The sequence below is a fragment of the Diospyros lotus genome, chromosome 1 (genome assembly GCF_014633365.1).
Source record: "Diospyros lotus cultivar Yz01 chromosome 1, ASM1463336v1, whole genome shotgun sequence".
Classification (NCBI taxonomy): Eukaryota; Viridiplantae; Streptophyta; class Magnoliopsida; order Ericales; family Ebenaceae; genus Diospyros; species Diospyros lotus.
In genome coordinates this window covers 22,660,695-22,732,231 of record NC_068338.1, presented here as the reverse complement: position 1 = coordinate 22,732,231, position 71,537 = coordinate 22,660,695, and the positions used below count along the sequence as shown (strand labels likewise).

At 37.5% G+C, this 71,537-nt stretch overlaps 5 protein-coding genes across 6 annotated transcripts; 4 read left to right on the top strand and 1 right to left on the bottom strand.

The window, feature by feature from the left end:
• Positions 1-6,004: 6,004 nt before the first annotated feature.
• LOC127813691 (RNA-binding protein Y14-like) lies at positions 6,005-24,134 on the top strand. The gene is made up of 4 exons (XM_052354805.1): positions 6,005-6,371; positions 12,505-12,641; positions 14,336-14,481; positions 23,770-24,134. Exons 1-4 carry the CDS (start codon positions 6,095-6,097, stop codon positions 23,798-23,800), a joined length of 591 nt encoding a protein of 196 aa, XP_052210765.1. The 5' UTR covers positions 6,005-6,094; the 3' UTR covers positions 23,801-24,134.
• A 3,108-nt stretch (positions 24,135-27,242) lies between these two features.
• On the top strand, positions 27,243-48,222 carry LOC127812322 (uncharacterized). 2 transcript variants are annotated; one of them, XR_008025851.1, is made up of 4 exons: positions 27,243-27,591; positions 43,181-43,595; positions 46,035-46,282; positions 47,455-48,222. XR_008025851.1 is itself a non-coding variant. In XM_052352752.1 (4 exons), exons 2-4 carry the CDS (start codon positions 46,116-46,118, stop codon positions 48,022-48,024), a joined length of 417 nt encoding a protein of 138 aa, XP_052208712.1. In that variant the 5' UTR covers positions 27,243-27,591; positions 46,035-46,115; the 3' UTR covers positions 48,025-48,220. The 2 variants fall into 2 exon arrangements, 1 of the variants encoding a protein (XP_052208712.1); XM_052352752.1 differs by lacking the exon at positions 43,181-43,595 and having other exon boundaries at positions 47,455-47,522; positions 47,843-48,220.
• Positions 48,223-49,880: 1,658 nt separating this feature from the next.
• LOC127804543 (zinc finger CCCH domain-containing protein 55-like) lies at positions 49,881-53,317 on the top strand. Its single transcript, XM_052341419.1, has 9 exons — positions 49,881-51,127; positions 51,212-51,322; positions 51,421-51,600; positions 51,697-51,800; positions 51,884-52,144; positions 52,236-52,416; positions 52,644-52,847; positions 52,930-52,977; positions 53,111-53,317. Exons 1-8 carry the CDS (start codon positions 50,124-50,126, stop codon positions 52,931-52,933), a joined length of 2,049 nt encoding a protein of 682 aa, XP_052197379.1. The 5' UTR covers positions 49,881-50,123; the 3' UTR covers positions 52,934-52,977; positions 53,111-53,317.
• Positions 53,318-54,213: 896 nt separating this feature from the next.
• Positions 54,214-58,239, top strand: LOC127804552 (non-specific lipid transfer protein GPI-anchored 10-like). The gene is made up of 3 exons (XM_052341428.1): positions 54,214-57,445; positions 57,601-57,672; positions 57,826-58,239. Exons 1-3 carry the CDS (start codon positions 56,968-56,970, stop codon positions 57,996-57,998), a joined length of 723 nt encoding a protein of 240 aa, XP_052197388.1. The 5' UTR covers positions 54,214-56,967; the 3' UTR covers positions 57,999-58,239.
• A 654-nt stretch (positions 58,240-58,893) lies between these two features.
• LOC127804558 (uncharacterized) lies at positions 58,894-61,656 on the bottom strand. The gene is made up of 2 exons (XM_052341433.1): positions 61,160-61,656; positions 58,894-59,286 (listed from the first exon to the last, which is right to left on the bottom strand). Exons 1-2 carry the CDS (start codon positions 61,622-61,624, stop codon positions 59,113-59,115), a joined length of 639 nt encoding a protein of 212 aa, XP_052197393.1. The 5' UTR covers positions 61,625-61,656; the 3' UTR covers positions 58,894-59,112.
• Positions 61,657-71,537: the final 9,881 nt, after the last annotated feature.

Here is a 71,537-nt window from a genome sequence, read left to right as displayed (position 1 = left end):
CGAGGGCCGCACTGAGAGCCTGTTAGGATACTCCTAAGTACAAGGTCAACCTCTCTCCCTCCTTAGGTTTGGTGAGCAATGGGGCCCGTCCCATGTACTCCTTTAGTTGTTGGAATGCGAACTCACATTCTTCTGTCAATCTGAAGTCTTTCTCCTTTTTTAGAAGCTCGAAGAATAGGGCACACTTGTCAGTTGCCTTTGAAATGAAACGGCTCAGAGCTGCGACCTGACCATTGAGGCTTTGCACCTCCTTCTTTCTTACGGGCGACCTCATGTCGAGCAGAGCCTTAATTTTGTCTGGATTGGCTTCAATGCCTCTGTTGTTTACAATAAACCCAAGAAATTTTCCAGAGGCTACACCGAAGGCGTACTTGAGCGGGTTGAGCTTCATCTGATATCTCCTGAGGACTCCGAACGTTTCTCTTAGATCAGAAACGTGGTCCGTCACTTGCTCAGATTTTACCAGCATGTCGTCAACGTATACTTCCATGGTTTTTCCGATCAGTGTTTCGAATATCGTATTGACCAGCCTCTGGTAGGTCGCGCCAGCATTCTTCAATCCAAAGGGCATGACCTTGTAACAATAGAGCCCCCGGTCGGTTATGAACGAGGTGTGCTCTTGGTCCCTGGGGTTCATGGGGATCTGGTTGTAGCCTGAATAGGCATCCATGAAACTGAGGAGGCGGTGACCAGCCGTTGCATCCACGAGCTGATCGATTCTGGGGAGAGGAAAGTTGTCTTTAGGACAGGCCTTGTTCAGGTCGGTGAAGTCGATGCAGGTCCTCCACTTCCCGTTTTTCTTTTTTACTAGGATCGGGTTGGCCACCCAGACCGGATAATGGGCTTCCTTGATGAAATTATTTGCGAAGAGTTTGTCCACTTCTTCTTTAAGAGCTGCATAACGCTCCGGAGTCATTGGCCTCCTCTTCTGGCGCACTGGCCTGTAGCTTGGATCTACGTTCAGCCTGTGTGACATGACTTCTGGGGCGATTCCCACCATATCTTCGTGGTTCCATGCGAATACATCAAGGTTAGCTTTAAGGAAATTTGTAAGTTGGGATTTTACCTCGGGGGCTAGACTCTTGCCTAGCTTGAGGTGCCTTTCCTCGTCTGTCTCGCCGACTGAGATATCTTCGAGCTCTTCCATGGGACCAGTGGGTTTTTCGCAGTCGACCTCGCAGGGATCCAGGTCGTGTTTAGCCTCCCATTGGCCGGTTGATCGCGGGCCGACCTTTGCGATGATATTTACCTTCTTTCCCTTTGCTCCCATTTTCAGGGCGTCCTCATAGCAACGTCTTACGAGGTGCTGCTCGCCTCGTACACACCCTACACCGTCGGGGGTCAGGAATTTCACCGTAAGTGACCTGGTTGAAGTGACTAGATCCAAGTCGTTCATCGCCGGCCTTCCGAGTACGACGTTGTATGCTGAGGGGCAGTCAATTATTAGGAATTCTGCCAAATTAGTGGCCTGGCGGTTCGCATCCCCGATGGTGAGAGGAAGGCTGATCCGACCGACGGGAATCACTGCGTCCCCCGTGAACCCATAGAGTGGCTCTGGGGACGAGCTCAACTGTTCCGGTCCCAAACCCATCTGATCGAAGCATGCTCTGTACATTACATTTATTGAGCTGCCCGTGTCCACCATTATCCTTCGCACTTCGGAGTTGCCGACCTGGGCTCGTATAACGAGTGCGTCGTTGTGCGGCCAATGGACGTCTCTGGCGTCTTCTTCCGAGAAAAACATCTTCTCTGGGATTGGGTTACCCCTAGGCCGCTTCACGGGAACCGGATGTTCGCCCGATCTTGCTAGCAAGACATGGTTGGCCTCTCGTATGTATTTGTCGCGGGATTTGTGGGAGGATCCTGCGAGGTGGGGCCCGCCATGGATCGTGTAGATGGTTCGTATAGCCGGTGATTGGTCATCATCGGTGGGGGGCTGCTGTTGTACCGGCGGCTGGCTTGGTTGATTAGTCGGCCGCACCACGTAATCTTTCAAGCGACCTCTTTTTATCAGATCTTCGATGGCGTCTCTTAAGGCCCAGCACTCCGAGGTGTTGTGACCCAGCTCGTTGTGGTATGCGCAAAATTTTTCTTTGTTTCGGAATTTGTTTGGAGTTCTTAACGGGTTGGGCTTCCCGAATTCCTCTTTGTTCCTTTCGATGGCGAAGATCCTTTCTTGGGGGTCTGACAGGGCACAATAGCTGTCAAAGCGCTGTGATTTACGAGGTCGCTCATCTCCCTCTGCCTTTTGAACTCGCTTGAACACTTCATTGCTCGAGCGCTCCCCTCGAGTTTCTCTTCCGGCGTCTCCGTTGTGCCTTCTCTTATTCTGGTTGGAGCCCCCAGCTTCTTCTCTCGACCCAACGGGTTTCTTCGTTCTGAAGGCGTCTTCCCATCGGATTTCCTTGGAAGCTCGTTCATAGAATTCCCCCAGGTCTTTGACCGGGGTTCGGTAGATGCTCTCGTAGAGCTTTCCGTCTTTTCGGAGGCCGGCGGAGATCGCCGTTAGGATACTTTCATCCGAGGGATCCTCGACGTTGCTTACCTCGCGCCTGAACCTGGCGATGTAATCCCTCAGTGGCTCGTTTGCTTTCTGGAATACGGTGGCGAGGTGGCAAGGTGGCGCGAGCTGCCTCCTTAGAGCCCTGTATTGGTTAAGGAACCTCTGTTGGCACTCTTCCCAGCTGTTGATGCTACGAGGCGGAAGGCTTCTGAACCAAGCTCGGGAGATGTCTCCTAAGATTGCTGGGAAGGCGCGACATTTAGCCAGCGAGCTGGTTGTCTGTAGATCCATTTGCACGTTGTACGCATATAGGTAATCATAGGGGTCGCTGTCCCCATTATATTGTGGCATGCTCGGGACCTTAAACCTCCGGGGCAGGGGTTCGAGCTCAATCTCTCTGGTGAACGGCGTCCTATCCCCACGGCCATTATTCTGGCTACGGACTCCTTGTCGTTCTTCCAGCTGTCGCACCCTTTGATACAGCTCTTCCACAGTTGAGTCCGGTCCTACTGATTGCTGAGCTTGCGATCGCCTGCTTCTTTCTCGAACTGGGGAGCGGTGAATTGGGGACGGATAGTTATCCCCAATATCCTCTTCCGCGGGTGGGTGTCTCTCCTCCCGCGGTTGGCGAACCCTGCGAGGCGACGCCGGTGGGTCGTGGACAGCCCGTGCTTGAGCTTGGGCTAGAATTCTGACCGCGTCAGCGAGTTGCATTACCGTATTCTCCAATGCTTCCTGGCGCTGCTGCCAGTCCCAGATCGTCCCTGTCCCAGTGATTTGGACAGTAGGCTGGACAGGGACCCGTGGTGGTATGCCAGGAGCGTCTCCGGCGGGCGGCGGCAAAGGAGTATCGGCTGTCGGGGCAACGGGTCCTCCATTTGGTGGTAAGTCTCGTGGTCGGTCGTGGTGATTTTCAGGTGGGTCGACCGCCGCCTCGGAACTTCGAGTATTCGTCCCTCTAGCCATGGCTATTGATCAGAGCGACCCCTTCCTCTAGGGTCCAAAATGTCGACGTTCAATTTCGGCCGACCGTGATTCGTTTTGGGCCGCAGTGAGTCAATCCAAAAATACCGAGAAGAAAGGAAACCCCCCCCCCCAAAATTCCAAGCGTGTACACCAGGATCTTTACGTGGTTCGGCCAGAACGATGCCTAGTCCACGACCGCAGTCTGATTATTCTCTCAGAGTGGCGGTATCTGATTATTCCTCCTGTCCCTGCCCCTCATGGTCTCTTTGATTCTCATTTATACTGAGGGGCTTTTACAATTCAGATAACATATAAAAATATAGTGATTGTATAATGGGGGACAAACAGTTCTTATCGCCTTCATAAGACCGGGAGTGGGATCCTCATTACGAGGGGCATGGGCTGTTACAGATAAAGTGATCGGACCCTACCTCTGACTTCTCAGCAGCTTTGTCGCTCATGCGAGCTGGAGGTTTTAAGCTGACGACCTGGATGGTCCAGCGATCTGGAGGATATTTCAGGAGCTCGTTAGTCGATTGCTTGGAGCTTGTTGGGGGATTATCGAGAGCTTGCTATATGCTCGCTTTACGAGTTTCGAATTTTTGGTAGAGGCTAGGCTTTCCTTGACGAGGTCGTCTGGGCCTTCTTGGCCTTGGGTGATTGGGCCGGTCTATCGGACCGAGTCTGGCCCATGCGGGGTGATGCGGGAAATACATATAACAACTCTCTTTATCATACATTGGCATCTTCAACCCACTGCGACTTGTAACTCTTGATATTGTAATGTATGGTTGTCCATGATTGAACGCAGGCTTCTTCAAAAAAGACCAACATGGGTAAAAAATTGGCCTTGATTCTTATTGATAGTCATGGCGTATGAAACAATCAGGGAAAATTGTCTTTGTTCAAATTTAAAGGGCAGCCTTGTATCGGACGGAGTCAACGACATTCTCAAAATAAACATTTTATACCCTGTATTAGTACCCGACAATATTGTAGCTTTCAAGACGTGACTTCCAAGTCTTGTAACAATTAGCCTTGTCCTATTGCAAAGTCCGACGGTATGATCAATGTTCCTGAACAACATAACCATAATACAAAGCTTTAATCTCAACTCGTGATTAGGGACACCAGAACATTTGATGTTGTTTAAAAATTTTATGGAATGAAGATCTTCCAACAATTCAACATTTGTATATGACCTACAATCATACTACCTTGCAAGTAAGATGTATTACCAATGTCATTTGAAAACGATGAGTAAGTGGTCTCAACAATCGATTCAATCATATTACTGGACCCGTGTATCAAAATATCATCCAATATTTCCACAGTTGTATGTCTATCATTTCGGCCACCTAAAATCCTATCACCAATGCTTGATATCCATTTAGAAATTTTTTTAAATCAGCACTATGATCATTATCAATGAGATTTTGGAGTCCCGTATTCTTTGTCAATTTCAACACCTTGTAGTGTCGCTATAAATAAGACGAATTAATTGTTGCATGCACAATATCCTGCCTACTACCTTTTGGTATGACTAGTAAATTTGCCTGAAATCTCCATCAAACACTATAGTTTTTCCTTCAAATGACTAGTCTAAACTTGATGGATTTTTGAATCTCATAATATATCACAGACTTCTGTCAAGCGCGTATTATTTGTGCATCATAGGGCTGCATTCCAAATAATAAGCTTTGTCTTTAATATTAATTCAGCCAATGGACTCTACTGTTTAATGTTGCATGTGGAGTCTTCGGTCAGATTGACAGGGATCACAAATCTTGAATGGGTTGTTCTACCACCAGCCAAGAGCAAAAAGAACGCAGTTCTAGTCCAGTCAAGAACCCTTATATGTAACTTATATCTAAGATTACTCGAGCTATCATATCTACCACAATTTTCACACTACACACGTTTTCCTTGCTTTTGAACCTTCTTAGGACATTTTATGCAACTCATATACCACTATTCCGACTCCGAATGCACATCCACAATTCTTGCAACAACCCAATAGTATATAACCTTTGAAAACATAGGAAAAATGTAACATGAATATTAAAAAAAAAAAAATTGATAGTAGTTATTAGGGTTCTACTAAACAATAACACTTTAATTACGGGTAGATGGACCTAATTAATTTATAACCAAATTACCTCAACACATTGAATAATCTTTTTTATAGTCTTAAATTCAGTCAAACTATCTTCAAGATTTTCCGTTATAGAATAAACAGACAAATTTGAAATCTACTTTATACATTATAAAGTACACGGTTTGATTGGCGTAAATGTGAAACAAAAAAAGAATGTAGGCAAAATAATAGTTTAAGAAAAAAAACATATTAGCACAGTTTAAATGGAAAATTGTACGAATTAACTTTGTTCAATGATTATTTTATTTATATATATATATATAACGCCACTCCCAAAAACGTCAACGTGGACTAGGGTTGGGTTGCTGAGTTGGCAAGACCACAGTGGTTTGTTTTGAAAATTATGATATTTCTAGAATTCCTCCCCAGCTGAGCTCTACTCCTCCTGCAGTTACCTGTTACCGTAAGCCTCCATTTCAGTCTGTGGAGAGCCAATACAGAGAGAGAGAGAGAGAGAGAGAGAGAGAATGGCGAATGCAGATGTAGAAGCGGTGGACTTCGAGCCGGAGGACGACGACCTCATGGACGAGGACGGCGGCCAAGACGTCGACGGCAGTGTTGCTTCGCCAAGGGTTAGGGCTCCTGGTACTACTACTACCCTCCCCAAGCTCAAGTCCGCCATCACCGCCAAGAGGACCAAAGGCCGCGGCTTCCGTCACGAAGATGATGCCAATGATCGCACCACTCGCCTCTCCGCTCCCTTTGATTCCCTCCACACCGACGGCGGCCCCGGTCCTGAACGATGTCGGTTCTCTCTCTCTCCCTCTCTCCCTTGCTCATGTTAGTTTCAGGGTTTCTTTCCCATTTTATGGTTAAATATGTGATAAAACAGGCCTTCATCTTTATCTTCACTTTCAAGCTGAGAGCCAGGGTATTGAAACTTCAATTTGAAGTCTTGCCTTTTAGATTTCATGCCATGTGTGTCTTATGGGTTTTTTGGTTCTTCTAATAAGTTCCTAGGAGCCAGGGGCTGAACCAGAAATTGTTGTATTTGGGGGGGGGGGGGGGGGGGGGGGGGGGGGTGAGGGACTTACACCAATAAATGTGGATCTCTTGGCAATGGGTAACTGAGTACCCTTCCTGAGAAAAGAATTGATAGACTTCAATATTCAAGAAATTTGAAACTCCAAAACAGAACTGAAAATCAATAATCAAAAGATTTAAAACTAGAGGCAGAATATTTAATCAATAAACTGAAATTGAAACTGAAGCAAGAAATATAGATATCGATGGACCAACAGGAAAGCAAGAAACTGGAATTTAATGACCAGAACAACCAAAGAAAAAGAAACAATACACTAATGTGCAAATCAACACATTAAAAAATCATTGCAGTTGCTTACCATGATTTGGAGGAAACTCCAACAAAAACTTGTTGGTTTTGGTATGGAGTTGGAATTTTAAGGGTAAATTGCACCCATACTCCCGCTCTTACTCCGTTAAATTAATCCTTAATTAAGCCAGACTAAGTTAATAAAATAACAATTAAATTAAAACTAAACTTAATCAAAATTAGAAGAAAAAATGTTGCCGATATGAACCTGTTGGTCGTCAGGACCATCCTCTCAATCATCCAGATCTGGGTTTGGGGGTGAAAAGAAAGGTGGGAAGGGAACATGAAGAAGAAGAAGAACTGGCACTATTGACTGCATCTTCATTGCTGGCGATGAAGAAGAAGCAGCAGCAGTACCTCTTCCAGATCTGAGTTTTGAGAAGGTTATATATCTGGGTTTCAAAGTGGGTCACTCCTGCTGCTTCTTCTTCTTCATTACCTGTGATGAAGGTGCAGTCCATGGCCACTGGTTCTTCACCTTTGTTTTTTGCCTTCTTCCCTGATTCTTCTTCTTTGCCAGTTCCTCTTCATCTTCTTTGTTGATTCAGCTGAACCTCCTTCTCCTCTTTGTCCTCCTCCCTCTTCCGCTCTTTCTCTCTCTTGCCCCCAAACCTAGATCTAGACGATGGACCCATTACTGGCAATGGATTCCTGTCGACGACATATATATATTTTTTTGGTTTTTGATTAAATTTAGTTTTAATTTAACTTAATTTTTATTTTATTAACTTATTTTGGCTTAATTAAGAGTTAAGAGAATTAGACCATGGGGACTAGTAGAAGCATTTCCAAACCACAGGGGGTGCATTTTACCCAAATTTTAAATATATAAATTTGGACCAAAAACAAGAATGGAGAGAGAAAGCATGGGAGAGAATGAGACAAGAAAGAAAATAGAGAGAAGAATAAGGCTGTGTTTGGGAGAAATTTAGTAATGGAATGGAATAAAATGAACTGTATATGAATGGAAATAAGGAAAGTGGAATTGAAGATTCTTTCTCCTTGTTTGGGAGAGGATGAGATGAAAAGTAATGGAAACCTTTCCATCAATCCAATTTCCTTTCCAATAACCCTCATTTCCATCCGATCTCCTCCGGTTTGGGGGAGACCAAAAAATTGCTTAATAATGAAGAAGATTGGAGGAAGCCTTTTTTTTATCTAATCCCTTTCTATTCCATTACTAATAAACCTCCTAAACAAAGAGAACCTCTTTCCATCGTTCATCATTCCATCCAATTCTCGTACTTTTCATCATATCATCTCCTAAACAAAGAGAAAGAATCTTTCATTCCATTTCCTTCATTTCCATTCCACTCTCCCAAACACACTATGTTTGGGAGAGATTTAGTAATGGAATGGGAAAATATTTTAAAATCCTAATTTTGTTGAAGACACTAAGGCAGCCGATCAATTGTAGTCGCTTTTATATCGTTTATCATTCTGTATGTTGTGTTTGTAATCGGTTGGTTGTATTATTAGACTATGGCTTCAGTTGTAGAGGATTGCTAGCAAGTTATATTTGTAGTAGTGATAATCAAGGCTATATATAAGATAGCCTTTCTATTGTATTGGTGTCGAGACTCATTCTGATTTTTCTCAATCTAAGTTTGGACGAGGTTCTGCTTTTCTCTCTTTTTCTTTCTCTCTCGAACTTTCAATTCCGTTCTATTTCATGGTATCAGAGCCAACGCGACTAGTGTCCATGGCCTCCCGTGATTCAACCTCGTCTGCTTCCTCCTTGTCCTCTGGTGCTTTGTCGGATATTGCTTCTGTCGCTAAAGCCTTTAGTTTCATCCCTACGAAACTTAATTCAAATAATTACCTATATTGGAAGGGACAGGTCCTAGCCACAGTTAGGGCTTTTGATCTGTTGTCGTTCATAAACAAGACAGATCTGCCGCCAAAATACATTCAATCGAAAGAGAATGAGCTGATTGTCGATCCTGATTTTCTAAATTGGATGCGATCAGATCAACTTTTGCTAGGGTGGATATTTTCGACCATAGACAAGGAGGTAATCGGTCAAGTTATACATTGTGAGTTTGCAGTAGAGGTATGGACTACTCTTGACAGTTTGTTTTCTCATCAAACAGTTGTTCGTTCATTTCAGTTAAAACAACAACTTATATCTGTTAAGAAAGGTGATATGACTGTGAATGATTATGTTTTACAAGTTAAAACTATTAATCATGCACTATCATCAATTGGAGAGACATTAAATGATCAAGATCTATTGATGACGATTTTGCATGGGTTAGATGAGGATTATGACACGGTTGTTGGTTTAATTATGTATCAAATGGATGAAATTGATCTTGGAAAAGTTTAGTATCTTTTAATGATGCATGAACAGAGGTTAGCTACAAAGAATATGAATATGTCTAATATAGTGCATAAATTCGATTCTGCTACTGCTATGAATGTTAGCTATGCTTCACAACAAGGTAGAAATAGCACTGTGAACAATGGTAGAGGAGGTTTTCCTAATAGAGGTGGTCGAGGAAATGGTTTTAGAGGAGGAAAAGGCAGAGGCCGATCTTATGGCATGAAGTTTTATTGTCAATTGTGTGGAAAACTTGGACATCTAGCTGATAGATGTTATCATAGGTTTGACAGCAACTTTCAACAATCTTCTTTTGTGAGAGGTGGTAATGAGTCTAATTCTCAGGCGTTTATGGCTTCTCATGAAGTTAATGGAGCTTTCTTGACAGATTTAGGGTTTGCACCTGAGGCTCATCATGGTTTGCCCTCTTAGTCTTTGAATGAACAATATCAACCTTCTTCATCATCATCTTATCAGCTCAGAGATACCTCCTAGTGCGTAGACTTTGGTGCTACAAACCATATCACCTCTAGCCTTAATAACCTTTCTCTTCATACTCCTTATGGTGGCAGTGACAAAGTAGCAGTAGGAAATGGTAAGACTCTTCCTATTACTAATGTTGGACTCGGTCACATACTTACTCAAATTAATCCTCCCTCTGTTCTTTCCTTGTCTCAAGTTCTTCATGTTCCATGTATGAAAAAGAATTTAATGAGTGTTTCACAGCTTACAAATGATCATAATGTCTTTACTGAATTTCACTCTAATTTTTGTTTAATTAATGACAAGGTCTCGGGCTTGGTGCTACTTTGAGGAACTCTTTAAAATGGCCTCTATCAGCTGGATCCAGCATTTGTTCCTGTTGAATCACCAGTTGTTCCTCATTCTTCTATTGCTGTCTCTTCTTCAAAGTCATCAAGGCCTTCTATGTCGTCTGTCTTCTGTTTAGAAGGTTGTAATAATAGTCATTCTTATACATGTTTGTTGACATATAATACAACATGATTGTGTCACGACTATGCTATTTTAATTTTTGCTTTTGCCTTATTGCTTGCTGTTAGGATTCTTGTTACATTGTTATTAGTAGTGTATTTCAATGTCCAACTGTCAGTTTGTTAGAATCAAAAGGCCACGTGTGAGGCCTTAGAAAAAGGACAAAAGAATTGGTTGTAACCGCTGGGCGGGGGAGCGATCTGCTGCATCGCACCCACCCAAGCGAGTATATCAACTCTTCCAACTTTGTGGGAGAGGGAAGGAACAATCAGTAGAACAATTTTCTCAATTATCCTCCCTCTACATTCTCTATTACTCTCTCTCTCTTCTCTCTCTTTCTTCTCTCCCTCTATATTCTTCCCTTGCTCCATTCTACCCTTGAATCGCACTGATTCAAGGTAATCATCATTGTCACATCGTGACAGATTGGTATCTAAATAGTGGCAGGAAGAAGTCTTCACAAAACACTATTTCAGCTCCCTGTCTTTTTCTATCATGGTTATTTCTTAGGCTGAAAATGTTATTATAGTGTACAAGGCTGAAGGGTAAAGGGCATATATGGGGAGCAAACACACAATCAATGCACAAGCACACATTATGGTGACAACTTCTTTCCAACATATTTTATTCTTGGACGTACCCTAGGTTCATGTCTCATACTCACCCTTGCCAGCATTGTCCCAAACCATGCAAGGGGCCATTGCTCGCCCTGGGCAACATAGCACAATAAGCATCTTCATTCCTTACAACAGAAGGGAGTCTCAACTACTAGTTACATATGCAACATGGTACCATATCCATACATCCATACTAAAACATACAATGCACGTGCAGATCATTCTATTATGTTGCCATAAAACTTTCATGCACAAACCATGCAACATGCCACACATCGGAAACCATAAAATGCATTTTACCTTAGCCAATTCAACAGAAGACTCAACCCCTCCCTCAGGTTTTCCTTCCTTCCAATATAACTGCCTTATTTCTCAACGTTTTCCCCTCTTCTTTCTTTCTCCACACACACACCCCCCCCCCCCCCCCCCCCCCCCGGGCCAAAAAAAAAAAAAAAACACTTTTGAGAACTTCGCTCTCTGACTTGGTTGTGATGAATCAAATGGCTTGGCCCCTATTTATAGAGTTCTCCAGGCAGCTGAAGCTGCTGCTAGGTGTTTTCTTCTCTTGCAGTAACATGTCACTTCTTTGTGGAATCTCTTGCTCATTGCACTCAGCTGTATGCTTCAACAAGCTAAATGGTTCTACATCTTGCTGGAGATTCCCACTAGCTGCTGGAGTGCTGTGGGTTTCTCACTCCATCTTAAATAACCTTAACCACTCAAATAACCGCAAATTACAATCTCCACAAAACGTTAGCCAATTTTAACAAATTTGTACCATTGAAAATCCTCTAATTATGCCTAACAACATACCTGAAATGAGCTTAATTATCTTCTGTTTAAACTCTGAAATTGAGCCGCAAAGTTGTTTGCTAAACTGACCTTTTTCATGTGCTTAGGCAGTTGATCAAACAGTTTGTTGTACTTCCTATGGTTGACCCTTTTCAGTCAACTGTTGGTTGACTCCAGCTACTCCACCCTTTTTGTGCTCAAGCAAAACACTTATAGAATCATCCTGTGAAGGAGGTCGATAAAAGCCATTGATCTTTACATGTTTCGTGATAATTTTTTCATATTAAATTGTTTTAGTTATAAAAATTTCAATTGCTTTTGTACTATAAATATAGATATTTTTGGAAATTTTGTTTCAAGAAATGTTTGATTTGGCTTGGTTTTTCTTCCTTGACTTTCTTATGTTCCTTAACTGCTGAATTTTCACTTATCAAAAAAATAAAAACTAAAAAATTGCTGTCCAGCTTCTAGTGAATATATTTCTTGTTCATTTATCACAAAGAACTTTTATTAATGATAACATGTTCCAAAGCTTTTCTTTTTTCTTTTCTCTTTGGGAATAAATTCAAATGTTTTCTGGAATTTGCCCCTCATGTTTTACATTTCTTTGTAACTGATGCAAGCTTATGTTGTAAGCTTCTTATGCTACCTTCTGCTGTAGTAGTTCACCTAAAACCTTCAGAAGTGTCCATATTTATCGTTACAGTTTTCTAATGGTTATATCTCAAGTTAGATAGCATTATAGTGCACCTTTACTATTGAAAAATTTTGTGAAGTTTCAAAATCGTCTGGTACTCCTAATGAGGGTGAATTGTACAGCCATTGAAGGATGGATTATCCTGGTCACTGGTGTTCATGAAGAGGCACAAGAAGATGATATACAAAATGCATTTGGTGAATTTGGGGAGATTAAGAATTTGCATTTGAATCTTGATCGTCGAACTGGATTTGTCAAGGTAAGACTGACAATTTTCTTAAATATGCTAATTCTCCTATAATTACATGATGGGCGGTTATGTAAGTGTGGAATAATTGGTGGTGGTTGAACATGTTATTGTGTCCTTTAAACAGTCGAATGGTTGGTTTAGTGCTGGAGTTTGGTATCCTGCTTTTTGGTGCTTCAGCATTGATGGTTAAAAATGTCCCGTATAGTTTCGAAACTAGAAGATGCAGCGTCATATCCAACTGGTCTTTGCATGACACTAAGTTGATTTCCTATCCTCTTTGACCATACACTTCTGGTAATTTTTATGAATTTATTTTAGGTATTTCAGCATGTTAATTTATCTCTGCCATAGACCCTGCCAATTTTGAATTATTTGGGTATAAAACATTGCTTAGGATGGGAGCTGAATTGAGATACTTGTCACATATTTTAATTATTGGTCACCCATACTCTGGACTTGCTAATACCTAAAGTAAGATATTTCCACATTTCCAAATTGAGATTTTTGTTGTGAATCAAAATCCTGTTCTTCTAATACAGATGGAATTAAATTATGATTATTTTTAGGTCATAGACCTTTTGAGTAAAAGAAAGAAAACTGGGGTCATGAAGGTAGAATTGGTAATATCTTGTCCAGTGATGGATTTGGCACATAGTAATTGAACTTTATGCAATTAATGTGTTCTAATTAGCTAAGTGGTAAACTCAATGGGGTGCTCTGTTCAGGTTACTAATCACATTTTTGCCATAATTCCACTCAGGCTTTTGGCTGCTATTTGGATATGCTTCAGTATCAAGACAAAGTTCTGTTGGAATTTTATACTACCATTCTTTTGTACCATACCAGTGTTGACTTTGGTCTTTCTTTACTTGGGCTCTACTTTTGTTGTGAACATCGAGCTCACCCTTTCACACTACTTGCTTCAGTTTCATGTGCTGAAAGAGTTATGGACAATTTTATCATTTATTTTGGCCTAAAGGCTTGGCAAAAGCACAAATTAATCTAAAACAAATGTAATGTAACTAAATTCTCTTTGTTCCTGGTTTTGCAATGCATTCATGCAGTAAAAGCATGTAGGAACATGCAGAAGAAATTTGAGTTATTCATAAATAATGAAATGTCAAATGACTGAGAAAAGTGAGTTGAGTTGAGTTGAATTTGTGTATACAATCTGATATGTTCTAAACTATTGCCAGATCTGGGAATATGAGACATGAATATATGAAAATGTTCTATTAGTAAAAGTGTGGAATTTTAGTTTCTGATGTTGAAATGTTCCAAAAGTGCATAAAGTATAGTTTGGTAAATATATAGTGATAATGCTCCCGATGGCAAGTAACTAGAGTACATTGAGTTCTTTGGTTAGTAGTTGTCCATGTGAAGCAGGTTAGTATTGAGTAACTTGACAACGGATTTCTAACTTCTGCCACTATCAATAATACCAGTTATTTTCAACTAGAATTTTACTTTGTTTTTACTGTTAATATCTTGGTGAATTTTGAATTCTTTGCTACTCCTGTGTCTTGAAATACATGTGGGCCACTGTTCATGTGATAAGGGGGCGTTTTGGGTTTGTATGCTATTTTACAGGTTCCAATGCTGTGCTTCCTACAAATTAATCCACTCCTCCCACTCCCACAAAAAAGAAAAAAAAAAAAAAGAAAAAGAAAATATCATCTTGATGGCTGTGCTATTGTCTGCAGGGGTATGCGCTGATTGAATATGAGAACTTCGAAGAAGCACAGAAAGCTATAAGTGAAATGGATGGAACTGAACTCCTTACTCAAACCATCAATGTTGATTGGGGATTCAGCAAAGGTCCATATCGGAGGAGGAATATGCGAAGGAGGTACATTTTAATTTTGTGCCTGTCAATATAAATTGTCTATTTCTAAAAAAACTGTAAAAAAGAAAAAATGATTGTTTGGGAGAATGGATTTAACCAAAGGGGAGTGACATTATTTTGAAGAGGGCTTTTGTCAATTTGACTTAGTACTCTTGTGTGTGACTTAACTCTAGGATAGATGATGCATCCTGGCATGCACGCACCAGCTATATGTATATATTTCTTGTTGAGGATAACATATATTTATGTTAAATAAGATAAATAAGGGGTATTAGTGTAATTAATTTTAAATACTTGTATGTATATATATACTCTTGTATTGTACACTTTTAGTTGAATATACACATTATTTTTATTCACATAACATGGTATAAGAGCCACAAACCTTAACCCAACCCTAGACCGAGCCGCTACCGACGCTCTCAGATCACGGTTGTCTCTCAGATCCACCCAGATCGCTGTCATCTCTTAGATCGCGCAGTCGCCCAGATTTGTCGTCACTACTTCTTCTTGGCCAACCCCAGATCCAGCCATCGTTCATGCCCAGTTCCAATCGTGCTATTCGTCGTTGTTCCAATTCCGGCGACTCTCAACTTTGTGCGCTCCCTCTGGTAGGGCTGAGCAAAACATCGGTTTAACCGATTAAACCGAACTGAACTGGCTGATTCGGTTATTAGTGGTGGGCGGTTCGGGTTCGATTAGTGCTAGGCAAATTTTCTGGGTAATTGGTTCGGTTATTTGGGCAAAAATACCAAAAAATTGGACTGACCCGAGCTACCCAATAGGCTTCAAGAAAACCGACCCCGACCCGTGCGTGCGTGCGTGCTGCTACCCCCCCCCCCCCCCCCATCCCATTCTGTCCATTCCTTTCTTCTTTCTTCTTGCGTATCACTCACTCTCACCCGATACCGATAGCCCACCCGAGCCAAGAGAGACCGCCTCACCCTTCGTCACCCTTTGCCTCGCCCTCGCCGTCGGAGCCGCCGAACGCCTTCATCGTCGTCGGTTTCTCCCCCACCCAACACCTAGCCAGCCCCCCTTCACTCGTCGTCGAAGGATCAACCCTAGGTCCCTAGCCCTAGGTCATTAGCGGCTAACCCTCAGCTCGCCATCCGACCATCGTCGTCAGACCCAAACGCCTTCAACTTCAAGGCTTCAAGCCCCTTCACCGTCGGCTTCTTCAATCTTCCCCACCCAACAACTAGCCCCCCTGGCCTCTACACCTGATAGCCTGATACAACGATACCCAGCCACCCCCTCGGTCGTCGAAGCATCAACCCTAGCCCTAGGTCACCGGCTAACCCTCACCTCGTTCTCACCCTCGCCGTCAGAGCCAAACACCTTCTCCTGATAGTCCGAGACCCAGCCCCCCCCCCACCCCCCCCCCCCCCCCCCCCTATCGAACATGACAGCAAACCCTAAGCCTATTTCAGTGATTTCACCCTCCTCAGTCCTCACCGTCAACGTCAAGGACTCAAGGCGTCAACAATCTGGTTGGTTTCGGGCTTTCGTCAACTTAGAAGTGAACAATCTTGCAGGTATCATTGTCATCAATTTGAGAAGGTAAACGATTTTGGCAACTTAATCGTCGTGTGGTTTTGATTGTAATGTCCGATTTGGTTGGTTTCCCTTGCTGTTTGTTTACTCTTCCGATGCTTTGACTTGGCTTTGCGAATTCGTTGTTTCTCTTTTGTGATTTGGTTTGTTGTTTCTGTTTTGTGTTTTATGTTTTGATTTCCCTTGTTGTTGGTGTTATTAGTTTTATTATAATGAATCTGCTCCCATGTATTTGTTAATCCAAATCTCATATTAGAAATATTTGTGTGTCATCTCCCAATCTATTGCCATGTTAGTGTCAGTGTGTCTCGCCCAACCCCAATCAAGATGTATTCAATTCGGTTTTTGTATTGTTTCTTGGTTTAATCACTGGTTCGGTTAGTTTAAGTCAAAATCGGTTAATTCGGTTTGACTTTTGAGCTGTTTTATCAGTTCGGTTTACGGTTTGGTTAGTTAAAACTCTAAATCGGTTAATTCGGTTTCGATTATTTCGGTTAGTGTATTTAGGCAGTTCGGTTCGGTTATTTTCATATGGGCGGTTTGGTTCGGTTAGGCAAAACGGGGTGGTTCAGTTCGATTATAACCGAATGCACACCCCTACCCTCTGGTATTCTTTCTAGTTCAAATCTGCTTCAGATCATACAACAGATTTGGTTCCAATCTACTATACCCATCCAATCTACTTCAGATCTATTTAGTTCAGATTTGACCCACCACTCTAGATCTAGACCTAGTTAGCCAGAACAACAGGTTGTTCTGTCTGTATCATGTCTTCATCTACATCCACAAGCCTTTCCACCACATCCACAACTGTGACTATTCCTCATTTTTCGGGCACACTAGTTATTACTACGAAGAAATTGAATGGACAAAATTATTCGGTTTGGTCATCTGTAGTTGAAATTTGGTTTCTTGGACATGGCTTGAGGCTCATTTATCAACAACCATCTCATCTATTCTCGCGAGAAATCAATCTCTTTGGCAACAAGTGGATGCACAATTACTCAGTTTGCTATGGCAAACTATTGCACCGACTTTGATGCCTATATTTTGATCTTTTCATGAGTGTAATGCTCTATGGAGTCGAGCTCATGAGTTGTGTACGAGTGACATTACTCGTATTTATGATGTGATTGGTGCTTTGTTCAATCTACAACGGGCTGATTTGGATATAACCACATATTTGGGTAAGTTCCAAGCTTCTATTACCGATTTTAACGAGTTGATGCCCTTTGATCCAGATATCAAGAAACAACAGCAATAGCGTGATCAAATGTTTACTGTCCTCTATCTTCATGGAATTCGACCAAAGCTTGAATTTGTTAAGACACAAATTCTCGACAATGCTTCTCTTCCTCCTTTGATAGAGGTATTTGTCAAGCTACTTTGAGCCTCTTCTATTACTGTTGATTGTGGCGTGTCCTTACCTGGAGATCACTTTGCCCTTGTTACTACCTTGATTGATCGTGGTTGTCGGGGTGGTGGTCGTCCTCGGCACTAGTGCTTCTATTGTAATCATCTTGGTCACACTAGAGAGACTTGTTATTGCCTACATGGTCGTCCACCTCAAGCAGCCAGTACTGCTAACATGGTTGTTGGTGCTTCGGAGGATCAAACATCTATCACACCCAGTGATTCCTCATCAGTGACTATCTTTGAGGGGGAGTATGCTTAGTTCCTTCAATTCCGGGCAGCACAACAAGCTACTTCACCTATCACATCCCTTGCTATCACATCCCTTGCTGACACAATAATTAATCGTATCCTTAGAAAGACTACAATAGAGTAGGATCGTGACAACTTAGTTGTAACAGATCCGATGGTCCTCGGCAAATCAGTGAGGGTTGGAATTGCGGGCAACGCAAGGTGAGCGACTCTCAGAACTAGTCTAGGTCACTACATGTGACAGAGGTGGGAAGGAAGGCGCGATTGGAAACGGTTCAGAAGTGAATTCCACAAGCGACGATTCTCAAGTGCCTCTATTTCGATTATGATTCTTAGCTCAGTTTTGGAAGTTGAGCGAGAGGTGAGTTCTAGGCAAATTCTGACTGATTCCGGCAGATTTTATGGGCTGTAGCAGAATCGACCAACGTAGGAGGCAAATTTGGAGCTAAATTAGGTTCGGAAATGGTAGGCGAAGCAGATTCGTAGAAGGCGGAATTGTAGCAGTTGATTCTCAGCTACTGCATTGTTACTCAAGCTTTGCGGCTCGGAATTGGGATGGTCAAACCACCTCAGGTGACGATATGGATCGGGTAGTGATTCTTGAAATTCTGGCAAATTCAAGAAGTTAAAAGAAGAAGAATCGGCCCTGAAGATTGGTCTCGGTGGCGATTAAGGTGGCTATTAACAATGTACGATTTGATTTTGAAGGGGACTCTGGAAGCCGATCAATTCTTGATTGTTGCGTTTCAAATCAAGTGATTATCGAAGGTTGTTTAACAACAATTGAACTTTGGAGGTTGTTTCTAAATCAGAGGTTAAGGAAGATTGTATAGAGCAACAATCTATGGAAGATCGATTTTATGAGGCTGTTTATCATTTTAAGAGGTGAAATTCTGAAACTAGGGAATCTAAGGTAATGCAAGAGGCAATGACCCACAACCGGGAGGATAGTGCAGCCAACAAAGCAAACATGAGTTGAGATCTAGTTGCCTCTCAAGAAAGAGTGTTGGGAGACTTGGAGAGGCATCGAAAGATGATGAAGCAACATGGCCAGCGGATTAACAACGCGTTCAATATGCTGTCTTCGCTACCTCAATTCCGACTATCATCGGATTTTCCTCCTCGGGCAGTTGTTGATCCAATTTTGCCCAAACATGGCACCCTCCCTATGACCTATGGCTTGCAAGAGACAGAGGAACTACCGGCCTTAAAATCAAAAATTCAGGTAAGAGATTCATCTTCTCTCACTCCTTATCACGCCTCAATGCCTAGAGAAGGGAAGGCCAGGGGGACTGATCTTGCTGGAAATTTACATGACCAATTTGGGAAGAAGAAGAACATGACTAAGGTGACTGAGGAGTTCACTCCTCAACAATTTAAGACAGGAGAGATCAATGGCAGATTATTAGGTTAAATTTGAGGAGCTAAGCCCCTAATGTGGAGTGCTCAGCCAACCTTGACGGAGTACTATTTTGTATCAAGATTTGTTAGTGGATTGAAGGACAAACTAAGGTTAATGGTCAAAATGATGATGCCTGCAACTGTGAAAGAGGTGATCGAGAAAGCAAGGTTGCAAAAACTCGCCTTGGAAGCCATCTTTAGGAAGCATGGGCTGCAGCCTAACGAATCTATGGAGAGCAGCAAACAAATTGAAGGAGCCTCTAAGGCTGCAAATTATGACCAGTAGAAATCTGAGGAAAATTAGGAGTTGGACCGACCAGTTGTAACTGAAAACTCTAGCAATGAAGAGAGATCGGACATTGATATCAACGAAAATCACAACTTATATTTGCAAGAAGTTGATGGAGTAGCATTGTAAGATGAGGATGACGTTGCAGATAGGTTCCATGCCAATGACAAAAGATAGCCATGCAACGAGGACTTGGACCAAAGGAAGAAGCAGGAGGCTGAGAACTTGCACAATCCTGCAGCTACTGTGAGTGACAGTCTTGTTGTTACTTCAAAGGGTGTAGATCAGTTACATGTGTTAACTCTAGTGGAAAATGAGCAATTGAAACTGACTAAATAGGAGAACAACCATGTGGTTCAAAAGATGAGGGAAAAGGAGGCTGTCGCTGCACGGTTTAGGAGTTTGGATATTGGAGAAGGAATAGTTGACATGGAGGTCCTGGAAGTCTTTATTGAAGATAAGGAAGGAGAAGAGGTTGTGAAGATGGGAGAGGATATGACTACACCAACCTCGGAGTTTGGAGATTACAATAGTGAGGGATTTGGTGCTTTAATCAAAGTGAATGCCCATTGGAGTACAATTCAAGGTTGGTTAGAGATTAACAGAGGCTGCTTGTGCTTGGAAGAAATTTTTGTTGAGGGGAACAAGACTTGTTTTGTTTATTCCTCTTTCAGTTGAAGAGCTGCAACGTTGAATCAGATTTTGGCCTGCAATGAAGTTGGAATTCCTTTCTATGATTAGAAATGATATGGTTGCAGCAATAACTGATCAATTGGAACCATTCTCAATGGAAAGCAAGATGAGGGGGATGGCTGGACTTGCTGTTGCAGCAAGTCATAGTACTGATGTTTTTAAGAAAAAGACACAAAAAGGCAAAAGAAAAGGAAGATAAGAGATAAGAACGAGAACAGACGAAGAATAAACCAATTTGTTAAAGCTGGAATTGGTTGAAGAACAAGGTCAACAGCTGCCAATTCTTGGGGACAAGAATTATTTGAAGGGGAGGGGATTGTCACGACCCCAAGGAATCACCAAGGATATAATAATCATACAAATTATAGGTTTCATATTTTGATTGTATTGTTGTTATAGCTGTTAGTATATCCAATTGTAAGCCTATAAATAGGCTTGAGTAGTTAGAGAATGACAAGCTTTTGAATGATAATTAAATTCCATTTTCCCCCTCTCAATTTCCCTCCATTCTTTCTCTCTTTGTAAATCTTCTCCAATTCTTGCTATTTCTTCCTCTCTTTCAGTATAATCACCCTCAATTTCTTCCAAATTTCCTTCCTAAACCCTAGCCAAGCTCTACGGTCGTAACAAGACATAGCTTGTGGAAGGAGAAAGCCACAAAAGCACACTGGAATTTTGCTGCTTCAGATAGGAGAAAACTTTTTCGGACTCTGGTTAAAAATACAGCTAGCTAAAGTAAGATATTTGCTATATACAAAGACGACCCTCTCTTGAGTCCTGACCCTTACAAAGCAGGGATCATTGTGCACTAGGGACACCCTTTTTATTTTGATGTGAAGTGAGCCACTGAAAAGATTGATAAGGGTGGATTTTGATGATATTTAACAATCTTTTCAATAATTTCCAGTGGGAACAATCAGTAGTATAAATTAAAAGTTCATAAAAGGGTAAATTTACACTCACGCCACCCTTGAGGTTAAGTGAAATTCAAGGGCCATCCTCTCTATTTTGAGAAATTACAATGGCCTCCCTTGTTGTTAAAGAAAAATGCAGAATTACCATTTTAACCCTTTGTCTCTATTTCTCTCTCCTCTCTTTCTCTATTTCTCTTTTCTTTCCTAATTACAGCAAAATAAAAAACAAAATAGAAATTGATGGTGGCTGCCCAATTGTTTTTATATTTTAGAAGAGAAAAAGAGTAGGAAGGAGAGAGAGGACGAGAAGGTAGCATGGTTGGGTTCAACCATCATTGGCATTTGCGACCCAGCCATCATTGAGTTACAGACGACTCAATGAGAGAGAGAGGGAGAGAGTAGGGGGGAGTCACCGATACTAAAATGGAGTTCTTATTAAATAACAGAGGTTGTTGGAGAAAAGTGTTGGTCCTGTAAGATATGGCCATTCAAGAGGGGGTGAATTGAGTGTTTTAAATTTTTGGTAATTTACTTAATTAAAATTCTTGTTATTTAATTTAAAACAAATTAAGTTTTTGTAAGTATGTATATGTGAGTTTGAGATTAATAAATTGCAAGCCACATGATATAGCAAGAATAAATAAATGAGATACAAAATAATTTATAGTGGTTCGGTATCTCCACACACACCTACTCCACTCTCCTAAGGTCTCAAACCCCTCTGGGGTTCCATTAATCTCACCAAGGTTTCCACATTAGCTCATCTTGGAAACTAGATACACACCTAGATTATAACAGGTTCTAGGCAACCACCAACACCAAGGTTTCCATACTAATTTACCTTGGAAACTAAATACACTCCTAGTTTTTAATGGTTCTAGGAAATCAATACAATTCACAATAAGTTTATTACAAATATTATTTGTCCACAATTGGACGCAAGTGAATAAGCAATTAAGCACAAATATACAAGACAATGAAATATAAATAAATCAATAAATCAGTAACCTCAATTTTTGATGGAGAGATTCGAAGTAGGCTTGAAGCATTTTTCTCCACTTGTCTTGTGGCTCTTCGATGGATGTACAACAAAGCTTTGAGAGCCTTTGGATTGTTTGGAAATTTGCTTAAGAGTGTTAGAGAGCTTGTGGGTGCTTTGGATATGCAAAATGTACAAATCATAATCTTCAAAATGAGTTTGGGGTTATTTATAAGCATTCTGAAAGTCACCATAGCATAACTGTAGTGCATTGTATCAACAGTAAAAAATATGATAGTTGGAGCATTAAGAGTTGACTTTTGGCATACCAAGAGTTGACTTTCAGTTTAGATTTTGAAAAGATATTTTTATATAAAAAAATTTTGTATTTTAAAATTACTTAAAAATAATTTTAATAGAAAATAATATTTTTGGTAATACATATATTCTGAAAAAATATTTAATAAATTAATCAAAAATACTTAGGAGTTATAATTTGCATATTTAAAAATACTCTTTTTGTTAATCATCAAAGCACTATAATTTATATATTCTTAAAAATATCCTTTTTATTAATTATCAAAACTTAATTAAAAATTAAATGAGCAAGTTGGCTCAACAAAAAGGAGGAAAGAAAGAAAGAGGTACTGAGGGCATTGTGGTCATTTTTCAAAAATTAATGACAATTATTTAAGGCAACGATTAAATTGTTTTGAAATTTTAATCTCGTGAGAGGTCAGTGTAATTTGCCAAAATAAAGGGGTATTCCTTAAATTTCATCTAACCTTGAGGGGTGTCAGTATAATTTACCTTTCATAAAAATAAAAAACAAGCTAAGGTGTTGAGAAAGATAAAAAACTGTGCCTGTATATCTGATTTATTGTTCGTTTCTAATCTTTGGATAAAAGAGAAGGTTTGCTTTAGGAAGGTTGATTGTCAACGGGAAACTCATCGTGTTAACTATCATGAATCCTAAACAAATAAGATAATTGAATATGTTACTCATAGAATCAAGACAAGTTCATCTAATATATTATATGATTGTAAAATCCCTTTGAAGCTAGAAGAAAAGTTTTGTTGGATGACCATAAAATTGTTTTTGATGTACGACTCAAAACGTTGGGCAATTAAGTACAAACTTGTGTAAAATATAACTGTAACTAATATGAGAATGTTACAGTGAATATTACCACTGTACATGGCACAATTAGAAATGAAAATTATATATAATAAGGTTGGAGTATGATCCACTAAAGATAACATGTGCGAGATTTTGTTGAGATAATTTAAATATGTGAGAATAAGACCAATAAGCATACTTGTGTGGGAAATAGATGAAAATCATGAAATGAAACAGTATAGCAAAAGAGGTAGGAAATGACCAAAGAAAACTTGGTAGAAAATTCTTAAACATGATATTAGATATAATGACTTCACAGGTGATATGACCGGGGATAGAGATGGTTGTAGAGCTAAAATTCTTTTACCTAGTGGGATTAAGGATCATGATGATTGTTGTTGGGAAAGATGGAAAAAAAACTACCAAAAAGTTGGTGAGAAGAAATTGCTTCCAGATCAGTAATAATCAAATGGTATGGGCTGCATCCTCACATCTGAAGCATAAGAAAAGAAAAGATAGGGTAGGCTTCTGATTTTGTAATTCAGCAAATAGAAATGGTAAATGATCTGAATTCTGCGGCTATCAATGGTGGTCCAAGGTTGATATTGGTTGATTCAAGCCCTCCATTTCAATCATTAGCAGTTGTCTTATTTTCTTCACTGTGTTACTGCAGATCATCAAGAAGTCCCAGGAGGAGATATTAAATCTGTCACGTGGAGTTTATATGGAGGAAACCAGACACCTGGACAGACTAAAGAGTTTTTGTTTTTTTCCAGTGTAGTTCAACTAATTTCCTGTATGATCATTAGTCTGTTTGCTGAGGATGCACACGCCATGCCCTTGCCTTTATTTATATTTCACTCTGTTCTTGGATGTTTCTATGGAATCATGTAAGATGTTGCAACATTGTGTGGAGTGGTGCTCTTGGTCTTGGATATCAATCATTAAATGGGGCTTAACCTTTGTTGCTACACTTGTCATAGGCAATTGAGTTTGATGCTGCAGTGATTATGGGAGACAGTCCCCTCTTTTCTTTTATTTTCTGATGCTATTTTCCTACACATTCTAATGCTCCCATTCTCCTGGCTATGTTTGTGCTTGTGTTTGGGATTTGTGGAGTATGTACTTATTACAGGGGCAAAGAAGGAAAAGGTTTGCTTGCTTTTGTTGAGTAAACTGAAATGAGAGAAGAGAAAAACTAGATGGATGTAGAGTATGGATAAAACATCATTCCCTTGTTATCTGAGAAAAGAAAGTAGAGAGAATTGTATTTTGGGGCTTTGAACTTAGACATATATAGATAGAAAGGGGGATTCTTAGTTTCACCATCATGAACAACAAACACTCTTTTTGTCACACTCTCTTTTACAGTGTCATATTATCATATGATTAAGTGGAATTATTTTTGCATTCTTAAAGAAAAATAATTTTACTTGATGGTGACGTGAGAACACAAGGGGGTAGTATTCCTCTAGACAAAACTGAGTTAATGGTTGTAATGGCCTGTTGGGTGAGCTTACAAATATTTTTCCTAGCAGCTAACAAACCCATTTGGAAAGATAAAAAAATGTGGTCTCCGGGTATAGCCCAGATGGCAAAGGTTGGGTCATAATATGTTGTTGTCATCCTAGTGATTTGCCTGTTCGAATCCTGATTTTTTTAAGAGCATATTCTGCAATTTATCTTTCTTGTGAAATCAAGAACATGAGCACATGGAGACTTGTACAAGGATGGGTAATCTCAAGATAAAAAAAATGTGTAAGAATTAAGAAAAAAAATGTGTAAGAATTAATCTTGTGAATATTGTTTAATATTATATATTAATCTTTTACTTTAATTGAATTATTAAGGGTGGTATGTTAAATTACTTATCTAATTGCATTTCCATCTTGATTCCAAACATAAGAATAATTAAAATTTTAATTTTTGTTGGAATTATTAAAACTATGAAATTAAAATTCTGATTTATTAGAATTGATACCAAAGGAGTTATAAAAGATGAATGACAATATGCCATTCTATTATATTATTTATAGGATTTTCTTTTTCTCCTTTGTTTTCCATTATTTTAATTTTCTTTATCTTATCTTAATTAGAAGTTTGTTGAAAAAAAAAACTCTTTTAAAGTCTTATTTATAATATTTTTTATGAGAATAAAAGTTATTATATATGTAATTTTGGCATGTTAATATATTGGATTTTGTCTAGATTTAGGGTTGTCAACGTGTTGATCTAAATCCGACCTAAGTTAGATCAAATTTATTCAATTTAAATTCATTTATTTAACAAACAAACTTGCCCAAACCCTTGAATCCAAACTCTTAACTATCTATAGTCTCTAGTCTCTCCATCTTTCGTTCTTTCTAAAATCAAAGGTGAACTAAGATGATAGGGGTTTCCTTGCCACTACCACCACCTCTCGATTGCTTTGCCATTGTCAGCCACCTTGGGTCGTAGCCTTTTGGATGTTATACTATTGTTGAATTCCTTTGGCCACTACCTCTTCTTTGCTTCACTATTGTCAATCGCCTTGGACCACCATTTTGTCTTCCTTCACTAGCATGATGAGTGGCAACCACCATCTTCACCTTCTCTCTCTTTGTTTTCCACTCAACCTAACTCTACCATCTCCAACACCACAACCCTCCGCTAGCCATTACACCACTTTGCCATCTCCCTTCTCCTTATTTCTCTTTTTATTTTGCCTGAATATGTTCTCTCCTCCCTATTTCTCTCTTGTTTTGCCTTGTTAATACCCCCTCCCTCCTAAACACATTAACTAAGTGAAGACAATCTCCATAGGCATATATTAATTTAGTAGTAGATTTGAACCTTTTTTCATTTGCTCGCAACTCTAAACTCTAAAACCTTTTTTTGCTTCATTTACATTATTTTGCCATGAACTTGTTTAGTGATTTATAAAAAAATATTAATTAATAATGCTTAATCAACGTTGATCTGATGGAATATTGGGATAAGTGACCCAATAACAAAATTAATCTTGTTTGAAATTGATCTTGGCCAAATCCATCTAATCCAAATCCATTTAGCAAGAATCGTGAGTGGATTGGAACTAAGAGATTTAGTGGATTCAAATGGTGTCTTCTAATCCATTTATGTTTTAGCCTTTGTAAGGTTGAACTGACACAACTATTCATTTCTCTTTATACGACTTGCTTAGTTAATTCTAATATAGTTTAATGATATAGATATGTTTTTTTTTTACTTTCAATTATTAGTTCTTAATTCACATTGATATGTAAAGTTTCCTTGTCACAACTCTCTTTTAAGTTTCTTCTTAGTTCTCATATTCTCTTTCAATAATTAGTATAGGTTCAATGCCCTCAACTCTCTCTTTCTCTCGTGTTCTATTTTCTCGTGTCAATAATGTTAAATTATTTTTTTATTTAAAAGGTGTTTGGTTATATTTTAAAATTGGTCATCACTAATTTTAAAGAAGTTTATCAATCTTTTAGAACTATTAAAAGTGTTTGAATAGACAAAGCATGCCTAACTTTAAAGGTATTAGACTAATGATTTAAAAACGTGCAAATCTATATTTTTACCCTTTTATATTTTATCTTTATTTTTGTGTGTAGTTATTTGAATTTTTTGTTATTTTAATTACATTTATGTATCTACATTTTCGAATTAATTTAACCCTTATATTTTAATTTTTTTTTCGTATAATGACTCAAATTTTTTATTATTTCAATTACACCCTCATATACTTGTATTTTTAAGTTAATTTAACTCTTATATTTTGATATGTAAAAAAAATAGAGGTTAAATTGACTCATCTTACTTTGTTTTATTTTTTTTTAAATATCAAATTATAAAAGTAAAATTAACTAAAAAATACAAATATAAATGTATAATCGAAACAACGAAAATTTTAAGTTGTCATACAAAATAAAAGTTTAAAATATAAAATTAAATTGATTCAAAAATATAAGTAAAAGTATGTAATTAAAATAATAATATAATTAAAATAACAAAAAAAAGGTAAAAATATAGGGCAAAAGTTTGGCCGTTTAAAAAATCTCGAGGAAATTAATTTTGAATTTTGAAACTTTAAAGGAAAAAAAAAAAGTTAATGTTGAGCAATCAAAAGACTATACTACCCTCAAACAAATCAAAAAATTCATGTCACAAATCCCTAATCCAATTTCGCTCCTGCAATCAGTTTCTATCTCCCTTCTCCCTCCCGGCATCTCCTGTCCATCATCTCCGGCGTCTCTCGTCCGTCCTCGCTGCCCCAGATCGATAAGGTGCTGCTGCTTCTGTTTCCGGCTTCCCTCGTCCGTCGTCGCTGCTTCATTTTCCTCGCTTCGTTCGCCCTGTCTTCTCCGGCGTCACAGCGTTCCCAATCCGGCTTCACATCTTCGGCGTCACAGCGTCCCATCATCTCCGTCTTCTTTGGAGCTGCCACTGCTGCTGCTCGCCGGCATCACAGCGTTCCCGCTCCCGCGTCATAGCAAATCATATCTGAGAGGTATCCCACTTTGTTCTGAATTTTGATGCTGTCAACACATTTTCGCTGTATTTTGTTGTTAGATTTGTTGCTTTGTTTGCTGTGAACAGACATTTTAACTGCTGTGGTTTCTTGATCTTTGCCGTGGCTTCAATCAACATGATCAGATTTTTTATCTGTTTTTTATTGTTGAATTTTTGCCGCGTTCTGTGTTGATGTGATTTTTGTCGTTGGATTTGTTGTGATATTTGTTATGTAAGATTGGGGTAAATTTAATATACACAACTTTAAAAATAGAACTATTTACTTACTCACTCAACTTTAGATTGTTACTATTTACTCACTAAACTTTTGCTTAACGTCAACCATCTATTACCCATTACACGTGGCTAATGAAAAATGCTCACGTGACTAAAGAATTTAATATACACTCACTGAACTTTAAAAATGTAATTACTTACTTATTGAACTTTGGGGTAAATTTAGCATACACTCATCGAACTTTAAAAATGTAATTACTTACTGAATTTTTGAAGCAAATCACGTGGGAAAACCAAAATCAAGAAACAAATAAAAAGACATGCTCAGATAGTTTAATCTGGAAGCAAACTAGAAGCATAAACTCAACTAAAAAATCACCATAAAAAGACCTACTCAGGTGCCTCAATTTTGGAAGCAATGCAGATGCAAAAACTCAACTAGGACAACAAATAAAAACAAGCTACTCAGATGCATTAACTTTTGAAGCAAACCAGCAACAAAAACTCAAACTAATCAATCAACATTCTTTAACCAATCAACAAATGAAAAAACTATAGATTTTTTACTTCTATTAAGAATAATGAAATCCACAACGATGTATTCAATAATGAGACCAAGAGCTAAAAATTGATTACAAAAATCGTCTTCTATGCCAAAAACCAACAATCTTTGAGTACATCTTTGTGGATTTCATTGTTCTTAATGGAGATAAAAAAATTGTAGTTTTTTCATTTGTTGATTAGTTAAAGGATGTTGATTGATTAGTTTGAGTTTTTGCTGCTGGTTTGCTTCAAGAATTAATGCATCTGAGCAACCTGTTTTTATCTATTGTCTTGGTTGAGTTTTTGCATATTGTCACGGAAGGGGACCAAGGACTGATACACCTTATAGTTACAATCATGGTTTATTTTTTGCTTACTATTGTCATTTCCATTTCACTGTAATTCTGTTATTTTCTTACTATAATTTCCCTTAGTGACATTAGTTGGAAGATTCCCACGTGGAGGGGAATTAGAATAGGACAAAGAAGTGGTTATAACCGAATGGAGGAGGGATCTTCTGTAGCAGTCCCCTCACACCAAGTGTTATATATTTCCAGCTTGCTGGAGAAAGATGCATCGAATGATAACAATCCGAATTGATTCTCCTCCCTAGCTCCAATCTCTTTTCTTCTTCTCCCTCATTCTTCACTCTTGTTCTCTCCCTCCCTTGCTCTATTTTATTTTGTGTTGGTCGAAACCATTCCTAATTCAATCGGGGCTAGGAGTAGTTGCATTCACAAGTGTGCCGTGACACATATGCATTACTTTCAGAATTGAGGCACTTGAGCAGGGCTTTTTATGGTGATTTTTTTAGTTGAGTTTATGCTTCTAGTTTGCTTCCAGAATTGAACCATCTGAGCAGACCTTTTTATTTGTTTCTTAGTTTTGGTTTTCCCACGTGGTTTGCTTTCAAAGTTCAGTAAATAAATAATTGCATTTTTAAAGTTCAATGTATGTTAAATTTACCCAAAGTTCGGTGAGTAAGCAATTACATTTTTAACGTTTAGTGAGTTAAATTCTTTAGTCATGTGAGCATTTTCCGTTAGCTACTTCAAATTCCATTTGCAAGATCAAACGGTGATGTAACGGATGATGGATGGTTGATATTGAGCAAAGTTTAGAGAGCAAGTAGTAAGAATCTAAAATTCAGTGAGTAAATAATTACATTTTTAATGTTCAGTCTTTAGGATTGCTGTGCACATGGTTCTTTGTTTGTTGATTTTTGCTGTTATTTGTTGCTGTGAACAAAAATTGAGTCCAAGCCTTATCTAGTTGCTGGGTTTGTTGCTGTTATTTGGTTTTTCAGGTTCTTGATGCTTCAAGTTGGGTATAGTTTTTGATCAAAATGTGCTTAGTTATGTGTAGCTTCATAGGAGGGATTGAAGTACAAATCTTAAATGTTGAATTACTTTTATAAAAAACTAAAGGAGTCCAAGCCTTATTATCTCTTGAATTAAGTTTCAGTCCTTATATTGAATGTAAAATGTGCAGCAAAAAGTTACAATGTATGAAACCAAAAATTGTGTAATGTCCATGTTTGGATCTTGTTATTTATCAGATTTATTATTTGAAGTCAAATTTCTTATATTTACTAATTAAAGGTACTATTTTATTATAATTTCTAAAATTTATTTTGGTAATTATCAAATTTCTCAAATTTATTTGGTAAATATCAAATTTATTAATTAAATTAGGATTTGTTAACATTATTCTTTAAAGGTCAATTTAATTATTTAAATATAAATTTATAGAATTTATTAATTAAATTCATTAGTGAAAATAATGTTTTTTATGAATTTATTTGTTTAAAATTGAAGTATGTCCTTATTGGTCATTTTCATCACTTCTAATAGCTTTAGGCTTTTGTTTTACTAAACACATATCTATATAACTAACTTAAAGTACATTTTATCCAAACACTTTTATTAGCTTAAAGCACTACATAGCTTAAAGCTTGAGAAAGCTTAAATCTAAAGATAACTTAAAGCTCTTTCTAAAAAAGCCTAGCCAAATGGCCTCTATTTACCCTTTTGGAAAATGGGTCTATTTTTATTTCTTGTCTAATTGCCTGCTTGAAAGCGTTAGCACCAAAGAGATGTGGAATCACGACCTTCTCTGCAACTTCTATCAATTTGCTGGTTCTGTTTCCTTTTTCTGAAAGTGGGTTTGGTTTAATTTCTTCAACCTTTTATAAGAAAGTATATTTATGCACTCAGGTCTGCAAATGGTCTAGATCTATTACATCCAGATCCAATAATTAATGGCCTAGTTCAGATCCATTTATATTTGGATTGGATCTCATGGATTTAATCCTAACGAATCTAGATCTCATGGATTTGATCTAATCCAGATGCATTTCCTTAAAACTTTTTTCTTTTGTCTTTAAACTTACTATCATTTTAAGTTTGAACCATATATATATATACATTTTTTCTAAATTCAAACAGAACTTAAAAAAATAATAATAATAATAATAATAATAAGAAAACAACATAATGCTACCCTTAGCCAGGGCCGACTCAAGGGTTGGTCGGGCCCTAGGCGATAATTAGTTTAGTGACTTTTTAAAAAATAATAAAAATTATTAAAATTTTATTTTTCTTATTTTTTGAGATGTAAAATCACTAATTAAAATTTTGTATTCTAGTTTAAAAAGTAAATCTTTTTCAATTGATAATATGGACATGAGAAAAAAATATGAAACGTAATAATTGAATAAGCAAAAAATATGAAGAGTTTAAAGTCAGGTCTGCAAATTAAAAATTCATTGATTTACTTTTTTTTTTCTTTAATGCCCAGATCAGTGCAGATTCCCTAGACGAAATTTTCATTGTCCAAAAAATTATTTTATCAAATTGTCCTCCTAAAATAATACCACTTCATGTCTTTTTTTTTCTTTGTGTTACTAGTTTACACCACATTATTCATTACAAGTAAAAGTTGAGGTCCCCTTCATATTTAAATGACATCTCACTATACATTGTCTAATATTAAAAAAAATGATCCATGGACTTAGGGAGTCAAGAGACCTCCTTGATCAAATGAAATAACAAAATAAATAGAGTATGAATTCAAAGAAAACCATCATAAAATAAAATTAGTAATTTTACATCTCAAAACATAAAAAAAAAAATTAATTAATTATTAATTTTGGGACCCCTCCTCCTTGGGGGCCCTAGGCATAGGCCTTAGTGGCCTATGCCTTCAGCTGGCCTGCTCGTAACCCAAAAAAAAGAAAAACATATTTGTGCTATTGATAGATTTAACAAATTAAATAATATAATTCTACCATTGGAAAATTAAAAAATAAAATAAAATGGAAAAAACCTAGATAGTGGTATAGGCCCCTAGATACGCATATAAATGAAAACTTCCTTACCCTCATGCATTGCTTTGATCATTTAGACCTAAGTATGATCCTTTCCTTGTGTTCTCTTAATCTCCTCCATTAGGGTAGAACAGAGTTACATGTGGTTGAGGAACGTATCATTATTTCCTACCTTGAAATACAACCACCCTACTCAAATACATGTAACACCAACCTTAGTTATGTGAGTTAGGCTCCCCATTGATTTCCTATTCAAGGCATTGATCACTACATTGGCCTTGCCTGGATGACATAAGATCTAATAATTGTAGTCCTTGAGCGGTTCCATCCACCTCCTTTGCTGAAAAATGCACTTTAGGGTCTTGTAGTTTGTGTTGATCTCACACATCTCCCCATAAAGGTAGTGACACCAAATCTTTAAGGTAAATACCATGATTGCCATCTTCAAGTTATGGGATAGTTTTGTTCGTGCCTCTTCAACTATCTTGAGGCATAAGCTATTACCTTCGCATGCTATATTAAAGTGCATCCTAACGAACCACCTAGTCCTACCCACAATGCTTCATAGTATTAGTAGACAACCTAGCCACCTATCCTTAAAGGTAGCATTAACATTAGGGTTGTTGTTAAGCAATCCTTCAACTGTGTGAAACTTTGCTTGCAACCAAACGAACTTCATGTTCTTTTGGGTTAGCTTTGTTAAAGCGGGTCGCTGTCTTGGAGAAGTCCCTCGTAAACCGTTTTGAGTGATAGGAGGAAACATTGGATTTTTTGAGGAGTCATAACGAGGGTTTTAAAAAAGAAATACTTATTATTTTGATGTGATTTTTTGCATAAAGCCAAAAAATAATTCAGAAAACACTAGGAAAAATTCTGAAAAAGATTTTGAAAATGGGAAAAAAATTAAATTTATTTACGAAAGTAATTATTAAAAATCATAAAAATACAGAAATTTATGAGGAATGCTTTGGAAAATTAGTAGAAGTCTCCCCAAAAAATATGGGATCAGATTTACTTATTTTTAGCCCTGGAAACAGGAAACAAAAATACTGAAAAATAAGGAAAATAGAAAATAATTGGTTAAAATTATTAAAAAATCTCCAAAAATTTTAGAATATAAAATAAAGTGGTTTTGAGTTGAATAAATGAAATTGATGAATATAGACGTTAAAGTATGAACCGGGACCGTGGAGAGGCCTATACTTATGTTCGGTGAATACGAAATATGTGACGTTTTGAGTTGTGGGAAAGTGACTATAAGGCATTTGGGCGTGCCTTGATATGCATATGTGAGTAACATATAGTTTAGAAGGTTGGAAAGCCATCTTGTGCTGTCCAAAAGCTGACCGTTGGCCAAAAAGGTCTAGGAAAACAAACACTAAAACCTCATTTTGTAAAACATGGTCATTTTTAGGAAGGGTGCCCAAAGGCCTTTGAAGTTAGCATGGATAAGACCAAACCAAAGAATATTAGTAAGAACTTGTAATGTCCATAATGTGTTTAAAATGCAGTCTTTTTGGGATGTCCCAATCCCTAACTCTTAGTTGGTGATATTTGGATCTAAAAATCAATCTTTGAGAGCTGTTGTGCCCCTTGCAATTGATCAGATAAGTCATCAATGCATGCCAAAAAGTATTGATTATGGATTGTAAGTTGTAACCATATTCAATTGTTTATGGTTAATGCATGGCTTTAGGCTTCCATCCTTCTTCACGAGTATGGACACCCCATGACGACTTGCTCAGGCAATTAAATACCTTATCCAATAATCTTTCAATTGCTCTTTGAGTGCCCTCACGTCAATTGGAGCCATACAGTATGGGAGTATCAAGATGGGTCATGTATCTAACACTTGGTGGATATAGAATTATATCTCTATTTTAGGGGTAACTCTGACAACTCCTCAAGGAACATGTTGGGAAATCCTTGATTGTATGTACTTCCCTCTAAGCTAACCTTCAGCTATTAGGTATTCTTGTATCATTGTCAAGAAGGCTTAATAATGTCTAACAAGCCTTGCATCTAGTGCAAGTATCAACCAATAGGGCACCTTGATACAATTATCCTATGAACTAAACGACTCATCTCCAGACATATTAAACCTAACTTCCTTGAGTTGATAGTTGAGGATGGTTTGGATGATTGTAGCCAATCCATTTGCAAAATGGCATCAAGCTCCATTGCTCCAAATAGGTTTAAATTTGCTACTGTATCTTTGCTTGCTATGGTGATGGTATAGGATGGGCATACTAACTCTACACATAGGTCCCTATGGGTGTGTCTACCATCTTAATTTGTTCCAAATCAGCAGGTTACCTACCCAATCATTGAGCGAAATGCCTAGACTGGTATGATATGTGCCTTGGCGTAGGATCTAGTCACAGGTCTTGACACGAGAGAATCTCTTTTTGGAGCTATGGTGGATTGGTGAAGGCAGACTCGTCCTTGACGGAGCCCCCTCCTAAGAGAAAACTAATTTCTTTTGAAAGAATCGATATCCCCTTATTCCATAGTAAAGCCCTTTATATGGGCAGCTAATAACAATGGAAAGATAAATCCTAAATAACAAGCAACTAATTACCAAGGACAAACAGATCCTAAATTATAGGATCTGATTTAGGATCTTGGCTATCAAAATAAAACAAGAAAGGAATCAAAAATAAACTTTTAATTGGCAAGCAATCACTATGGATTCACTGCCGTTGACTTCCTTTTTTGATAATGCCTTCCAATAAAAGCATCCATATCATGGTACAAGTATGTGGACCTTGGATCAAATAAAACATGAGCATGAAGCCCACTAATAGTAATTGTACCTGTGGTGAGGGCATTGGATGCTTGTGCGTCCTGTTGAATTAGGGCATATACCCACATGTTCTTTGCCAATGTCTCTACCACCCTATCATCTACTATTGTCTCCTTTGCCTTGTTGGCCTTTTGGGAGCCCCCCTAGCTACATCTCCTCTAGTAATGGTGCATATACTATATGCGGTGCCCCTCATTAACACTAGCTTAGGTGAAACTTCCCACATGTGAAGTAGGGTGTCCTATCACTACTCATCCGTCCCCTTCTCTACTAACCTTGGGGTGTCTCTCCCTTATGATCCTGGTGTTATTGTCCTACTCTTTCATGATCTCAACACAAGGATTAGCCCTTAGGCTATCCTTCATCTATTGGGCACCCTAATATAGATAGCAACACTGCTAGTGCTTGTAGGTAACTCTCTTGTCCACCTTTGTGCCTCTGCTAATGATTGGCTTGTTGCATCCCATATATCCTCCACCATTAGTATAATTACACTATTCATGGTGCATGCTAGTAGCTCATGTTCACAATGAACCCCTAACAAGTGCTTCCTCTAGCTAGGCCTTCTTTTTGTCAAGTATGTCGGACACTCCTTTAAAGGCTCATTGCTCTTATTCTGCTTGGTTGGCCTCACATTCATGCTCTAGGATAGTAGGTTGCTCCCTGACATCAACTGATGATGCAGAGCTGATCACCTTTTTCTGCCTCGAACCAAGTGCCTACAAAAAGGGTGGGGACTTGCTCCCCGTGATCCCCCCGACGCTCAAGTCAGTTTAAGGGTTATAAATTGGAGATAATAATAATAAAAATAGAAAAGTCCCTTAGGGGTCAATCAAATCCCCATACCTGTAGAAGCTATCATCTATTTATAGATGCTCCTTGGCCTTTTCCTTAGGAGATAAGATATTTTTCAAAAATAGAGGCCGATTCCCTTTCCATGGGAAGAAAAGATAACCTTCCCCAATGGAGATAATTCTTGGGATGTTGGAGATATTCTTGTGGTGTTGGAGATATTCTTAGTTGACTGAATTTTCCTTTCTATCTCTTTCCAGTTCAAAATCATAATAGAGATTATAAAGACACGTAGAGCTCCTAGGACTTGACGCGTGGCGATCGCATATTGGCCTTTACTGACACACATGGCTCTAAGTTAATGGTAACCTCTTAGGGGTAGTACAGTAAAATTGCCCCCTGTAAATATTCCCTCATCACTTGCCCCCCACTCCTTAAGCTGATCGAGCGAAGAGTTTTGGCAGTTGAAGGAGTAGTCGTCATTGCTCTTCTGAGTCTCTGTAAAAAAGTTTTACTAAAAATTGGGTTAGCAGTCTCGGATGCTAAATTCGCTTTTCAAGTCTCCTAGTGCCCTTTCACTCTTCCCATGTAGAGGGTGATTAGGTCGCTTGAGGTGATAGAGACGTTCGGAGATTTTCCAATGGTAGAGAGGGGCCAGCTCTTAAATTAGTACATATATATATATTTATTGTTATTTTTGGCCTAGGGCCGGGGCCATGCTGGCCAAGGCTACGTGCCTCGGCTTCGGTGGCCTGGGGCCGAGGCTATGCTGGTTGAGGCCGCGCGCCTCATCTTTGGGGGTCACTGGCCGAGACTGGGGTGACCGAAGCTGCGTGCTTTGTCTTCAGGGCCATTGGCCGAGGCTGCGTGTCTCATCTTTGGAGTCGTTGGCCGAAGCTGTGGTGGCTGAGGTTTCCCTCTTTCGCTTGCTTTCCAAAGCTCATAAAATCTTGACCCTTAACTATTTAGGTGTACTAGGATAAGCTCTATTATCCCGATGAGGCAGCTTTTTCATGTATCGCTATTTGCTTAGCAAGAATCTTGATCCTTCGGCTTTCGTTGGAGGTTCTTTCTGAACCGATGGGGGGTTACATCGAACCTTCTTTCTATTTTGGGAGTGATTCCTATACTTGATTCCTTAATTATTAGGGGTGGTCCCCTTTGAGCCTTCGATGGTCGAGGTTCGTAGCCCCGAACTTGTTCCTTAATTATTAGGGGTGGTCCCCTTTGAGTCTTCACCTGGCGGAGGTGCGTAACCCTTGAACTGGTGCCTTAATCATTAGGGGCGGTCCCCTTTGGTCTTCATTCGGCGGAGGTTTGTAGCCTTTGAACTGGTGTCTTAATTAGTAGGGGTGGTCCCCTTTGGTCTTCGGTGGTCGAGGTTCAAAACCTCGAACTCGTTCCTTAATTATTAGGTGTGGTCCCCTTTGAGTCGTTCTTGTTTTTTTATCAGGGGTGGTCCCCTTGAAGATCATGTCTGATCTTATTTTTCTTTGATTTTGAGTTGTCAGGAGTTCAAGGATCATATGTGATCCTTTTGTCTCGAGTCGTCGGGAGCTCGAGGCCCCTACGGGGATCACATTTGATCCTTTCATCTTGAGTGTTCGGGGGTTCGAGGCCCCCCGATGATCACATCCGATCCTTTGTTCTTGAGTGTTCGGGGGTTCAGAGCCCCCCGAGGATCACATTTGATCATTTACTCTTGCATTGTCAAGGCCTTTCGGACCCTCGGTCTTCATGTGCACATGATGGCTTGGATTATAGTTGATGACCGAGATTTTAAAGAATATTCATACTTTATTTTCGCGGTTCGGCGAAATGCCTACGTCTGCAATCCAAAATAATGTCCATATTTTATTTTTGCGGTTCGGCGTAACATCTACATCCGCAATTAAATAATATTCATATTTTATTTTTGCGGTTTGGTATAACCCCTACTTCCGCAACTAGAGAGAGTATTTTGTTTCCGCGGTTCGGTGTAACACTTACATCCGCAATTAAATAATAACTATAATTTTTTTTCCCGCGGTTCAGCGTAACGCCTACATCCACAATCAGAGATAATGTTCATATTTTGTCTTCACGGTTTGACAAAATGCCTACATTCGCAGTCAAAGATAATGTTCATATTTTATTTTCATAGTTCGGCAAAATGCCTACATCCGCAATCCGAAATACCATCCACATTTTGTTTTCATGGTTCGGCTTGACACCTGGAAGAAGAAAAACTCCCCTGTCCAATTTGGCACAGATCTGGAATGGATCCAAATCTGCTTACCCATTTGCTCGTTGCGTGGGCCATGCCTGCTCCCTTTTGTGCATGGCTTGGGTGAGCCTTGCGCGGATGAGGCCACTGGCTGCTTGGGGTTGGCTTGCTGCTTGAAGCTGGATGTGCTTGTCCTCAATTGATCCACTTTTTTTCTTTTATTATATTAAATAAATATTAATCTCCTCCAATTGCTGCCTGATTCCATCACCTCCTTTCTTTGTTATATTCTGCAACTGCAATTGTTTCCAATTTTTCCTCCTTTTGAATAATCAGCCGCTGCTCCTCTGTTTCCTTCATCCATCCCCTTATGTGAATTCCCTCTTGGAGCAATTATCAGTCCAATAAAGTTATAACTCGAGTTTTCTTTCATCAAAATATATAATTTCTCTTGAAGCTTTGGAGGCCTATAATCTGCAAAGGCTTGAATGCTGGGTATATTTTGTGAAACTCCAACACAGTAGTCTCGGGTGTTGATTCGAACTCCGACGAAGTCTTTCACGAAATCCAGCAGCTGGAACGCTGGCTTGGGGCTAATCATCAGCCCTCCTCAACTTCTTCCTCTTGGACTTTCCCTTCTGGGCCCAGAAGGAGAAGCTTCTTCCAACAGCTCTCGTAATAATACAATATGTATGTATATGCACATGTTTATGTAATACAATACAATGACAGAGGCATCTTTTTTGTGATTGTATTTTATGACAAGCTTTCATGAGAACTTCTTCTTACAACATATATATATATAACAACCTTTTTCTCTAGCTTCCACATGAAGCTGCTCTCAATATATTATAATTTAAATGCATATGCATATGATATGGCAGAATTACAGTTTCCACGAGAAGCCTTATATATACAAATTGATGATTGCACACATAAATTAATGGCCGATACGGCTCCTGATATCTTTTTTTTGTTTTTAATTTTCTCTTTTTCTGCCAACCAGAACTTCGTAACATATATATATATATATATATGAATCTTTCAGCCTTCTCTTTCAATTATTTCTTGCATAAAGCAATAATTGAAAAATAAAACCATAGCAAGCACAAAAATATTAAAAAAACAAGCATACCCATGATGCAATCAGCACATACGTGTAATTGAGTTGGATAGATTTCATACGGCTTAAAATTATACTTGGCAGACAGAAAAAAAAAGATGAGGGCCACACGGTGGGCGCTAATTGATGATGCAGAGCCGATCATCTTCTTCTATCTCGAACCAAGTACCTGCAAAAAGGGTGAGGACTTGCTCCCCGTGATCCCTCCGACGCTCAAGTCAGTTTACGGGTTATAAATTGGAGATAATAATAGAAAAAATAGAAAAGTCCCTTAGGGGTTAGATCCTCATACCTGTAGAGGCTATCCTTTATTTATAGATGTCCCTTGGACTTTTCCTTAGGAGATAAGATATTTTTCAAAAATAGAGGTCGATTCCCTTTCCATGGGGAGAAAAGATACCCTTCCCCAATGGAGATAATTCTTGGGATGTTTGAGATATTCTTACGGTGTTGGAGATATTCTTTGTTGACTGAATATTCCTTTCTATCTCTTTCTAGTTCAAAATCATAATAGAGATTATAAAGACACGTGGAGCTCCTAGGACTTGACATGTGGCGATCGCATATTGGCCTTTACTGGCACACATGACTCTAAGTTAATGGTAACCTCCTAGGAGTAGTACAGTAAAATTGCCTCCTGTAAATATTCCCTCATTATCAACCATATTCATCTCCACTTTTGTAAGCTAGCCCTCCTATGCCGCCACAATATCACGAGACTTATATGCATCCTCCTTTGATCAAGTGTGGTTGTTCACCTCCCTTGGACTATCCTACTCTCAATCCATGGTGGCAATGACATTTTTTCTTCTTGTTAACAAGCCTATTTTTGTATCTAAGTTTCCAACCATCATGCACACTAGCCCTAGTCACAACTAGGCTCTAATACCATTTGTCATGACTCTGTTCTTTTATACACGTGATGTCACAATCAAACCACTCCCTCGAGCAGACCACTTAGCTTGAACTAAGCTTTGTCATGGTGCTAAGTTTACCTTTCACCCCCCATGTGTACCTATGGAACCACCATGCATGTGCGCCTTAGATTGATCATGAAAAACTAGCAAGGCTCTAGAGAGAGAAACTCTCAAAAGATGACTTCTTAGAGAGAGAAGCTCTAGATACAACTCTATTGAGAGGATTAAGAGGATGAATACAAATGAGAGAGAAAGAGCTTTATATAGCCTTCCACAACCTTAACAAATCAAAACAAATCTAATGACATACAAAAGATACCCTTCCATCAGGGGCGGATCTATGTGTGAGTTGTCCTGGCAGTGCACAACAAAAATTAAATTTGTAAAGTTATTTTTTTGATTGTTTAGTATTAGCCTAGCCCAAACTCACTCCAGCCCAGTTGCCTGCATACCTTTCTCTTCTCCTTCCTCTCTCAACCTCGCTCTCGCTCACGGCTCACCCTCGCTGCCTCTCGCTCTCTGCCTCCTTTTCTCTTGCTCGTCCCCTCGCTCTCTGCCTCTCTCTTGCTCTCGTTGGCTCTCTTGCTCGAGCTCGGCCCCTTTTGCCCTCGCTCGCCCTCGCTCTCTGCCTCTCTTGCTCTCGCTCGCCCTCCGGCTCTCGCTGCCTTTCTCTTGCTCTCTCTCGCCCTCGCTCTCTACCTGACTACCTCTCTCAGTTTCTCTCTCTCGCTCGCCCTCGCCCTCGCCCTCGCCCCCACGCTCGCTCTTGCTCGCTGCCCTGGCCCTGCCTCTAATTCAGGTCTTCATTCCCCCCCCCCCCCCCCCCCCCAAACATCCAGATTTGCTTCATTCAAGCCCAGGTATGTTTTCTCTTCTTTTAGTTCTTTGATTCTCTTGATTGACAGCTAAATCTCGATAGTTTTTCTATTTTTCGCCCTTTTTGTTTTTTACTTATTTATGCTTGATTTGTTGTTGAAATCGCTGCCTTTTTTTAGCAAGTTTTAAGTAAGTGATTTTGTTGTTTTTGCTTGATTTGTTGTGTCTGCTTGCCTATTTGACTACTGCATTTAGTTAGGAACTTAGGAATTGGTGTGGCTGGAAGCCTGGAATTTGTTATTGTGAATCTGTTATTGAATATTTGAATCGACCATAATAGATGTAGACTCTATTGTAAGTGAATTTTTTGTTTCAAAATCTCGTTGAGCACAAGTTTAATGAAAATTTATTGTACTGAATTTTTGGTTACATAAAAATTTTATTACATTAACTTTTTAAATGTCAGCCCCCCCCAACCTAAATTCCTAGATCCGCCCCTGCCTTCCACATACCTAGAATCTTGGCTTTTTGCCTTCTATGACTATTCATATTATGTATCTATATATATATATTATAACAAAACAGCCGTCAAATTCTTTTCCCGCCTATTTCCAGTTTCTATTTTGATATTTTATTATATTTTGTTTATTTTTTTTGGTTTACCCGAAATGGAATTAAGCCTAAATTAATGAAAAATATGTGGTTATTGGAACTTGTAGATGATTTTTTTCTTGGTTGAATGGTGTTTGGAGAATGAGTAAGTATACTGGTATATAAAGAGGCTTAATTAATGAAGGGCAGACAATTACCTTTTCAATTTTCACTGCACCTTTAATTATGCAGTGAGTTATCTCGGGTACCACAATAATTAATTGTTGCCATAAATTAGAAATCATGTTCATACATACTTGTTGTTGCCTTTTCAATTTTCACTCATTGCATCTTTGCTGTACAAATAATAATTTAATTCATGCCTAATCTTAACAATATTAAAAAAAAAAAAATTTTGTGCAAATATATCCAAATCAAAAAAGCTAAATATATTATTTAGAATATTTAATTATAAAATACATATATTAATGCATAATTTTATATTTTTGTTATCACTTTTTATTAATAATGGTTAAATTTCTAAAAATGGTTCATTCCATAATTTTTAGATTGGTTACAATTTTTTATTCTAATTTATTTGTAATGTGTAGCTTTACATATTATAGAGATTGTAATCCTATGATTAAGGTTAGTTATATTGTCTATTTTTTTTTATTTTAATAAACAGATTTACTGATAGTATTTTTGTTGTAATTTTTTCGTATTTGCTGTAATTTATTATTTTTGCATATTGAAATTTAATAATTTTCATCTTTGCTATAATAATAATAATTCAATTCATGCCCAATCTTAACAATATTAAAAAAAATTATTTCTGTGCAAATATGGAAATTAAAAAAGCTAAAAATATTATTTAGAATATTTAATTATAACATACATATTGATGCATAATTTTATATTTTTTTATCTTTTTTATTAATAATGTTACATTTCTAAGAATGGTTACATTTTTTCGTTTCATAATTTTTAGATTGGTTATATTTTTTTATTCTAATTTATCTGTAATGTGCAGCTCTGCATATTACAGAGATTGTAATCCTCTGATTAAGATTGGTTATATTGTCTAATTTTTTTTCTATTTTTATTTGAATATACAAATTTACTGATAGTATTTTTGTTATAATTTTTTCATGTTTGCTGTAATTTAGTATTTTTCAGATTGAAATTTTGTATTTTCCATCTTTATTGTAATAATAATAATTCAATTCGTGCCTAATCTTAACAATATTTAAAAAAAATATTTCTATGCAAATATATCCAAATCAAAAATGTTAAAATATTATTTAGAATATTTAATTATAACATACATATTAATACATAATTTTATATTTTTTTAGCATTTTTTATTTTTTTATTAATAATGGTTACATTTCTAAGAATGGTTCATTCCATAATTTTTAGATTGGTTATAATTTTTTTATTCTAATTTATTTGAAATGTGTAGCTATGCATATTACAGAGATTGTAATCTTCTAATTAAGATTGGTTATATTAGGAAAAATGATTTTTGTGCAAATATATCCAAATAAAAAATGCTAAAAATATTATTTAGAATATTTATTTATAACATACATATTAATGCATAATTTTATATTTTTTATTAATAAATGGTTACATTTCTAAGAATGGTTACGTTTTTTCATTTCAAAATTTTCAAATTGGTTATATTTTTTTATTCTAATTTATTTGTAATGTGCAGCTTTGCATATTATAGAGATTGTAATCCCCTTATTAAGATTGGTTATATTGTGTAATTGTTTTTTATTTTAATTTGCAGATTTACTGATAGTATTTTTGTTGTAATTTTTTCATGTTTGCTGTAATTTAGTATGTAATAATAATAATTCAATTCATGCCTAATCTTAACAATATTAAAAAAAATGATTTCTGTGCAAATATATCCAAATAAAAAATGCTAACATTATTATAATCGAATCTATATCTATATCTATATATCTATTATAACAAAACAACCACCAAATCGAATTTGCACATTGTTGTTGTCTGATTCTATATTTTGACCCGAAATTGTGTAAAAAAAATGTTGGCAATACCTTTCTAATGATATACTTTACAACCGACAAAACATGTTTTAACATGAAGATATTCAATTATATTTTAATATTTGTTACTATATGCATAATTTAGCATTCAATTATATTATGACAACGTTTTTAATATTTTTTAACTGTGTCCATAATATGCAGAATTGGAATTAACTGAAGAAGAAATAAAGGGTTATACTCTTATGGAAATAGAAAAGATACTAAGAAGTAGTGGAAAAAGTCTCCGAGATTTTCAATCAATGTCGTTTCCATATGCAGAACATTTTTCCCACTATCAAAATAGACTTATACAAGATGAATTATGGTACAACAAAAATGCCCTGTCCCAATAGCACATTAAACTGGTGTCTAATCTGATTGATGAGCAACAACATGTCTATGACATTGTGATGGATGCAGTGAGGTTGAATAGAGAGGTGGTATGTTTTTTGTATTGGATATGGAGGATTTGACAAGACCTTTGTGTGGAAAACTCTATCCACAGCTCTAAGATCAAATGGAGAAATCGTGTTAAATGTAACATCGAGTGGAATAGCATCTCTCTTTCTACCTGGTGGTAAGACTGCTCACTCCATATCTATTTGCAATTCCACTAAATTCGAATGAAGATTCAACCTGCAATATTAAACAGGGACAATTATATTGTCCCTATTTTGAAGAAATCAGTTTTCAGTCATATTGGGTTGTATTTGAAGAAATCAGTTTTCAGTCACAGACAATTATACGCAGTTGTTTCTAGAGTTACAAATCGCAAATGATTGAAAATTTTAATTTGTGGCAAAGATGGGGGCCAGACAAATTCAACGACAAATGTAGTTTTTAAAGAGATTTTCCAAAATTTATAGTAGTTTTCTCGAGATGCATTAACTTTTTAAACAAATGTATCACATTACTATATTTATTTCTTAAGCTTTCATTATTGTTGTATTTATTTACTCATACAAAAATTATGATTATTAATTTTAAATAAATTCAATACATATAAACTTCCGTGAATCGCACGGGTGATGAACTAGTTTCATATACTAAAACGTATTAGTGAATACTATAGCATTCTTATCTTGTCAAGCCAAAAAAAGAAAAAAAAAAAAATTAGTCTAGTAATCTAGAATGCTCTGGAGAAGTCTAGGGCATTCCAAAAATGTCAGTTCTATGCAATATGCCATGCAGCTGGCCTCAATCATCTCACTCCTTCATAGTGTCTGCTTGGCATGTTAGAATGTAGAAGCCATGTAGCGTTCTCTGTGCAGCTTGAGTAGAATTTGCAAGGTGCTTGCATGGAATTTAACCCTCATAAATTCAGTCTGGTAAAATGCTATTATTAATGAAAAGTTTAACTGGAAACTACATTTATTTTCTTGTATGTGGCATGTAGCCACTCACCAAGACATTTGTTGAATTATCAACATGATGGTATTATCTCAACAATTAATGACTATGGTACTAAATGGGCTGGTTGCATGCATACGAACTACTATTATTATTAGTTTAAAGGCACATACGGTAAGAAAATTTCAAAAATAAGTTTTCAAGTAAATTGAATTATTGTTTAATGTGACAAGATAAAGAAGTTAATCATTCAATTTTGCAAGTTCAATAAAGCTGCTTGGAAATGGTTGGATGAACACTGTTGATTGGTAGACTTTAAGGTAATCTTTACTTGCCATAGACCTCTCAAAAAGTATTGGTATTGGTGTGCATGTGCATACATAATAATTATCAAAATTTAAATTGCATTGGTGTATACTTGAGACCATTGCATCTAGATGAAGAACTTTCCTCTTCACATATGATAGGCACCGAAGATGGTTAATTAGTAGAAATATAGAGTAATAAGAAAGAATTATCTACAAGCAAGTGGTTTGTACCTTTCAGCCAAACATTTTAAACTTCTGCCACACTTGTAGGATCATAGGAAGTTTATATAGGCAAAACTTAGATCTCCTACCTACATGGACAATACCATTGGCCAAAATTTTTTTGTACCCATGATATCCATACTCACTCCATATTCCTGGCCATAAAATCAAATTTAATTTCAATTATTAGATTTGAATTTATTTAAATTTTGTAAGCATAAAACTAATTTTTATAATTTGTTATAACCATTGACATCAATATTTAACTTTCAAAACACCCTTTAGCTTAAATTATACTCATTCAACACACCCTAGCATGCTGAATCCTAGCTTATCGTATATAATGTGTGTACATAATACATATACTTTGTATGTATGTATCATACAGTGCATTGGTAACGTTAAATGTGTCCCAAATAACTCGTTCCATAGTCTTGTCTTGGCATCCCTATTTCTTGTCTCAATCTCTTTTCAATTCAAAATATGGTGATTTTAAGAGCTTCGATATAAGTTCTTTCTTCTATTAGATTTAACATCACAAGGATCCATGCCTCGATGCTTATTTGTGACTTCTAGCTTTGTTAATATTGAAGAAGGTACAAACTGTGACCTGATTTGACAGTTGAAGCCAATGTTTTAATTCACTCTCATTCTGGGTTTGTTTCTTTCAGCTGTCTACAGATTGAAGCATCCTTCCATATTTATAATAGATCTTGTAAAACTATGACCAAGATACCTTCAAGTATTCCATATGACATTTTTTTTACTTGAGAACAGAATTAGGCAGTTCTAGACAAAATGTAAATACTTTTGGTGTTTGTAACAGGTGGAATCAAATTATATGCATATCGTAATTTATTGTAAATGTTATTAGGAGTGTTGATCTTCATTGTAGTCATCTCTTTAGAGTTATAAAGGATCCACACTCTTGTACTAGACAATGACTGTCTTTTTGTTGTCACTTGTGCTGTGTTCTGCTCAGGGTATGCCCTAGCTGGTCTTGGGACCATTTATGTACATATTACTCTTTCTTTTTCTATATTAGCATCTTACTTGCCAAAATATATATACAAAGGAAAACATGGTTATCTTTCATTTGTAGTGATTATTTTAATGAATGTGTGATTGGAATATAGGGAATATAATGATTGAAGATCTTCTGGTGATGGGAAATGCTGCAATGATGTTATTGATATCAAAGAATTCATGTTGAAAAGATGTGGAATTTCTCTCAATTCTTTGCCTCAAAGAATGAAGTGTTTTGGGGCTGGTTCTTTCTCATATTTGGCTCAATTTTCTTTACGGGTTTCTTCTATGCTGCTGTTATATCAAAGTTTCTTCCACCATCAGATAATTCTCTGATATCTGCCATACAAAATGACAGGTAACATTTTGGCACATTTATTTCCATGTCTAAAAGATGAAAGTCGAAATTTTTTAATAACCACTTGAGCCTAAATGGGATGTTCAATTTACATCATTATCTAATAAATAAATAAATGTTCACACTGAATGAATTCCATGAAAGTGGATTGTAGGATTGTATGATCCCAAGACCAGACTTGGTGTTTGGTGTTTTGGTAACTATGGTACTAGGTGCTTGAAGTTCCTTTAAGAAAAGACCCAATTGATCAGAGTAGTTAGATGGGATAAAACTATAAATTTTGTAGTGTATCATGTTTCTGTTTGCATTTCAAGAACGTCATGATGTGACATTGAGTACTATACACATTTTTATGGGTGTACGTATCAGGACCTTGATTGGCAAGTTAGCCATCACCAAAAAAGTGAGATTGAGGCTCGATATGTTGATGTATATGTCAGTCCTCTATCTTATGAGTCAAAATAAATATTTTTGTCAGTCCTCTATTTTCTCAGGGATGTTGATGTTCTGGCATTATTGATTGCTAGAAACAGATAAAAACCAGTTGTAATGGATATATTTTTCAATTGAGGTCAATGGAAGCCAAATGTAATGCAGCATATTACAAATTGTATTGGAGATGATTAGACACTTACTGTTGACAACTTCTTTGTGAATTCATGTCTTGACCCACGTTGATAGAACTGATCCTTCAAATGCCATCAATGGGTCATTCTGATGGTATTTCAACTTAGTCCCATGTTTGAAACTTTGAATGTAATTGCCTTGGATGATTACACTCTATAGGTATGAAATTCTTCTCTAAATCTTTGTTTTCTTCCTTTTTCAATTGGATCATAAGGCAAATCCCATTGCCTATGTATTGCTATTAACCTGAGTTTAATGTACCAAACCATCTCGGTGATGAAAACCACTGGAATTTTTTTCATTGATCCAGATTGATTTAAGTGCAACTTTCCAAAATGAATACACAATAAGCCTGCCTGTCAATAGATTGCTTATGCAGCATTCTCCATTTTGTAGCATCAATATGATTCTGGCTATTTACATCATTTCACCCTTAAACGGATCATTTGCATTACAATTGCATCTGATCTTCATGATCTCAGATAGTAACATGTTGAGACTTCTATTCTTCACATTCCCCTGACTCTATTCTCATTCTACAACAGGTATTACTGCTTCCTGGTGCCCTTGACACTTCCGGTCCTTGTTGTTGCCGTATATTTTCATTGGCTGAGTATGAAATTTTTTAAGCATGCTTGATATTCTGCACGTATTTCATACAATGGTCATGATCTACGCACACCATTCATTTGGTTTTATTGAATTTTCTGTCTTTATTAGTATCACCAATGTTGCTACTCTGCCAGTGATGTTTTTGTTGGGTTGTATCCTTTTTTGTCTCTATCTATTCAATCTGCCTCTGTGCGCCTCTTTCTGAGTAACTTACTAGGTTTTGGGGCTGGTGGTGCACCAAAACAAAACTAGATTGCTTTCAGCTATCTTTTGCCAAGCTATTCCATATAATGGCATTCATTATTTTTGGTCTTATTCAAGGTTCACATGATGAATATAATGTCACAAGAAGCAGGTACCACCAGGCTACTAGCTGGCATTTTGAATTTAGTTTGTCTAGTAACAACTCAAGGTGCAGCTTGATGGAGCGGATAGGACACCCTACTTTTTGGTGGGTATCGCTAATGACTTCGAGTTATAGTTCAAGTTCTACTTGTTTGTAAAGTAGTTGTATTTGCCTTGTAATAGGAGTTTCTTGTTCAAAGATATTTGAGGGACACTGGATTCAATTGTATCTATTAGCTAGGATCTGTTTGGTGTATGGTTATGCTTCACTTTAGTTGGTGTAGAAAAATAACTTGATTGGGAATACAAAATAGTTTCTATAGGCAAGATATTGTTTGAAAATTATTCTTAGATTTTTTGTGATAAATTAGTTTTTTTTTTTAAATGAAAATGAATTCTAGCAAAATGAAAATGAACTAAATGTATTATCCAAATTATTCCCAAACAAAAACCTGTTCATATCCATTTCTCCTCCCAAAGCATAAAATTGCTTCGATTCTTAAAAGGCAAAACCATTACATGAATGACACAAGAATTGTGCCTTAAAGTATAGAAATGGGCTTTGGCAACAAATGTCCATGAAAGAAACAACCCAAGAAGCTTGTAGAAGCTTGCAATAAATAAAAAAAAAAATGGGTAAATTACATTCCAAAAGCACTGAATTATAATAGTGGTACCTCTCAAATGTGCTTTACAAATTTAAAAATATTACAAAAAATATAAAATTCTATTAAAATATCTCGTATAATTGAAATCCTAATTTACCCAAAACACAATTTAAAAAAATAAAACCACCCATAAAATTGCATAGACTGAAGCCAACAAGAACAAGCCTTTGGAGGAGGAGAGGAGGGAGGGGCCCTCAAACATGCCAAAGGAAAGCGACAAATCACAATAACAGAATACAAAAAGAGAAGCAGAGCCCTTAAATACGGGCATAGATTGTTGACCCTAACGGCAGGCACACCTCCCCCCCAAGTGCTTAGTTGGCTTCCATTTTGGGACTATAATTAAATGTGCATCCATCTGATGCAGGACCCAAAAAAAAAAAAAGATGTGTTGGTCCCCCCCCAAAAAAAAGATAATTGATGGAATGGTGATATCGTTTATTTGATATTCAGATTGGTAATCATATAAAGACCCAATTGTTAAAATTTAGAAATAAAATTATTTATCAAATTTATGTTTATTAACTGAATACGTGACATTATATAAGTTTAGATTTTAGTAAGAATTGCATTAAATATTTCTTTCAGGAGCTTGGAGTGAGTGAATATGCTTGGCAATTGGCAGGTGAGGCAGATCTGAAGCAGAGGGCTCCCACCCAGCCCCAGCCTTGGCTTGTCCAATTCTGCAAAAACCACCACACAATCACTCACAGGCACGACACAAACATCTGATCTGAGAACAACCCCCCACCCCCCCCCCCCCCCCCCCCCCCCCCCCCAAAAAAAAAAAAAGAGGAGAAGAGAAGAGTGAAGAGTTTTAATTGCACTGTCCTATGCAGCAGTGCAGTGCAGTGGCCAGTAGCAGCACTACCAAGGCCTAGGCCACTGGCCACGTCTCTCCCATTGATGGGTTTTTGGGTTTTGCTACCCAAATTATTTTATGTACACCAGACCTCCTTGTGTTGGGAATGTCCCAAATTATTACAGAATTGTAATGCAAATAAAATTTTGTAATATAGAATAGTTTTTGGAGTTGCCTTGGACAGTGGCCGCCACCACCCACTTCTCTTTCTCTTCTTTCTCCAATCCATTTGCTTTGGTCAAACTGAACACTGAAGCCTTTGACTAGCCATGGCAAATGTGTGGACACTCCATCCAGCTCAACCACTTCTGGCCTCCTCCAAATGTATTTCAAATGATACGATACAATCATAATAATAATCATATTATAATAAACCCTAAAGTTTGTAACTTTATACACATACCTACGTACATATGTAAGTAAATATGGAAATGGAATGATGATGAAGATTGTTTGTAAATATAATGCAACGCCAACCTATCATTGCCCTTTATAATAATCACGAAGGCCTTTCCATTCCACCCCCTTTTCTCTCTCTCTTTCTCTTCCACTTTCCTTCTCTTTCCACTCTCCACACTCCAATCCCCCCACGCTCCACAAATCCAACCGCTGTATCTAAAACCCTGCTCTCTCTCTCTCTCTCTCTCTCTGGAACTGTGGGGTTTTTGGGAGAGGGGGGAAACCAAGATAGCGCTGGTTCCGGCGGAGTTTCCGTCTGTCCGCCGCCATGGACGAGGCGACAAAGGTAGTGTTTTCGAGGATCCAAAGTTTGGATCCAGAGAACGCTTCCAAGATCATGGGCTACGTTTTCATGCAAGATTTTGGCGATCAGGGGATGATTCGTCTGGCTTTTGGACCCGGGACAGTGCTTCTGTCGCTTGTCAACCAAGCGAAGGCTCATTTGGGACTTTCGTCGAATTCTTGGTCCGCATCGTCTTCCCCCTCGCCGAGCAGACCCATCCCATTGCCCCAAACTTCGTCCCCTCTCATTGTCGTCCCGAACAATGCGTTTCACGTGTTGAACTCTTCGTCGCCGTCGTCGCCATGGTCTGTTTCTGGGTTTTCCGAGCATTATCGGAGCCCCAGCAACCACGCAAGTCCCCGGCCGGCGGCCACTTCGCTCTCCTACGCTGCGGCCGTCGTCAATGGAAGCGGCAACAATGTCGGTCCTTTATCGTTTTCAGCGCCGCCAACTGGCACTTCGTCGTTCTCGCTTCCGCCGTCGTTCCCCGTGAACAAAGATTCTTGCGGCGATAACGACGAGTTCAGCCTTCAAGTCCAAGATCACCTCTCTTTTCTCGACGATTCCCCGTCGAAAAACGCCGATGATTTCTTGGATCCCATAATGAGTCCAAGTGGCAATGCCGGCGACCATCACCACCATCTCCACAGCCGGAGCTATTCGGTGAGCGACGATGTATTGTTCGGCGGCGGCTGGAACGAAGATGGACGAACCAGTAGTACTGGGTTGGGGTGGAGGCCATGCGTGTACTTCGCTAGAGGTTTCTGCAAGAATGGTAGCGCGTGTAAGTTCTTGCATGGCGGTTTTGCCGACTCTCCAGATGTTCCTTCGACTGGCGTTGCTGGCTCACCGAGCAAGCTCGACATAGACGACAGGTTTGACGAGTTCTTGAAGATGAAGGCCATTCAACAACAACAGAGGTTTCTGGCTGCTGGCCTGGGTGGAGGTCCTTTTCCCTACAATAAATCCATGATCAATGACTCCCCAAGGTGTGTGTATATATATATACAGAGTATATTTTGATTTATCTATACTTGCAAGTACTTTCTTGATGGCATTGTTTTGAAATGTAGATCCACAGCTTTGGGATTAGGGGGAAGTGGGAATTCTAGTTCAAGACAGATTTACTTGACATTTCCAGCTGATAGCACGTTTAAGGAAGAGGACGTTTCGAATTACTTTAGGTAATTGGGCCATTGGTGCTTGAGTATATTGGAATTTGACTTCAAATTTGAAAGGTTTTGATTAGGGCGTGTTTTGTCTATTGGTTTGAATTTTGAAGCAAGTTTGGACCAGTTCAAGACGTGAGGATTCCATTCCAGCAGAAGCGGATGTTTGGGTTTGTTACATTTCACTACCCGGAGACTGTGAAAGCCATTTTGGCCAAAGGCAATCCTCATTTTGTATGTGATTCCCGTGTGCTTGTTAAACCTTACAAGGAGAAAGGAAAAGCCCCAGAGAAGTAGAGACAATTACTCTTAATTCTTTATAGCTCTAGTTTGCATTTTCTAGCTTTACATATTGGCCCTGCATTGCTGAATGATTGGTTTGTTTGTAGAAAGCAACTACAGCAACAGTTGGAGAGAGTAGAGTATTCACCATGTTTAAGTCCAACCGGGCTAGACTCACTTGACTTTAGAGAGACCTATGACCTCCCCAGTGGTAGGTAACCAGACAAGCACGATTTTTATGTTGCCCCAATTGTTATGCAATTCTATGTTGCCAAGCTCTTATTCTTTCAACAGGGCCAAGGATGTTTCGCAACTCTCAAGATATGATGATAAGGCAACTGGAGCAGGCTGAATTTCAGCATGCCATTGAACTCCAAGGAAGAAGATTGATGAATTTGCAGTTTATGGACTTAAACAACCCTCATCATGGTCGTCAATTCCAGTCACCACACCTATTACGGCCCTGTCCCGTTCCCTCTCCAACTCAATCTCACCTCCAAACCAATCCGAGTTTATTGCTTCAATATGATGGCAGTAATAAGGAAGATTCAGAAGGTTAACCAATTAACCAATAACATCTGGTCTTGTGGTTCAAGATGACAGTTTATTATCAAGCAGCTGATCACAATTTTATATTCTCATGCAGAGCATAAGAACTGCTTGGTGGGAATGAATTCTCCAACTCTGGCTGATGCTGATCAGCAGCACCAGCAGAATGTGCAGCAAGAAGTAAAAGAAGGTTACAGTAACACCGATGATGATAACAATAACAATGGCAATGGCAAGGAGAGGTGCTCCGATCCTGATAATGATGATCTCCCCGAAAGGTAAGAATCTCTATCTTTAGATGAAAATGAAGGTTATACTGTTAACTGGTTCAAGAATGTTTTGGCTGTTAGCTTAGTATTGTCTGGGCTATTTCTAGTTTAGGATGTTGCTTATCTATTTTTATTTTTATTTATTTATTTATTTACTTTTTTTTAGCTTTAGGTGTTGTTTCAGCTGTTTTTGACGTATTGCAGTCACACTTCTCCAATTGTCTGTCTTATGGCAGCTTAGAGCACATTCTCCCTGATAACCTCCTCTCTTCTCCTACAAAATCAGCTGGTGGTGACAGTTCTATTTTTGCCACTGCATCGGCACATGCTGACGATAGCACCTTAGAAACTACACCTTCATCAAACAGTATTTCAATACGGCCTGCGACTGCCCCCATCAATGTGATTTCTATGAAGTCGTGCTACTTCCAAATGCCAAGGTGCTGACTCACTCTATCAGACAATGAGAGGTTAATTCAATTGGTTTGTTGTTTAATAAGGTTTCCTTCTAATCAAATGTAGGTGACAGAGGTGACTATGGCCAAGCATGGGGGGATAGCAGTAGCCTGGGTGAGAGAATATCCATTTTTCATTTCTTGAACTGGGCTAGGGATATCATTTTTTTATAGTTTGGCATTTCTGCAGGGTTCTGATAATTAGATTCCAGTTCTGTAATGTTTGGCCTTTGTGGTTCGTTTTGCAGAAAGGTTGAGTAGCATATACAAAGATGAAAAAGTCCTCTAGTAGCTGTATAGCCAAACCCATACCCGCAACAGAAGAAAAATCTGTAAGGAAGATCTGCTCTAAGTTTATTGTCGCCATAAATTGGATAGTACTTAGGACAATACATAACACATACGTAAATGACAGATGAACTGATTTATGAGAGTGGGGCCTCTCCTTTACTTTTTGTACCTTCTCTGTAGTTTTATACTGGACCACACAGAACAATGGCATAACAAAAGAGCTAGCTGTAATCCTTGCTATGATGTTCATTTACCTTGTCTATCTTGTTCTTGCCACCTTTTTGTGAGGTGAAAGCAAAAGGAGAAAAGAGAAAATAGAGAAATAATGAAGACCTGATGTATCTGTCAAAGCAGTGGGGTGGAGTGGAGATCCTATCTGGACCTCTAATAAGGGAAATTACATATGCCCCCCCCCCCCCCCTATCTCCCCGGGGCGAACCAAACAGTCACTTAATTCCTTGATCTATAAAATATTTACACGCATCTCCCTTTATTCCATGCCTTAATTTATTATCTCTTTCACTCGGACAGTTTTAATAGAAGTTGTAGAAGGATCAAAAATCCCTTTGAAGCCAAAAGGGTGATTGTCTTATTAGTAATTTTGTTTTATGTTAGCAATGGGAATTAAGACAGGAGACTCACATCACATGACTAGTTTATGTTAGTTTTTAGAGGATTTGTCGTTTGATAATTATAGCATTTGTTAGTGATACAAGTTGATAACTGAAAGGAGGGTTTTGTGTAGTTTCTCCTAATCCGAAAGGGTAAAGGGTTTGCTGGCCCTCCCTTTTTTGTTTTGGGGGTGAAAGCTGGAGACCGGTCACTCTGTGGTTGCGATGCAAAGGGGGGAGGAAAAGAAGAGGACAACCATAAGAGAGGGGTGTGGAGATTAAAGTTGGTTTAGGTTACTTTATAGGAGTTCTGTCTCATTTTATTGGGCGGCAAAAGACTAAAACAACCTTGCAGTTTTCTCTTTGAAAAATAAGGTATTATCAGTACCCCATTTATATGCAAGGGTGTGGATTCTTTTTAGGTGAACATGAAGAGAGAGAAAGGGGGGGGGGGGGGGGGGGGGGGGCACACCCTCACATGCTGCTGACAACCTCTACTGCCTGCCTGCCAGCATTTGATTGATTGGTATCTCAGCCTCTACTGTGCCCTGCCTCTGCCCACTCCTTTCACTTTCATTCACATTATATTATATTATATATATATAAAATTTGGGGGAGGTGGGGTTTGGGTTTGCTCATTTTTAGTATCACCTCTGTCTTGTCGTTTTATTTTAGTGTTTTGAGATCTCTTGGGTGGATTTTAGGGTTATTTGTTTTAAAAGAGAAACAAATTACAGAAATCCAAAATACTTCAAATAAAAAACAAAGGGAAAGGCTCACAACTAGAGCCAGCTTGACATTTACCGTACACTTGAGGGGTGGGCGGCGGGCAGTGGACACACGTGGAAAGTAGTATATTAATGAAATTTAAATTTTATGCAACTAATCTCCTCCTACCATTTACCACCCAAAAAGAGCCTATAATCACCTAATGTGGCCACTGGCTCCATCTCTCTCTCTCTCTCTCTGATTCATGCAGCTTAGTGGGTGATGCCTAGTTACTATCTCCCTAGTTTCTCCATTCCGGATTGAGTCATCTCACCGTCGACCGTCTCTCCTTTTCACCCTCCTCCCATCTCATTTCTTTCTGGCCACAGAGGATGGGTTCTTCTTCGCCCCTCTGTTGATGATGGATCTTAATCTTAAAGTGGTATTGTGAAAGTTACATAGATCATGGGTAATAGATAGCATTAGACGTCTTGTCTTATATGTGTGTGTGTGTGTGTGTGTATTTAGGGCACTGGGCACCGTCTTTTTTTGTGTGTTGGGCAGAGGCTTTATTTTATTGATTAGGTGGGTGTGGGTGTGGGTGTGGGGCTCATTAGTCTTGATCCTTGGTCCTGCTGCTTCCTTTGCTTTGCTTTCTTTGTTTACTCCAACTCCAACAAGTACTATTATTAATAATACAATTAGATAGAGGGGTGCTTCCCATTGACATAAAAATAAAAAAAATTTAAATAAGGATTCATTGTTAGTTATAATTGAATATAGTTATAGTTTATTGGGTGTTTACAATTATGAGCTATTCTAATTGAGGGGTTACATTACTCTTTATATAAAACATAATTAACCTAATTTTAAATGAATTCCAAAGTAAAACAAGGCCCAATAGTGGAACTGAAAAATCTCTCCTTTACAAAAATAAAAAAGATAAATGTTTTTTATTTAAGATAATTATGGGTAATACTTATAATGTTTGAAAAAAATATAATGAGCACATTCAACCCTTGACAATGGGCACCATTAGGCCCAATTGTGGGTATGTAATTGAAAGATTGAAGATGACCTTTAAACAATGAGGATTGAAGATGGAGAAAAAATAAGGAAGATTAAGGAGGAGGTGAATTGTTGGTCTCTCTGCGACCGAAGAAGATGATGAAATCTTTGTTGGTGGAGTGGATATTCCACATTTCGAACTCTTATTTCCTCTCTCTCTCTCTCTCTCTCTCTCTCTCTCTCTCTCTCTCTCTCTGTCTTCGAAGTGGCTTAATTTGTAGTGTGACTTTAATGTGGGTGACGAGACACGATGAATCCCTTTCTCTCGAATGGGAAGTCAAGTCCACCTTGGTGACGCTATCAGTGAGGCAACAAGTCAAGGGTTGGCTTTGGAGATGCTCTCGGAGACACAGATGGTGTTTCAGAGCATTGAAACCCCTTCCTGGCGATGGGTTTGGGTTTGCCAACTAGGGTTTCTATTGGCAACGACCGGCTAAGGTTGGCAGAAACCAATCTCTTTATTTTTGTAATTTTTGATATTTTTATATATATTTAGGTTATATGTATGTGTTATTTTTCAGTTAATATATACTTAGGAAAATATTTTTTTGTAATTAAAATTATATAAGAGGGGCGAGAGAAAGTTGTAGAAGGGTAAAAGAGTCATTTAACTCTAATTCCTGGAGCCAATTGAATGATCTGAAAACAAATTGGTTAATTTAAAAAGTTATATAAATAATTCAAATGCCTCATTAAAAAGGAGTAGAGATGTTAAACGAATCAAGTTGGTTCGCAAATAGTCTAACTCGACCATTGAGAATAATAATTTTGTAAAATTTACAACATTAAATTGTAAAGACAACAATTAGTTTAGAAGTTAAAGCATGACTGATTTATAGCCATTTTATAGCAATTATGTGGCATAAAAAATAAATTCGTTCTTATATACAATATATATTGATTTTAGTTTTAAGGAAAAAGCTATTTTGAAATTCATATATTATAATTTAAAAATAATAAAATAAAATGAATTTACAATCTTGGCCTAGCCTGTTGAGCTACCAATCCGTCTGAGTCGGTCCAACTCAACTTATTTGACAAGTAAATTAGTAAAACATTAAATGAAATTAAAAGATGAAAACAAAAATAGAAAATAAAAAGCAAGTTTTTTGTGGGTTCAAAATTATTTGTGAAGAGAAAAATAGGTAATCAAACACAATTTTCTCTCCATGTTTACACAATTTTTAACGCGAAAACAAAAAAACTAAAAACGAAAGTGTCAAAAAATCCAAATATCGCGTCATAATTTGGTGATTTATTTAATCCCGAATTCAAGAATAATTAGAACCACAATCAAAGAACCAAATGAAAAAAGGGATTTTTATTTTTTAGTGATCGTAAATCAGCATCGAAAACACTGTATTTTTTGTGAAGAAAGTTTTTGAGGGCCTGGCGGCATTGGGGATTGCCTGCAAAGAGAAACAAAAATGCATGTAACAGCTCACACTAAAACAATGCATCCTCATGAGTTTCCCCTGCAGCCAGCAGCTACTAAAAGCAGGCAAACCAGCCATACAAATTTTCTCCACACAAAAACCATCAAACCAGCAAGCATGTCTTCTTCTCCCCTCTCCCTGCTGCCCCTCACTGCCATTACAACCTCTCTGCTTCTTTTCTTTCTCTGTCTCGGTGTCGGTCTTTCCCAGAACACCAGCAGCTTGCCCGCCATTGCAGGCTGCCGGCAGCTTCTGCTGCTGCTGGTTCCATGCGTGCCATTTGTGCAGGGCACCGCCCCTTCCCCACCAAAGCCTTGCTGTGGCAACCTCAAACAATTCTACTACAACCAGCAGCAGCCCGGCTGCCTCTGCCTGTTCCTCAACAATGGAGCTCTCCCTCTCAACACTACACTTGCCCTGCAGCTCCCACTTCTTTGCAATCTCCAAGTCGACATCTCTAACTGTTCAGGTATGCACTTCACAGACTCTTAGAACATGGTACCGATGTTTAATTTTCACCTATAGAGACAGGAGGAGAGCTAACACATCTTCAAATGTCTGGTGGACACAGTTAAAAAACTCGGATTTCGTTTGACTTAATACTGTTTGTTGGTTTCTTTGAAGGGGTGCATCTCCCTTCTCCTCCGCCTGTTCATCAAGTTTCATCTGGGACACACCCCAATTCTACCATAGCCGGTAAGCTATAACACCTATGACACGATAATAGCAAGAAAATTTCATGCCTGCACCTGGAAATATTTGGATGGATGGTAGTGTGAAAAAAATTGTGGGCTTCATCATTTACAGTCCACTAAAGTCTCCTTTTGCTTGTGTTTCTTGAAATTTCAGCTACCCCTGTGGTCACAGTGGCACCTAGACCGACATTCATGGGATTTGGGATTGGCCAGAGTGATGCCACAAAGTTGAAGATAAAGGGTTGCCTGTTGGTGCTGGTGGATGCAATGGTAATCCTGTCGCTGGAAGTACTATTGAGTCCTGATTATATCTATTCAGTAATGTAACAAGAGTGTACTACTTTAGTAACTATTATTATATTTAAGTGCTCAGCATTCATAAACTAGGGTCATATTCTGGACTGTTGCACATCCTAAGCATCCTCAGACTTAAAATAAAACCAAAAAGATTTGATAATCTTATTAGACATCCAAGACCAGCATATTCAATCTGGTAATAGAATAATCTCTCAAAAAAGGGAGGAAAAAGAAATTTTAAATAAATAAAATGCAATGACAAAAAGAAGAAATCGTGTCCCTCTCATTGTCTCAAGTGCGTTCTCTCTTGTAAACCCCAAGTAATGAAGAAGAAAAACAAGTGTTTGTTACCAGCATCTTAATGGGAAAAAACAGGTTCTAGACTAGGAATCTGTTCCGCAGTCCAAGGAGACTTAACTAGAAAGGTCCTCAAGTTTCTTTGGCTTGTTTAAGTGAACGGATGACTGAAAAGTCTATGTTCTTAATCTAGGTTGTGTCTTGGAACTGAAAGAAGTACAGCAAAAATGATAACTAAATAAAAAACAATAGAATCACCTTCGCAGTATTATAGAATGCAGGCAAGGAATCAATATGTGCACGTACTTACAATAAGTCCACATTAAACAAGGCTAGGTGCCCAAAACAGGAGAACACATAATGTTCATGAATACATGCTACTTGAACCTCCAGCCGTAGTTTGTATTTTACTTTTAACAATGTCTCGAGCATTTTACTTATCAAAAAGAATAAAAATAAAAAGACATGATCAGGCTCTCTTTGATATTGGTGCAAAATTAAGAACCTAATCCAACAAATAGAAAGGAAATTTGCTCTTAACGTTCATATATGGAGTTGATAAAGTTTTTCCAATAATAGGTTAGTATCTGTTATACTAAAACTGTCTTTCAAAATTATGCAACAAGAGTAAATCCAAATGCATATTTTCCTTCTTCAGAAATGAGTTATCAAATTTACTGCTTGTTCTCACACTCGCTGTTATACCAATATTCGTATCTCATATAACAGTAAAACACAAAAGTGAAATAGTTACAGAACTTACCACTACCCTACAAACTGAGGGTAACAGCCATAGCTGAAATGTTCCTTTGACTGAACGAGTTGTTTGGATAAAACTACTAAATAGCTATTCCAAACTAGGTGCCTCCTCAGTTGGGTTAGACTCAAAAACGTCTGAGGTAGACCCTTCAGGTTCTTCCAAAAGATCTCTTGATTGAACTGATTCCTTGTATGCAGGAGTCTCCTTAAAATCTGTGGCACCTTCATTGTATGTGGCAACAGCAATTCCACATGCAATTAACTGCAAGGAATGACATTCAGGAATCAGTCTCATATCATCAGGAAACGGGCCTTCCTATGTTTCATTAACCCAAAAGAATGCAAGCATGGACAGGTAGTAGCAACCGAACAAGCAGATATTGAATCAAACTTAAAAGACTGAACACACTAGGACTTATATAGTTCATTCATCTATAGTTAGGACAGACTTTTTCTTTTTTGGATCTTGCTGGTATAGATAACTGAAACCATGCCTAAGCAAAGTGTTTTACATAGTAACATTTCTAATTTAACTGCTCCCTCCTCCCCCCTCCCCTTGTTTCTTTTGGTTTTTGGGAGTTGGAAGTGGGGAATTGGGCTCGTTCAAGTTCTAAAAGAACATCTTATTCATAATTAATGTCAAAATTCCCAGGCCCCGTAATGGGGAAGCCTCGAGTACATTGTCATCTCTCTCTTTTGGTTTTTGGGAGTTGGAAGAAGTGGGGAATTGGGCTCGTTCAAGTTCTAAAAGAACATCTTATTCATAATGAATGTCAAAATTCCCAGACCCCATAATGGGGAAGCCTCGAGTACATTGTCATCTCTCTCTCTCTCTCTCTCAAAAACAACAAACTGTACGAGCCAAAACTGTTGCACATTTTTATTACTTGCCTTCTGACGTTTATTTAACTCAAAAAGAGTGTAAATATGCACAAATAGTAACTGCAGTGCCAACAGATACTCACTACATTGAACTTCTAAGATCTTTCAGCGTGGCTAAGAATGACGGTACTTCCAACTTTCAGATCTTTCAGCATTTACCACATCATATCTCTAACAATCGCATATTTCTAACAATCGCATATTTCAGATCCTTTTAAAGGTATAGCCGCTTAGAGGATAAGCATTAACATAAACAAGGATTATTATGGGGTGAGCATAATCCTACCTGCTTCTGCTTTAATCCTTGAAGAAGGATGACCCTACTTGGACTCTATCATGGGTCTCTATAAATAGAGGGTTCTTCAAAGATCATCAAATCATTATTAGCATGCTTCTTTCTCCCTCCATGGCCAAATTGCTCCTTTCTTCACCCTACTGACATCAAAAGTCCTCTATGCTAATTGTGATTTGTTCAGTATCCTACAAATCAAGTACTAGCAACCACGCAACAATCAGGCAAGCCAAATATATGTGTGCATATTCATCTAGTTAAGCATTGCTCATGGGACATCCAGTATTCAAGAAAGCTATCACCTCAGCTTACTCCAACCCTTTTCTAAGCTGCATATTTTCAAGATTTTAAATATTTCTAAGTTCAATATAAAGTTACAAAAGAGTTTAGGTGAAAATGAGTATATGAAGGGACTGTTGCTGTTGGGTGGGATAAAAGAAAACTCCATATTAGATAATATAAATTTGCTTCAACTGATACTCTCATTTATAAAATTTGAGACATCTACCTAATCAAGAAGTAGAATTATGTATTATACTTGAAAGAACACTGTAAGAAAAATTAGTAGTTCAGTACATCAGATATTTTATATATTCAATGCACTGCTACTTGAAAGGCCAGCTTCATTTGTTTATACAACTTTCACTTGCTAAATTTAACAGTTAAAAGACTAGATATTTGTTTTTGGTAGGTATAAATCATTCAGGATCTAGTGAGAAGCAACAGCCTCAAGACTCAAAACACTCGTGCCCTCATATTCACCTGCGCTACCACCTACCACTAGCCTACAGCTCCGTGGTTGACGAGATCAGTTGTTTATCCACAAAACTGTAAACCCAATTCAGAAATACTCTCTTCAGTCTCTTGCAACCAAAAATTTAACCAAACAATCACAGAAGAACAATTGTGCCAAATACAAATACCAACGAACGAAATTGTTCAAGGATGGAGAGGAAAATACCGCGAAAACGATGCCGAAAGCCCACATATACTGCACGACAAAGCCAAGAGCATCCCACTGAGGCCCCTCCCAGAAGTCCGGCTCCAGACCAGGAAGCTCCGGCACGAAATACCCATCAGCCCCGGCGACGCTCTCTCCACCGCCGCGACTCGAGTTGGTTTCAATCTGAACCGCCTTTTGTTGTGGTCGTTCTTGTTCTTGTTCTTTCTCTTTGTCTTTATCCTCTTCCTTGGTCGTCACTCTCGAGTTCCTTCTGTTCTTGCTGTCGAACTTCCCTGTTCTGTAGGACAACTTCTTGGCTGCTTCTGCGACCATGTTCGCGTTTCGTGTCTTGAAATGGAGAGACCAGAAAGGAGGGTTCCATGACGATGGTGGGAAGAGGACCGGCCGGCGGGAGCTTCCAGCGCTGATGCCACCGTGGAGATTCCGAGCGCCGCCCGTTCCGCCGGCGATGGTTAGAGCCATGTAGATGAATGGACGAGAGCTGGGGGTCAAGATTTCTGAAGCTGGAGGCCTTATAAAGGCTGTGGATAAAAGATCTGATAAGGCGCTCCCTGAGACGGCGTCGTTTCCCTTTTTTTTTTCCTTTCCCTTTATACCCCCCCCCCAAAAAAAAAAAATTTAGTCCAGCCCTGTCCGAACCCGAATATATTTTAATTAATATATTTGATTTAAGACCTAAAAATGTAAATTTTTTTTATAAATAAGAATATAACAACAATAAAACAATAATGGTGTATTTGATAGCATTTAATTGAAAATGAAAGTATTTTTCATAAGGGTGTGTATAATTCAGTTTGACCGATTTTTGATATTTTTAATACGCTAAATCGCATATGCGGTTTTTCTATAAAATCACCCCGCACAGTCTGATTTTATGAACCAAAATCGCACCGCATTTTGTGGTGTGGTTTTCACGATTTTCTAAATGCTTATTTTTTGCGACTGGGTTTGATTTGGCACGATTTGAATAATAATAAGTAAAAATTTCTACTAATTATTTGACAATAAACTGTTCTATAGTAAAATTCTAACTTCTCTGGCAATAAACTATTCAATGAATAATCCAATCACCAATTGTTTAAAGTCTAAAACATAACATGAGTCTGACTAAACACCACTAAAGTAATCAGTTCACAAGTTACAATCCAAATGAAATACAAACTTAAAAGTTCAAAGTTTACAACACAATCATTTGTCCATAATAGCATTAAAAATCCACCACATAATTTATGGTGCAAGCATGCTTCAGCTTCAACTTCATCACCAATCAAGATTTACAATATTTGTTGTCATAATGGACTTATCTACAATATTAAGGGGAACAATAAAGTTAGAAAATTAAAATATTAGAGTTAATACAAATAAAATAATAAACATGATTGAGTGTAAATAAAAAATTACCAGATTCAGTTAATTCATAAGTATCATGGTCTTCTAATATTGAGGTCATATCCAATGGTAAAGACGTGGCTCTCAACCAATTTTGATAACAAATCAACGCTTCTACCATAGATGGACTCAATGAACTTCGAAAGCAATCAAGCACCCTACCTCCAGTGCTAAAAGCTGACTCAGAAGTTACTGTTAACACTTGAATGGCAAGAACATCTCGAGCAATTTCTGATAAGATATGGTACTTTGATTAAGTTACCTTCCACCATGTCAATATATCAAAAGTCTTATTTCTTATATCCTCGTTAAGCTCACCTAGATACCTTTCAAGCTCATTTTTCATTTTAAAAGCATTATCTACAAAACATTCTTTCTCAAAATCATATTCAAACATGTTAAGATTATCATCAGAATCCACAACTGAAAACTTTTGTTTAGAAGTTGTCCTACCCTGTTTATCTTTTGGTGATTGTCTAGTTAAGTCATTTGCTGCATAAAAATTCACCAACTTCCCTAGAGTGCTCTTGATAGAATCCATTATGGTTTTAACCTCATCTTCATAATAGCGTTTGTGCAAACAAAATGCCACATATTTCATCTTATAGCTAGGATCAAGCACAATTGCCACATAAAGAAGCATATTCTGTTTTTCAAAGTTGCCCCAATACTTGTCAAATTTTATCTTCATGCTAGAAGTCATATCTTTCAAGATTGATCCGTAAGATGAACTCTATTTTATTAGTCTCCCAAGCACATTACAAATTTTATGAAAATAATTATTTGCAGTAACATTCAAAGAAGCACTAAACTTGAGAGTATCATTATAAAAAGTCTCTAAAAACTTGCATAATGTTGCACAATTTTCCCAATCTTGAGAATTTGGTGGCCCAATAGGCCTTTTCCCATTTTTATCCTATTCACAAAAATATTGTGAATAGAGCAAATCCTCATCTTCCAACAATTTAAAAGCATCAACAAATCTCAGTGCATGCTCCAACATTAAATAAGTGGAGTTCCACCTTGTTGGCACATCTAAGCACACAAGAGCATTTTCTTCTTTACAAGTATTCTTCATGCAACTTTTGAATCTTCCCAATCTTGAAGGAGAAGCTCTAACATATCTAACTGTATTACGTATGGCCATAATAGAGAAGTCCAATTCCTTTAATCCATCACCCACTACCAAGTTTAGAATACGTGCTGAACACCTCACGTGTAAGAATTCTCCATCACAAACAGCACTCTTCCAAATTTGCAATCGTTTCTTAATGTGTGTGATAGCCTCATTGTTAGAAGCAACATTATCAACTGTGATTGTAAAAATCTTCTCAATACCCCATTGTTTCAAACATGCCTCAATTGTTTTACCAATTGTCTCTCCCTTATGATTTGGAATTTGACAAAAGTTTAAAATTCTTTTTTGCATTTTCCATCCTGAATCTATAAAATGAGGTGTAAGCACCAAATAATTGACATTTTGAATTGAAGTCCATGTATCAGTGGTAAGAGAGACTCTTTGTGAATTCTTTAAAAAATATGACTTCAACTTTTTCTTCTCATCATTGTAAAAACTAATTATATCCCTAACAATTATAGTACGTGAAGGGGGATCAAACTTAGGGCATGCAGTACCACAAAATAATTTAAAACCCTCTTGCTCCACAAACCTAAATGGTAATTCATCAATGACAATCATTTTGACACATGTAATCCTGCAAGCTGCCTGACTAAATCCCACAAGTAGAAGATTACTACTACCTGCAACACTTTCATCCTCATTGTTACTATTCTTTTGAAAATGTAAAATCTTCTACTTCTTATCTTCTAATCTATAAGGATTCTTCTTGCATTGATTGTTTACATGGTTCCAAAGAATACTTGTCCCATTTCTCCTACTATCACTTGCATAATCTTTACCACAATAGTTGCACACAACTCTAGGGTCAGAAGGGTTATCCTCATTTTCTGTAAAATGATCTCATACTTCAGATAGTTGCCTAGGTTTTTTTTTCACAACTTTAGCCTTAGACTTCGAAAACAATGGATGTTAGAATCACTACTTGAATCATGGGCATTAACTATTCCATTGAGATCCTCACACATGAAGGATTGGTACTACTATCTTCTTTCATCTAACAATCAATACATTGAAAACATTAAAAGAACAGAAACTGTGAAAAAGAAAAAGAAAATTGAATATTAAAAATTAGAACACTTAGCTAGGGACACTGTTGAGTAAAAAAATATTAAAATTTATAAATATAAATAATAATAGCAACAACAAGAAATAAAAAAAGAAAAAGAAAACTGAAATAGAAAATCAAAAGGCAAGCAAAGGCTATTTTGCAATTGCCGGTACAGCTTCTAAGAGAGTAATAATAAAAAAAAAGAAAAGAACAAAACAAGGAACAAGAAAACAAGATGTGAAATATCGCTTCCAGAAAATGCAACCACAAAAATGAAAATTGTTTGAGAAAATAACATCAAAGGAAAAAAGCACTCAGAATATACTCACCCAAGCAAAAGCGCTCTTTCTCTCACACTTGGTCACTTTAGCAACATGTGAAGTGATGATGCAACCTACATAAATTACAAATGAACAAATATTAAATTATTAACCATTCAGATATGAGGTTAAAATGAATGGCCACACTCTCACCTTGTAATTAAAACACATTAAAATTTTATATTTTTTTTATTTTGGTAAGAGGTTTATACTTGTCAGTGTACAAGTGCAGTTGTACTCCAAATTTAAATTTATATTTTATGGATGAGTCCAACTTGTCCGCTGAGAGATTTATTTATGGCAAAAGAAAAAAAATGTCACACACACGCATACGCATTTGGATGAATTGGTAACAAGATTTTTTTTATGATTTTTTTAGATAACAGATACTAAGAAATAAAGTAAGGCAGAAGTTGAAATATACGCTTAATGTGAAGATATGAAATTGGATAGCACTTGAGTTAAGACAATTCCAGCGCCAACCCGTTGATTCTCAAATTTTAACAGACAAGATTAGTAACATTAATTTAATTTCATATATGGGGGTTTGTTATTAAATGCAATTAGAGATTATGATAGTTCTAGTTTAAGTAATCCCCATACATGATATGCGGGATTCTAATTTAAGCAACTACCATAAATCCAATTGCAATTAATACACAAAACAACTAAATTAATCATCCGGGTTTAGGTATGATAGCGTTTCCAGTTCTAGTAACTCCCATACATGACATGGAAACTCTAAGTTAGCCTTACGTTCCAATCTAAACCTAGTGATTTTTCAATAATTAATACACACTCATACTGAAAATTAAATTAATATCACTCATTTAAAGCGCAACTTTCTTTGGGAATCATTGGCGTTGGACACTGTCCTTTCCTTAACCCAAGATTAGATTTAGCTACTCATCTCTATTTAAAAGTTAATTGACAGGAATTTAAATGGCGTAATTTACATAACAAAATTTAAATGACAGGAATTAAAATTGTAGAAATTTAAAGACATAAATTAACTGGCCATTTGGGCTGTGGATAATAAAGTAACAATAAATGACATAAGAATTCAAGAGAATAAAGAAAAAAACTAAGATCACAAGAGAAAATAAGAAAGAACAAAAGCAATTCTCAAAAAGATAATTTTAAGAAAACAACTAAACTTTGATTCAAGAATAATAATCACCCTTACAAATGCAATCAAGTGAGCTATTTATAGCCCACAAGATGCAATACAAACCACACAATTTTAATTATTCAACTAAACATAATTATATCTAATGGGCACTCACACACTTAAAGTTAAATGGATTTTAGTTATAATACACACCTAAAGTTAAGTGGATTTTAGCTAAAATGCACACCTAATAAAGCACTCATAAAGTTAAATGGATTTTAACTATAATACACATCTAAAGTTAAATGGATTTTAATTAAAAAACACACATAATAAAGCACTCATAAAACAAATATTAAAAAAATAAAAATAGATTTCTATAATTGGGTTTTTGATCTTCATTAGGATTAAAAATAATGCTTGGGTCTTCTCCAAATGATGTCTTCCATGGACTTGCTCAAGTTGGACCTTAATTCTTCACGGGCTTTAATTCTTCATTCTTCAATCCAATTTGAGTTTCCAAGCCCACATTCTTCATGCCTACAAACAAGCAATTGGGTGTTATTAAATTATATATTATGTATATATTTATATGATATATTATATAGTATATTATATACTTATATATTATATAGATGCTCCATGCATGCACTCCATTGAGTATATGTATTATATTATAATATATATATATTATATTTACATGTTTATTATAATATATTATATATTACACATAACTATTCAATTAAACCAATTTAAAATCAAAACGGAGGTTATAATTATAACAAAATTTTGCAAAATTAACCGCTAATCAATGAAGGCTCTAGAAAAATGAGCGCAGAATCACAGATGAAGGAATCGAAGTGAGAAAGAGAGAGAATCTACTATACCAGCGTTTCCAAAAGCAGGAGCAAGGGGAAGAGTGGCATCGAGAATTGTGGCAAGCTCAGAAGCAGGGCTAGCTCACTGTTACACCATTAGAGGCTGTGGTAAGTGCTGGTTGCGCCGCTAGTAGAGAGAGAATAGAGAAGATGAATGAATGCAGAAGGTTAGGGTTTGTGTTTTATATTTTATATTAATATATTTTATTAATACAACATTTCTCGGGAGGCTCGATTTAAAACCGAATCGCAAAATTTTCAAACCGCAAACCGTTCACCCAAAAAAATCGTGCGGTGCGGTGCGGTTCAGCCGATTTTTTTGAACACCCATAATTTTCCAACTTACATGGAAAACAAAAACTATCTCCCCCCTAGATGAATTTTTTTATGGAAAAGAGGCAAAAACATGCTTTAATGATTGTACCATGGAATTCAATTCCATAGAAAATATAGTGTGTCAAATACCAAATATGGAATTAAATTCCTTCTATGAGACATTTTTTATGCATTTTTCATTCTATCAAACACACCCCAAGTGATTAAAGCCTATCAAGCGATTCCCCAAGCAACCAAAGAAAAAAATCACAACAACAAGAAGCAAACTAGTCATACAAAATGAGATTAAAAAAAAAAAAAACAACAACAACAACAAAGATTAATAGCATAAATGAAAGAAAAATTGGAGTTTAACATCATATCGAGTCCATGGTCACGAGCTTGATAGCAGTCGAGCCTTGATTAGCCATCGCTAGAGCATTTTTCTTCATCCAATCCTTTTTCAGCTGAGCCTTGGACTTCACAAGAACAAAATCAGAACCATAACTCTCCAACCTGGCAAAAGACAAATCCTCCTCCTCAACACAATCCATTTTACCCCTATTTTCAACAGCCATGTTTGCCTCTACAGGACATCCTTCTTCCACTTGAAGACACAAGTCCCCAGAAGAAAGAATGACCATATCATCCTCCATGGAGGAACAAAATTGATTTTACATCAACTGATAAGATTTGATAAGACTAGCCTGAGTGGCATGCTCAACAATCGCACGTAATGACATAGATAAATAAGCTTGATGAGAAGTATTAATGAGCTTTTGCATGTCCTTCCACTCAACATTTTTAAGACCATTTCCTTATATGAGTCACAGGGTCAACCCCTTGTCCTTTACCAAACATAGGAATAGGCTCCGAGGATGACTCAACTTGCACTGGATTAAGAGACTTCGAACGTCGAAAAACATAGCAACCAAACATTTTACAATGGGTACACACAAATGGCAACCACTGATACTTTACGGGTAATCTTAGGCTCACCTGACCCTAATCCAAATTAATATATTTCAAAAAAATTGAAGACAAATGCATATCCACGCAAACCTTGGCATACTCCTACTTGGATTAGGTCCTCGATCATTAGATTAGCATAAAGAGGCCAACCTGGCAATCACTGTAAGACCCTCAATCAACCATCCATCTAGAAGAATATTATAAATTTTAACCTATGTGGGAATAAATGTATGGGACTTCTAAGTAAGACTCATCCCAAGTTCTCGACAATTCAGAATAAAAGCCTACCCACAAAGTGGCATGGCCTAGCATCAAACATTCCTAACGTCAAATCGAAATAAATAAAAGTCAAAATTATTGGATATTACCTCAACAAGTCATGTAGTGTTTTAATCTCCATCAAACTCAATTTGACTCAATTTTAAACTAAAGATCGAAAGTATAGTTAAATTTAAAATTAAAATATATAACCAAAACACAAACAAACCAAACTATATTGCTCTGCCCGATCCTCCTTTAAATCGATTCAATCTTCGATTAAGGAATTTTTGAAATTTTAGTTTCAACTTGGCCCATACCAAATGAACACTCTTAACTAGAATGGCAACAAAGCGTAGCGAGAACAAGTCTTGCTCATCCTTTCCCATATCTTAATACTTTATGATTTTATATCACTATATTAATTGTCTCGTGTATTGACAAAATACTAATTCTAAAATAAGATTTATGATTAAATTTATAAAATTAATCAACAAAATTATATATAAAAAAAATAGAATCTATGATTGAATTTTATAATAATTTTTTTTAACAAAAATTGAAAATATCAAACAGGTTTAGGCCCCACAAACAATAGAACTTCCTTGTTTTTTTAATTATCTTTTTATTTGGTTGCCAATAATTTTGGGGATTGCTAAATTTATGTAATGCATTTGTCTTTGACTATGCAATGAGTCATCAAATATATATATAAAAGGCACTGCACAATTCGACCCCTGCGCCTTGGCATGTTATAGAAATAAATTGTTTTATCTTATGTTCGCTAGTTATGACTCAATAAGCCATTTTAACATCTTTTAAAATGGTATACCTAGTCTTCCAATTACAGTGTTATATGATTATGTATAAAGTTTCACCTCCCCCTCTAATATTTGTTGGTCTAGACACGTTATCAGTATATATGTGCACATAAGTTATTAAGTTATAATTTATTTTATTTTGTATATCATCTTGTTCTTTTATTCATATAGACATTCGATGTATTCATAACAAGTTATGGTGATATGACTTACCCATGCATCGTACTATATCTTGTTATCTACCCTTATGTGTGCTTGTGACTTGTTTACATATATAGTATTTTGATACATACATTTTTTTTTATATATTTGATGAAAGTTAGGATCCAACTTAATTGACATGTGTACATCTTATTCTTATTCAGATCATGCTCGACACCGAGTTATTTCAACCAACCTTCAATGGTCTCGATATTTTACTTGGCTTGGCTTTGACAAGAGTAAGAAGGTCTTCTACAAAATCCAGCGTGAACCAATTCTACTCATAATTGAATTGCCTAAATTGTCTTAAATTTTCTTCCTAAAATCAAGGAGTAAACTTGTGAGTTCCTGCAATCTAGCAATTTGTCCTAATTCCTATCAACTTTTGATGAATTTTGTTTGCTAAACTGTAAGAAGACGATCTTAGGGGTTAAAACTTATCTCCTAAAGGGCATATACGGAGCAGTATAACCACATTTTCTTTAATTGTCCTTATTCCCAAAAGGTGTTGTCCTTCTTTTGTCACTCGAAGGAATTTGAATAGCCTTGGAGATGATGGGAGACAAAAGTGTTGTGGGTCGTGGTAAGGTAGAGAAGTAAGAGCCCCTGACAAGTTGCTAATCATTTGGTTTTGTAGACTTTGGTCTATTTCATTTGGAGATAGTGGAATGACCAATGTTTTAGGGATTATCAACGTTTAGGATCAGTCGACCAAACGCATATAGGAATAACAGATACAAGAAAAAATAAACGGTACGTAGGGAAATTTTTATGTGGTTTGGCTAGAATGATGCCTACTCCACGACTGTTCTCTAGATATTCCAGCAGAGTAACAGTATTATATTATTATTATCCATCCCTTACAATGATATTTCTACCCTTATTTATAGTGAGGGGTGTCTACAATTACATAAAATCCAAAATAGTTGAGTAATATCGTGGGGGACAAAGTGTCCTTATCAATTCCATAAAATTGGGAATGGGCTCCGTATTACCAAGGATCTGATTTGCTTTAGATAAAGTAGATGGGTCAATGCCTCCGGTTGTTCCGCGGCTTTGTTGTTATGCGAGCTGAAAAATTAGGCCAGCGAGTTGGAAGCATCGCTAGGAGCTCACTTGGTTGGGCCTGGGAGCTCGCTGGGGTTCTTTTGGTTCCGCGACCTGAGCTCGATCTTAGCAATGTGCAACCTTGTTCTAGCGAGCTAGGCTTTGGGCTTATTGGGCTTCTGGCGATTGGGCCGGCTGGCTGGGTCATGTGCAGCCCATAAAAAGTGGTGCGAGAAATACCCATAACAAGGATAATAAGCGATCTACGTCCCAGTTGGTGCACTAGGTATAGTGTGCCATTTGAACACGGTTGGTCACCATCCATATTCTCTATTCCCTTTAGAGCTACATTTTGCAGCATTTTTGGTGACTCCCCAACTAACTAATCTTCCTTATTCCATTGAGTCATTGTTCTTAGTAACTTGGAGTGACAAAGCCCATGCATCAGCTATCATAGTAAAATGATAAATGACTCACGAGTATGTTTATGCACCCTAAGTTGTTGTTTGGGCAATAACTGGGGATTGATAGTTTGCTCTTGTATCAATTCCTCACACAAATGTTCTTTACTAATGTTAAGGGAGGACTTATGAATTAACGATTTTTGGCCTCGAGTGTTTGTGCTTGTGAGTATCTCGAAGTTTTTTTTTTTTAAGTAAAAGAGATATGTATAAAAGAACGAAAATGTCTGTACAAAACATAAACTAGGGCATACCCTAGAGAACAAAATCACAAAATCGAAAATAAACACTTAAGATCCACACACAACAGGATCAAAACAACATAAAATGAACACATAAGAGGTACATGGACTAGAAAAAAAGGAACAACTCCAATTGAGATCAAAGTCCGAGGTGAAAGGCACTCCAATGCA

Bases quoted from the DNA above. Each gene is read 5' to 3' on its own strand.
- LOC127813691 (XM_052354805.1), top strand. From the start codon at position 6,095: ATGGCGAATGCAGATGTAGAAGCGGTGGACTTCGAGCCGGAGGACGAC. The intron at 6,372-12,504 runs GTCGGTTCTCTC...TGAATTGTACAG, and splicing joins CGGCCCCGGTCCTGAACGAT to CCATTGAAGGATGGATTATC. The intron at 14,482-23,769 runs GTACATTTTAAT...GTGTTACTGCAG, and splicing joins AGGAGGAATATGCGAAGGAG to ATCATCAAGAAGTCCCAGGA.
- LOC127812322 (XM_052352752.1), top strand. From the start codon at position 46,116: ATGTGGAATTTCTCTCAATTCTTTGCCTCAAAGAATGAAGTGTTTTGG. The intron at 46,283-47,454 runs GTAACATTTTGG...ATTCTACAACAG, and splicing joins TCTGCCATACAAAATGACAG to GTATTACTGCTTCCTGGTGC. The intron at 47,523-47,842 runs GTATGAAATTTT...GTCTTATTCAAG, and splicing joins CGTATATTTTCATTGGCTGA to GTTCACATGATGAATATAAT.
- LOC127804543 (XM_052341419.1), top strand. From the start codon at position 50,124: ATGGACGAGGCGACAAAGGTAGTGTTTTCGAGGATCCAAAGTTTGGAT. The intron at 51,128-51,211 runs GTGTGTGTATAT...TTTGAAATGTAG, and splicing joins ATGATCAATGACTCCCCAAG to ATCCACAGCTTTGGGATTAG. The intron at 51,323-51,420 runs GTAATTGGGCCA...TGAATTTTGAAG, and splicing joins GACGTTTCGAATTACTTTAG to CAAGTTTGGACCAGTTCAAG.
- LOC127804552 (XM_052341428.1), top strand. From the start codon at position 56,968: ATGCATGTAACAGCTCACACTAAAACAATGCATCCTCATGAGTTTCCC. The intron at 57,446-57,600 runs GTATGCACTTCA...GTTTCTTTGAAG, and splicing joins CGACATCTCTAACTGTTCAG to GGGTGCATCTCCCTTCTCCT. The intron at 57,673-57,825 runs GTAAGCTATAAC...TTGAAATTTCAG, and splicing joins CCCCAATTCTACCATAGCCG to CTACCCCTGTGGTCACAGTG.
- LOC127804558 (XM_052341433.1), bottom strand. From the start codon at position 61,624: ATGGCTCTAACCATCGCCGGCGGAACGGGCGGCGCTCGGAATCTCCAC. The intron at 59,287-61,159 runs GTATTTTCCTCT...CATTCCTTGCAG, and splicing joins CTTTCGGCATCGTTTTCGCG to TTAATTGCATGTGGAATTGC.